This window comes from Lissotriton helveticus, chromosome 1_1 (genome assembly GCF_964261635.1).
Source record: "Lissotriton helveticus chromosome 1_1, aLisHel1.1, whole genome shotgun sequence".
NCBI lineage: Eukaryota > Metazoa > Chordata > Amphibia > Caudata > Salamandridae > Lissotriton > Lissotriton helveticus.
This window is the reverse complement of record NC_136057.1, coordinates 1,708,774,377-1,708,846,465: the sequence shown is the minus strand read 5'-3', so window position 1 is coordinate 1,708,846,465 and position 72,089 is coordinate 1,708,774,377. Positions and strand designations below refer to the sequence as shown.

The 72,089-nt window shown below is 44.3% G+C and overlaps 1 protein-coding gene across 1 annotated transcript; it reads left to right on the top strand.

Annotated features, from left to right (window-relative positions):
• Positions 1-15,564: 15,564 nt before the first annotated feature.
• Positions 15,565-45,678, top strand: MIP (major intrinsic protein of lens fiber). The gene is made up of 4 exons (XM_078689103.1): positions 15,565-16,075; positions 28,154-28,318; positions 34,555-34,635; positions 38,439-45,678. The coding sequence occupies exons 1-4, from the start codon at positions 15,716-15,718 to the stop codon at positions 38,619-38,621; spliced, it is 789 nt and encodes a 262-aa protein (XP_078545229.1). The 5' UTR covers positions 15,565-15,715; the 3' UTR covers positions 38,622-45,678.
• Positions 45,679-72,089: the final 26,411 nt, after the last annotated feature.

The window sequence follows — 72,089 nt, the reverse complement described above, 5'->3', positions numbered from 1 at the left end:
CAGATCTAAGTTTCTGCCAAATTTGGTGCAGTTCTGTTCAATGTTTTTTCTGAATCGCTTCCCAAAATTCCTATTGGAATTACCATGGGATAAAGGCGTTTTTGAACCCCTCCTTTTTCTCATCTCCAGCTTGGCGAATCACTACAAAACTTTTCATGAAAGAGCTGAGGTAGATGAAATTCTTTTCAATTGTTTCATGAATATTTTATGAACAGAGACAAACTTATTACCAAAATAAAAACGCTCTTCCTATTGAAATTGTGACTTAACGTAAAACTACACACATGAATACCTGGGACATACTCAGAGTTCCACGATTCCTTTTTTGCATAATTTCTGCAGCTCTCTAAGCTTGAAAGGGTATTGTATTGACTTATACTGGGTGCTTCCTTGGCTATGGACAAAGCTATACCTTATTCATTCCAAGTTGGCTTGGATAGTATTTTACCAATCCAAACTGAAATACCATGCCAGAAGTGGTGAAAGGCTCCTGTAACTTTTCAGCTTGGAGTTGATGGCAGTCGCTGATCCTATACTTAAAGACTTCGATCGATATATATATATATATATATATATATATATATATTTTTTTTTTTTCAAACACGTTTTATTTGATTTAGTAGATAAATCATAAAACCACAAAAAAGAAATAAATCCACATAATTATTCATAAAAACATAAATAATACTATTAAAAACAACAGTATCAACATTTATGAAATGCACATAAAATGAACAGTAACAAAATGTATTCAATATGAATTTCCCTTCTTCTTTCACCTGCTCCCAGAGAGTATAGAATATCAAAGTATTTCTGTATCTTAAAGATGTTATAGTCTGGAATCTTAAAATGCAGAAACACGCCTGCTATCCATTATCCATACCTCTTTCTTATTACAAACGCCCCTTTAATAAAATTAAAAACTGCAGAACAAATATCAATAGAATCCAAAGAAAGGAGAAGTTAAAAAAACTTCGATATAAGATCCAGGGTGATATGCCCTCAACAGTGGTAACAGAAATGCGGCTCTGTCTGTCTTATACAGGGCATAAAACAAAACAAAGTGCAGAGTACTTTGTTTTGTCGTGTTGTTACATGGACACAGAGGAAGGTTATTTGCCCAACCACATTGCTGCGGAAAGACTACCAAAAAGTGCACCAACGATAGACGGAACCTGGTCAAATAAAATCTATGTTGCGAGTTCATAAGAAAAGCAAGATAAAATTGTTGTTGAGTAATCAATGCACTTACAGTTAAATACTTCGAAGAACTCTGCTAATTCAGTGATTGCAAGTGGTGAAAACTTGCCCTTGTGCCGTACACTGTTTTAATAATACGTTTTACTTGGTGGGGCATTTTTTAAAGGATTATAAAATAAATGATTTAAACCTAGTTCTTGAAACATACATTTCAGATAACTAGAACCATGGAATAGTTTCAACATTGGGACATCGAGAAACAATCTGATATAATAGACCTTGTCAATTCTAATTCTGGTAAAAGACAAATCTTAACCCAAAACAACAAAGTGGCAAGGCTAAGTCTGTCCTCAATGTGCTCTAAACCCAGTTCATGGTGACAGAAAAGGGTCGATGAACATATATGTATATATTTGAAAGGTAGGTACAACATATAAAAATAGTTTGTATTGTAAATAAACCTCATTTGTGTATTGAAATATTGGCATCCTTGTTCCGTGTTCAAATACCAATAAAAAAGATAATCAAATAAAAAAGACACGAGTAGTAATTGAGAAAATATGAAAAAATTACACTGCGCATCACCTTATATCATGCATACAAATTATTAAATGAAGGCCGTATTGCTCACAAAACCTGTGTGTGATTGCAAAGCCAGCAACTTGCAAAATTACAGGCTTTGCAATGTTCAAAAGCCCTTTTACAAGTCAGAAAAGGTTTTCTAACATGGGAACAGGGTTTTGCTGCCCTTTCAACATCACAAAAAGGAAGGAGTGGGAAACAAGTATATGCCTCCTATTTACGAGTCGGAAACATAAGTATCAACTGCCGTCACAAACGACTGATCAGTTACCGACTCAAGAGTTGGGGTGCTAACTGATCCACACAGGAGCAGCTGTCCCCAGTAGACAGCTTCTACTTTAGGAACTGTCTTAGTGGCCCTGGGGGCAGCAGTCCCTGGACCAGTGAACCACTGCTTGCTCCTCTTGTCTTTCCCAATGGGAAAAATGCAGCACATTTCCCTTTAAAGGACACGGATGCTTTTAAAATAGAATATTTACTTTTGGCAGATGAAGGAATGGAGGTGTGCTTTATCATCAAGTCTCCCCCCAAATTTGCAATCTATTACAGGGCATCGCAAATTATAATATGTTTAAATTAATATGTATTAGACAGGTAATTTTGCGACCCCTGAGATGCAACCTCTTAGTACTTTTGTTGCACTGTAAATTGCACACCCATTTGCAAACTAGTTGGTGTGAAAATTGCACATCCTGGTTTGTGAATGGATGTTTGTACATCTTGTCCGAATGTCAGTCTTGAAAAGAAGTGTTGTTAAAACAGATTACATAAATCTAAACCCCAAACCTCCACAGAGGCTAAAACTGTTTCTTTGCCACATTTAGGGCCCTTATTCTCCAGAATCATTGATTTGATTTATGACTATCATTCCGATATCTGTAGAGTAGAGACCCCCTGCCATAAAGAGGACATTCTGTTTGTAGTTGCCACATGGATTAGCCCCCTTGTAGACTGCGGAGACCACTGTTACAAAGGGAGATAATTCGTACATGTAATGGCCCTTGGATTCCAATATCCTAAACATCAGAGACCCCCTTGCATACACACGGGACATTCTGCTGGGACCCTCCTTTCACCTGGAACAATATTAAGAGCTATTTATCTTCCTGGCACATTTTTTTTATTTTTGAATGTTAATGTGCAGTTTCTGACTGAGTAAAAAAAGTGAACAGAAAAACTGACATTAACAAATGATGAAAATACTCGTTGTTTCCAAATAAAAACTAATGACCGGGTTGATATTCATAGAGACTTACACCATGGTGCCAAATGAGAAACACTAGCCCCATCCGAGCTACTCTTTTTCTGGTCTCCAGCTTTTATCCTAGCCTTTTCAGTAATACCTGTGCTATGTATGCCATAAGACCTTTTTAGGTCAGGCCTAGCACAGCGCGCATGTGATGCTCTAGGAAAAACGACCTCTTGGAATCACTCTGGACTTTCCACATGCTTGTGCGTGTGTTTTTTTTTCTCCATTATTTCAATTGGTCTTTGCGTGTGTCTTTCTAAAAAAAGACAGCACGCAATTGGGCAATGGCGGCTGCAGTCCCACCTTTCCCAGTAAATGTCCCCGCCCACGGCCTCCGGCTTGCGGTTACGAGCAGGGGCGCCATCTGTTCGGGGTCATATCAACATCCGTTTTCAATTATCGTGTTTGCTGTGCTGCCGTGCTCACTCGCCCCCGCTTCTCTCTCGCGCCATTATTTTTAACCAACCCTCTCTTCACATGCCACATGCACACGCACAGCCCTGCCAATGCTCTGTTTGCAATGAGAAACTTGTGCATTCGCTGTCATGCTAGGCCCATTGCTGTTGACTTGTAGAAGGAGGAAGGCAATCTCAACTTTAAGGCAAGCACTCTATTAATCTTATGTTTGACCTCACAACTGCAGGTCCGAACCCTAGCGCGTCTGCTCAGCCTTTCATCCTACTAGAGGCCAACAAACGAAATAACATTCATTTGGTTGGCAATAAACATCTGTTACTCGGCACCAAGATGTAGCATACCCCAGCCCCGCCTTCAGGTGCACACTGGGATAACTCACTTTCCCCTCCTTTCAATTCGGATCCTGATTTTCTCTACTGTGCTCGCTTTCAGATTTGGTACTGGCATTATATAATGCAATCTTAACTTTAAGGCAAGCAAACTATTAATCTTATGTTTCACCTCACAACCGCAGGTTCCAACCCCAGCGCGTCTGCTCAGCCTTTCATCCAAAATTGGCCGACGAACTAATTAACATTTATTTGGTATTAAACATTTGTTACTCTGGACCAAGATGCAGCATACTTTAGCCCGCCTTCACTTGCACACTGGGATAACTCACTTTTGCCTCCTTTAAATTCGGCTCCTGATTTTCTATACTGTGCTCGCTTTCTGATTTGGTACTGATTCTGTACTGGCATTATATAATAGGAGCCAGCAGCGGCGGCGTGCAGGCTGCCATCTGTTTTGGGTCAGGTTTCATTTCCAGACTTTGCCGCTTTCATTAGAAGGCGCGGTGGCCCTTCCACCCTACCTCCACAAGAGTGCACTTTCATATTCTCTAAAACACAAAGGAACAGAAATGAAATCAATTACGGTGACATCTTACTTTTCAGCGGAATCGTCAGCACTGTCTAATGAGCGGGCCTTGGCCAACAAGCCTACCCTGGAAGGCAACAAGCAGCTGCTACAGTAGTTAAAGCTCCTTAAAGTCCATTCATGTCTTGGGGAGGAAGAGAACGTTTCAGTAAATAGCTACATTGTGATACTTAACCATTTGTTGACCGGATGGTCATGCTTCTGGTTAAACAAAACAGAAGAACGTTAGCAATCAGCATTTTACCCTAACTGTTGTGGAGAAAAAAAAAACATCTACAGCGGGTAGGCACAGCGTAACTTTACAGAGTGCATCTTTTTGCTCCCCTACCTCAGAAATCTGCAAGCACTTCTCCTGTCATTCCTTTTTATTTTTTGCATTATGTAGCGCGAATTAAGGTATCAAAGCAATTAAGTTCCCAAAGGCAAGACCTATTGGCTATGCCAATGCTTGTTTGCTCTGTTGTCAGCATTTTTATGGTTACAAATAAAGGGTAAACCCAAAATACCTGGGTGCAAGACAGTATATATTAAGGTGGTCCCAGTATTAAAACATCGAAATTGTGTCAAAAGAGGGGGAAAAATACAATAATATTCAAAACAAATAGTCAAAGCAAGGCAAAATGTATGTTTCAGTGTTATTTAATCACACTGAAAGTAGTTAGCATTTTGTCAAAAGAGTAAGGGTCGGAAGAACTTACACACGCATAGGGGTTAAAACGTCGACACTTCGCCAATGCCAGTCTCTTCAACAGTACTGACTTTACTGTGGACTTGTGTGTTACATGGCTAAATATGTACAGATGTTATGAAATGTGATAAATATCTTCTTGGGCGTTTGAACAATATATGCCTTAACGTTGGATTGTGATAGTTTATCACCACCTATATTGTACTTACCTCACTAGAATCACCCTCTTTCCCCTTCTCACGTTCCCCTCTGGCCACTGCAATGATGACGTTTTTACAAAAAATGTATGCTCTTTAATACTCTTTTGACAAAATGCTAACTAGTTTCATTGTGATTGAATAACACTGAAACATTAGTATCCGTATTTTTATAGCACAAATCTGCCCTTTGTATGATCTAATGGTACTCTGAGAGCAAAGAGCCTTTTCTCATGGTTCAAAGCTTTCACGCTGTTAGCAATACAAAGTCAGATATCTTTTTGCTGGATCTGTGTGACAATGGGTCTATTAAGTTTATTGTTCAGTGTTAGATACCTGTGGTATAAAGGAGGACCGATGTGTGGCCCTGTTCTGTCAGAGTTTACAGTGGTTTTTAGTATATGAGTGAGGCCTTACACGTGAGATTTCATCTCCACCATACAGACACTGTTCCATAGCTGACCAAGAAGTTCTCCCAATGTGGCTCCCATTACCCAGCTGCCAATAGAAAGTGTTAGATGTTGCACATCACTTCATCATCATTACCAATTTTGAGTCCTGCTGTTTGGATTAACTTCAGCATCAAGAGTTTTTACAAAGCTCTTAGATCCATTGGTAGCTATTATTGATGCTAAAGGTATCCATTTATACCCTTTGCTTGATAATTGGTTTATTAGCTTTTCTTTTTCAAAGGCGAAGAGCGATGTCACAGAAATAAGTCACGTCATGCAGAGTTATGATTCCTTGATAAATGTCGACAAATCCCATCCTTAGCAGGCGCAGTGTTTTGCATGGACATAGGGGAGGTGTTTCTTTCCCTGGACAGTATAAACAGACTAGTGTTGCATTTGTAAGACCTCCTTCGAAGAACTCAAGCATCAGCAAGGTTGTGGCTGCGGAGTCAGGGAGAGATTGCTTTGGCATTGGCTCTTGTGCCTTGGAGCCGACTTCACCTTTATCCAATTAGTTCACCAACTGTTGAACCATTGGAATACCTTCTCACAAGATTATGAGGCTTTAGTTCCAGTTGTTCCACGGATCTGGTTAAAGCTCCAGTGATGGATCACGCCAGGGCTCCTTTAGAAGTTAAATCAGCCCTTCTCCTCTGGTTATTTCACCAGCTGCCAGCCAGAATGGTTGGGGGCAGTCCTGAAAAGAATCAAAGCTCAGGGTAGATGGTCTGTTCTGGAGGTTCAGTGTTCTTCCAGCTGGAGGGAGTTAACAGTAGTGCAAGCTGCTCTCAGGTGGTTTCTTCCTCTAAACAAGAATCAAGCAGTCTGCATTCAGACAGACAATCAGATTGTAAGAGCATATGTAATCAGGCAGGGGGGAATGGTTCCTTCTCTCTTTCAGATAGCCAAGGAGATATGTGCTTGGCAGACATCAAGCTCCACTCTCTACGAACTGTGTATCGTCCGGGGAGGGAGAATGAACCTATATACTAGCTAAGCTGGAGACTTCCCTCGTTTATCTCCCTTCGTCTTTCCCATCCTAATCCTTCAGGAGATGGTTCAGAGGTTCGACTTCCATGGTTGGACCTCTTTGCCACACAGAAGAGTGCTCTACTTCCTCAGTTTTGTTCTCTGATCCCATCCAGGAGAGCATGGGCGATAGATGAATTGTAAGTGAGGATTGCCTTAGGATCTTCACTGTTATTTCCCTCCATTTCCATTGAGATCCAGAGTTGTGCAGAAGATTCAGGACGATCATGCTAGGATTCTGTTGGTAGCCTTTGTGGTGTGCATGAGGGTCGTGGAAGGCGCATCTTACATGTTCTATTGTTGAACACTGGTTTGTGTGGAGTGGTTTGTACTGTTGTTGAGCATATTATTGCCAAGAGAATAGGACACTTTACCCCACATTTTTAACTACGCATGGCTTTACCGTGCATTTTTTACTCCGCAATAACTTTTACAATGCAGGGCTTTACAACGCAATTCGTTACAACGCATTCCCCATTCCAACGTAATTACTATTCTAACTCCAGGGGAGTGTTACTTTGGGGAATGCGTTGTAACAGTTTTGCAGCCGTTACTTTGGGGAATGCGTTGTAACAGTTTTGCGGTGTAGAGCCCTGCGTTGTAAAAGTTATTGCGGAGTAAAAAATGCGGGGTAAACAATGTTTCCCTTGCCAAGACTATGGCTTTGGTGTGGTCATGTTTGTGGGGAAGGTCTGTCTGGCATGCTCTTTTGCCTCTGCGGACATTGGTCATTTGAAAAGTATGTTGTACCATTGGAGAGCATCGCATTACCAACTATCCACCTTTGGCGATGTGTTGTGAGAATAAGGGAGTGGAGAGATCAGTCCAGTTCTTTCTGTGGTCTGTGAAAATTATACTTGTGTGAGGTGAAGGTTGCACTGTTTGTTGGGTTGAACGCCTTTAGCAACTTTATGACTACTATGACAGTTTTTAATTGATTTCCTTTGTTTTTATCATTAGTATTGTATCATGTTACAAGCAAAATATTAAAAGAATATTAAATACTACAACAGACTATCATATTTAGTACGTACCCATTATAGTTTAGACAGTGATTGCCAGAAGGTAGGGTCCTTTGAATAGAAAAAACTGTGTTTATGTAACCACTTCTGTTGTTTCGTACATGGTAGACGCTATTGGAGTGTCCCCGCGCAGACATCTCTGTGCAATCTACTTGTGATTCCAGCAGGTCAAACTCACCCCTTCATCCTTCTCAGGTTGGTAAAAGAAATGCTATTGGGTTAATTGATAGCAATACCTGCTTTATAGCTCTTAGAAACAAGCAGGGTTGGAGCAGTGAATAAAAAACAATCTATGTATTCATCAGCCTAAAACTGAACAAAATATTTTCCAGTGTTGCTCCTGAGAAATACTATACAGAAAGGGTACAGAAGCATAAGCACGTGTAGTCGCAGATCCTTGCCGTGATTCACGTGGCCTCTGCTGACGTAAACCCACCTGCGCCCCGCGCACCCTCCTTTATGACTACACAAATAAAAGATTAGGAGGAACAAAAAGGATATGGCGTTCGGTGTTCTGCAGGCCCGTTTTTCGCTCGTTCTTTTCTCTGCCATTCTGCTGACAACAATGGCGGACTGCGATGGCGGATTTCAGCTCTGAATGAAAGGCCCGCCACAGCGTTCTCATTGTGTGACATGAATATCGCCAGTGTTAGCCTTTACTTCATGAAGAACGCCCTGGTGCCCCCTCCACCGCCCCGGTACATCAAACTGGCTGAGTGAGCCGAAGTGGCAAAGTGCTGCCCTGACAGAAAACACCGGCTCGGCACCCGGCACCCTTTCAGGGCCAGGCCCCAGTTTGTCGTGAAATGATAGTGCTTTCCGAACATCTGATCACAAGGCTCATGTCATTCCGGGAAATCTGATCAGAAGTTAGGCAGAATAATAAAAATAGGTAGCAGAGAGAGAGTGTGCAGCAAGGCGGTGGGAGGGGGAAAATTGACTCCCACATTGACATCTGACCTGTTGAGGTGACTTCCAAGGACCTCAACTCACCAACATGAAAGGGAAAATGAAAGTGAGATCACAGCCCCTTTGTTTTGACCTAGAAGACATCCCAGGGCCTCTTAGCTCCTTCACAACATTCTTTTGTCGCTGAGACATTAGACTCAAAGCCAAGGAATGGAAACAGCAAGTACACGTGCCCCTTAAATTCATGCTTGCTTTCTGCCCGCCTAAGACGCTGGAGACCATCGATGGCAGTGCAAGGGGTACCAGAGGGGCAGAACAGGTGTACCATCAGATGTCTGTGGTGACATCACATGAACTCCAAAGCAGGGGATTTATCTGGCACAGTGGAGGGCAGAGTCTGGTACTCTAGCACAGGACTCATAAATAAGGCCCGTCCTTGTCACTGCACGTGTACAAAGCTCACCCAATTTGGAGACACTCTTCCCGATTCACAGAATCTTGTGCACACCTAAAGGGTGGTAAGGGAGCCACGTGCATCTGGGCCGCACGTACAAGCACAGACGGAACTCACTGAACCAGTGTGTGCTTGAGATGGAAAATGACGCCAACCGTCCTCATTAGGGGAAGCGTTTCGTCAAAATGAGAAAACGTTTTCCATCTGTCAGAAAAATATGGACGGGAAACACACGTGCAAGTTTGCATTTTACCAACACCATTACACCTGAGGAATGAGCACCTGCGGACAATTTACCGGAGTGCGTTCAGGGGTGAATACTAGGAACCTCGGGAAATCGGCACATTCCCAAAGTGCAAAGTCCAACGTGCATCTCTCTGCACAAGTCATGGGCATAAATCCACAATAGAATACAAGTTACCATCTGTTATGTCGAAACATCAACATTGTCGCCAAGCTTCTTGGTTTCATTCTGAGATACCCAATCTCACATCATTTGTGACATTATAATATTCTGTGCCCAATAATATTACATTGATTGAAGGGGCCAGGTTTCATCTTGTCAGCCTATGACCACAAGCAGTAATACAAAATGGTACATAATGATTTTTTGATAAAGGGAAATTACAATTCTTTTTTGAATTTATTGAAGGTATTTTGAAGTGTAGACCTAACCGCAGAGGACAGGGGAGCTCTGTACAAAGCAAAAGGATACGTAACCAATGTGATAATTGAGAGACATTCTAGTAATAGATTTTGCTTAAGTTCAACATAAGGTCTGTGCTGTCCTACAGTATTTATGATTTCCATTATTCTTTAGAAGTTTTTGCCATCTGTGTTCCTTCTGCATAGCATTATCTGTGCACGAGGTTCTAGGAACAAACCTGATGCCGTTCGCGTCATCAAGCCCACATAATAGTGTCTCCCCCAATGCTAAGGAGACAGTGACAAGCAGGCGTGTTTTTTTTTTTTACAGATTTGATTTTAGAGTGGTTGAAAATAACGTAGTCCTGGCGATAACATGCTTCCAAAAGGGCCATTCCAGCAGTATGACTGCTTGCTTAGCAGTGTAGAAAAGCCCTATGGGGTATGCTGGACATGTGATGACGCTGACAGAAATGGTTGTCGTCGGTTAAAAAGGTGCCATTGTCAGTAACAAGCCACAAATAGGTGAATATTTTCCATCTGTTCCCTGCTCCCCAGATTTAGCAACAACACTTAGATAGAGGGCCAGTGCAAAAACAGGAGAATATTGACAGAATATTGGCTGCATCGACTTAAAGAAACTAATGACAGGAAAGTTCTGGCATATAAAGGAACATCTGCGGGTATGAGTATCTCTTCTGGGGTTCAAGTTTTACACAAGGACTCCATGTTGAAAGAATTTCCCATTGTTATCATTACTACGTTGACAAAGAGAGACATCTATTAAGCCTGTTTTAGAATATTTAGTCCCAGCATAATTTTGCCCAAGCAATTTGCTGAGCTGTGGTTACCCTGCCACATCTTCAGAAATAAATAATGTGCTAGGGCCGGTTCCATCGGTGTGAGATGCTCTCATTGGACCCCTTCTGTTCTATGTGAGTCTTTAGGAGACACAGTAAGCAAGGGATCCACATCTCGACAACACCTCTCCCCAGAAGGAGACCTAGCACAGAAGACAAAATGCAAAGGAAATACTCCAGAATATGATATCAGCCTCCTCAGTAGAGCAAATTGGACAGCCTTGTAATTAAAAAATGTAACTGGCTAAAGTTTCTGGCAGAGCAATACTGTCCAGGAGTCCTATTCAGCAATTGTAACGTCATGGAAATTCCTTCCGGACCTCTTGAAAACCCATACATGGGTATTGTTGATCTCCAGGAAAGACATTTGTCTACAGAGTCCATTACAATGGACATAAAAGAAACATGTTAACCTAACATGAAACAATAAAGGTGTTGTTGTGTTATCTACTGAAAGGTGTATAGAAATATAATTTTTTTCCAGGACCATTTTACATAAAGCCGTTAAAAGTCTGCTGATTTTCCCGAAGCAAGATAGTAGTTCCCGAGGCCAATATCACCGACAATGTGTGGATGTTTCATTGAAGATTTAGGAAAAATAATTTGACTCTTACAGGAAAAATGTTCACACAGAAAGAATGTGCAATTGTTAGTGTTGGGCGAAAAGGCATTGGACCGAAAAGTACGGAACTGTTTCCTGAGCAAATTCAGAAATAACTTTTAAATAACTTCACTCTATACCCCAATGAGACCCTAAAAGTCACGGAACACAATCTCCACAAATTCTCAAAGAATGTCTTCTAAATACCCCTCAATTATTTGGGTAATTAACAACTAAACGTTTCTAAAGGCATTGGGTTGGGTGATTCAACATACCTACTTTAAACTCACCTCTGGGGAATGATTGAGTATTTACCTTTATCGATTAAATGCTGATGACTATTGGGTCTTATAGCTGTCAGCATAGTGGGAAACGTGTCCTTTATCTATAAGAATAAATGAGTAACCAGAAGAATGAAAATAATATATTAAAAGGAATGTGAAGATACACAAAGTAATGTACAAGAGAAATATTGACCCATAACACCGCCCAGAAAGGTGAGAGAGAATAAGTCTATCAAATATACAAAAGCATTGCCTCTGGTTGAAATATGATACTCTACTCCAATGAAGAAGGTTATTGTTTTAATTGGTATTAATTCTGATGTATTTGTGTTAATTAAAATACAATACAAGTTACAAAAATGTCTTCTATTCTAAACTTTGATGAGCCTTAGGTAACAAATCGTTCTGCTCCAAGTGAACGATTGCCTTCACAATCCACAAAAAGCTCCTATAATCCTGGAGGCGCACCCATTCTCAGAGTATGATCCTGAATTCAGCTACCACTGACCATTATTTCCCTGTAATACCGAATAAAGCCCAGATTCGTGAATATCACCTTGTCCTCAGTGAACACCAACAGAACCCCATCCCTTCTAAGCTACAGTGATCTCACAAAGCCTGAATGCAGTGCATCACTCTCTGACTGGACCTTTTAGACCTGTTATCTTATATGAGCCTACACATCTCTAGAAGACATCTGGGAAATGAAGGCAAATGAGGACAACACTCTAATGTAAATTAGTCTTGACTCGAAGATTAACTTTGAGGTACAGTACGGCGTGCTGCAGGGGCTGTACATTTTACAGTCACTTGAGCTACACTAGGTAGTAGAAACCTCCATTCCCAACATAGACGCCATGCTCTGGACTCTTGTGCAGCCAGCAGTCAAGGCTGCTGTCGGTACAAGGTTTTATTCCAGACAATGTTGCTTTTACTTTTGGTCCTCAATCTGTCGTGTTCTGTTGGCACCTCAGATTCTAGAGAGGTTGACAAGGAAGAACTGAAGTGACTGCCTACCACCGACACTGGCGCCACAAACAGACAAAAGCCGGGGTCGTTGTGTCTCCAAAGACAAAGACCAGGAAGTGGTTCCCCAGATCCCTAGTAGTGTGGACCCAGTGTCAGGATCACACAGCCCTCAGGATGGCTATCTCCTAGTTGGTTCAAACAAATGGGGTAACCCTGTGTCCCTCAGAACCTGGGTAATATAAATGTTTCAAGAAAAAGTGGTTCTGTCGGGTGGAAAAAAATTGAGCAATATTTGATGGTTGTCTTTGGGGTTTTTGTTTTTGTGTGTGTTGAGAGTACAATTAGATGCATTACATATATTGTAGTTTGGAAATAATTGCAGGTCCACCCGACAGAACCACTTTATCTCCTAGTTGGGCCCATGCTTCCAGTGACTTCTACTCCTTCTCCACAGTGATCTTTGTTTTTTGTGTCATGCTGCTACATAAGGTTTTTGTTCTGGAACCTAGTTAGAATGTGTCCATTACACAACCAGGATTATCCATTGTCTTGTAGTTCTAGCCATGGGTGTCAGGTGTGTCAGCAACTGCTCAGGCAGAGGCGACCAAGCTGATAAGTCGATATCTTCTTTCTCAGCTCCTCCTTTGGAAAGCGTCACACACCGCAGAGGGGTTTCTTAGGTAACTGGAAGAGTTCCTGGCAGAATGTCCCCTATTCCCAATCAAAAGGACTGGGTTGACATGGGACTCATTCTTTCCCAACACTTTCAGCCTTTCACATCTCCGCATCAACGAGCTGCACCTCCGGCCAGATACTAACACCTACATATACAACGTGACAGCACAGAAAATCAGAAAGCAGAAACCTTTTGACCCCTGTAAACCCCCACTTAATCATTACTGAAATCCAAGGGCCCCCACTGAAACATTTTTAGAATCCGGGGACCTCTACTAAGTCATCATTATTGAAGTTTGGGGACCCAGGTTTAAGCAACTTTGATCATTGTGAACCACAAAGGAAAAGCAAAAAAATCTAAATTTGTATTTTATTAGTAGGTTGGAGCTGTTCTAAATTCAATTGAGGCCATTCATTGCCCATATTATATTCAATTGGATTCACTTGCACTGCTCCCACGACTTGCTAGGAGGATGGCAACTTAATTTTTAGCCCCCAGTTTCAAATTTCCTTCACATTGACAGAACGTTTTAAAATAATTCGTTTTAGATTGTACTTACTTATTTATATAACTCTTAATGATCTGTTCATATTAGTTAATTTTCTACGTAGCCGCGGACCCCCTTAGCGAACCTCTAGGGGTCCCTGGACCACAGGTTAAGAACCACTGGCATAGCTTTTACATTTTTTTGAACTCTGAACATTATATTCACGCCCCGTTTGCCTTGAACTTTACCTAGAGGGCATCTTAAAACTACTCTGTCAACTCCAGCAACCAAAGAAGCAGAGAATTTGCAGAACACGCGTTGCAGGTAACCTGTGTCTATCTTCATTAGTAGAAAGGGTCCGGGAAGTTCTCCCACGAAGATAATCAGAGGCACCAAAAAGTGGGTCAGTTCTTGAAAGGAAGCCAAGAGGCCAGGCTTGGAGACAGTTCTATGGCCATAAATGAACAATACAGCTTCTCGGATATTTTGAGGCTGTGAAGTTGCCATCTCGGTTACACGGTTATGAAATATCTTTGATAAATTACACATTCAGCGATTGCTATGCAGGGCAGCAGTGATCTTGAAACCCATATGCACAGAAATTGGATCACATTCATTAACGGCATTCCGTAATTCACAGGAAGGATGTAATTCCAATGAGTTTAACAATTTTAACCAATAAGAAGTCTGAATTTTTTTTTTTCAAGTGCTATTAAAAAAACATACAAAGTTGTTATGGATTCTGTTGTGGTCATCTGGGTACATTTGAAAGGCACTAGGCCTTGAAATGAAGCATTACGCCACCGGACCCGATCCCTGACGCCACCTGATGTAGTAATGGGGCCCTAACATGAAAGCAATTATTTTTCATTACATTACATGTATAGGTGCCAAACGGTACAAACTGGTATTGTACTGAGAGTTGCTTTGTTGAGAAGAGTCTGGGTGCGGGAGTCAGACCCACCTATCTTGAAAGTGGCACTTTGTGTATCCATAGCACGTCACATCAGCACTTCTCTGGAAACTGAGCGGTTTTTGGTAGCGCTTATATATGAATATGTTGGCATATATTTAAGGCAGGGAAGTGGCAATAATGCTCTACATATATTTCTAAAGTTTACTCTATAAAGTTAAATAATATTCTAAGCGTTTTTTAAAAGGTTTCGGTGCCCCTTTCATTAAAAAAAAAAACCTGTGAAACTATTCACGGAATTCAGCGCTCTTTATATCAAAATATGTGCCTTTATAAGGAAGTCTGTACTTCCTGAAACAATTCTGTGCTTCTTTCTGTACAAGTCTTTTAAATAATTCAACACTCAATTTTTTGAGAGGTCAGAGTTCTTTAACGCATACTGCGCATCTTTTCAAAGTATTCTGTGAATTATTTTTAGGGAAATAATGGTGATTCTACCAAGAATAATATGCAGCTGCACAAGAAGGATTCATCTGCAGAAAATAGAACCATATCGCACATTTTTCTACAAAAAGTAGAGTTCTGTTCTTCACATATCTTCACCAAACAGAACTTTTCTCATGGGCCCAAGTCTGCAAAAGTCCAGCGTCGACTGGCAGCCTGGAATTCGTTTGCAACTAATGTACCCCACATGCTTCAGTGGCTTGGATTGGGACTCCGCTGTCCGCTCGCGAGAACTAACAGGCTCTACCCGTGTGTCTTTAGCGAGGCGCGCGTGGTGCCTTCAAAGGCTTTACAGTTGGACGGCCCGAGGCCTGATCACAACTGACACACTGCTTTATAGTCAGAGGTGGGTAACTGAATCATGCACGCCTGCCTCCCTGGTAGTGAGTGGGTTAAACTCAAATGCTATTGTAGCCACCGTCCCACCCCCAGAGAGGCACGTGTCACATCCCCGGCCTGTTATAAATGCTCGCCGACACTCTAAATACAAGTTGGGGGGGAACACGTCGAAGAAGACTGTCGCTTTCTTTCTCCACGTCTGTTTTGCTGCAGGGTACCCCCCCTTTGTCTCTAGTTTCCTTTTTTTGCCCCCCTTTCGTTTATCCTTCTTTTTTGCAACACACATTCTACTCCCTTAGTTGTCTTAAAGGCATCCCAAAATGTGGGAGTTTCGCTCGTCCTCCTTTTGGCGGGCGGTGTTTGCGGAGTTCTTTGGAACCATGTTCTATGTCTTCTTCGGCCTGGGGGCATCACTCAAGTGGGTTGCCGGGCCAGTCAATGTGCTCAATGTGGCGTTGGCCTTTGGCCTAGCCTTAGCCACCTTGGTACAGGCCGTGGGCCACATAAGCGGAGCCCATGTCAACCCCGCTGTCACCATTGCCTTCCTCATCGGCTCCCAGATGTCACTCTTTCGGGCCTTCTTCTACATCGCTGCCCAGCTTCTCGGAGGCGTGGCAGGCGCCGCCGTGCTGTATGGTGTCACCCCTACCGCCATCCGGGGCAACTTGGCTCTCAACACGGTAAATATGAAACTACTGGCGCCTGCGCTACTGTCGTTTCAACTAGAGGAAATTTAGAGATGCAAACAGTTTTGAGAAGGCCTACTGATTAAGCAGTTGCCTACGGAAAGTGGAGACTTTGGCCCAGAAAATCTGAAGCGCTGCATTGCGCGAAGGGTAAAACAATACTTAGTGTTGTGTTTACGAAGAGAAGAATGCCAATAATGTCATTAGCACTGTTTACTAAAAAGAGTAGCTTTTGCATAATACTTAGCATTGCACCATGAGGCAAAGGTGAGTGAGTGGTGGCTTGCATGAGAGTTGTACTCAAGGGCAACCTCCAGAACACATTTCTTTGCATACATAACAGAGGCTTGGCGCTACACAACACAAAGTAGCTTTTAGATACGTCCACTGTCAACTTTTCTTTCCTTAAAAAAAGTTTGAGTGGGACAGTTAATTTACTGTGCAATTTGCGCAGCTTGGCATCTCATAGCACAGCTTTGAGTCACGCAAGCACCGGCACAAGCAAATAGTAAATCTTGATCTTCGTTTTTAGTTCCACCTGTTCCACTTGACCAGATTTTTTCCTCTTGGGAAAATCAAAGTTTTTCTCATTGCCTCACATGTCCCAAATTTGGAGCACTGGCAACCGGATGATCACAACATTTTAAGAATAATAAGGCACTCATTTAGAGTCTATCAATTTTGGCTTGCTCAAACTCTAGCGGTAAAGATCCTTGTAAAATCGACTAGACTATTGCACCTCAATATATCTTCAACTTCCTGCTTATCAGATACGAAGATTGCAACTGATCCAGAATTACTCTGTTAGAATTGTGCTGGGCCTTAAAGCTCAAAATCATATCTCTGCTGCTTTATGACAAGTTCAGTGGCTACCAGTGAAGCAACACATTTTATTCAAATCCATGTGATTGGTTCATAAAGTAGTATATATGCCTTAGGTTTCTCCTTGACGCACTGTATTCCAAAGTCGCTCACTGAGATCAGCTTACCATAAACTGTTAAAAGTTCCTCATTTTGGCCGCAAGACATTTGGTATTTTCTTTAATGGGTGCTAAATATTTGATTTCTCTGCAATTGCAGCTGTGATCTGAAACAAGTCTTTTGAATTTTTGTAAATTGCTGAAAACGTGGCTTTTCCCTAGTTACCAGTAGGGATTCTATAATCAATTATATGCCCTATTTTACTGTGGCTCCTGTGCAATAAAATGTAGGTTCTCTAGCACCAAGGACCCTTGTTTTGTGTGTACGTTGCACCTAACAAATCTCAATAATAATAAATAAAGCAATTTTAGCAATCTGAGATGCAGTAAAACCCCATTACTCGATGCAAAAAAATAAGTGAGTAAAATCCAGCTGAAAAATTCTATCAATCATCAGGTGTTACCACCCGATTTAACGGTGTGCTCCGAATTGGGACCTATCAATTTAAAACTGCATAGACCTACTGGGAGTATAATGTAAGGCACATCTGCATGATTTTGAACATTATAATGCTTTTGCGCAAACCCATCATTTTGGTATAGATTAGCAATTGATTGAATGCTTGCAAAAAAAGGGTAAAATATGTATAGTTTTCTCCAGGAAATACACAGAACTCTAGACTTAAGTCATATTTGCCATAACACCACCTTCTGTAGATGCATTGACTTGTCTGCCATAATTTTGGACAGAAAATGAGTAGAGATAGATAATTAACAAAAACAAAATGTATCTATTATTAGATCCTACAATTTGTCCAAGTAATGGCACAAATAAGCCCAGAATTTGGTACAATTGAGTGAGATTGCTAATAAAGATGTTTTTAATTATTTAGAATGTTTAGGTCTGGCATTAGCCATGATCATTTGATTTTACTAAAATTATAATTATTCATATAATGTATAGGGGCTTTCCGACAGCCCTCTTCTTGTATTTGTCTGTTGTGTCATTCACAATTTTCTTCCGCACACTACTGCATGCAACATGGGGCAATGGGTCAGCCCACAACAGCCATTGGCTCCCTTCACTATGAGTGAAGGACGGTATTCTGCTCTTTCACAAGAAGCACACCAAAACCCAAAGTAGTTCCCTTCAGTTTCAAGGATTATAGCAATGTGGTCTTGTGGAAAAAATTGTTTTGCTTTTAGACACAGTTTTTTTTTTAATAAGATGAGGGCGCAGCAGCTCTCCCAACAGCAAAGCTTAAAGAAAACGCGAAGGCAAGCATAAACAAAGCCAAAGGGCTGGCAGCCTACACCAGACCTATTAGCTTTGCCAATTATTGTTTACTGCTGTATCATCTAACATCTAAGTCTCATAATCTGCGTGCTTCAATAGTCATTGCCTAGGGACGCTGTTTATACAGCACTGTTTATGGTAGGCCAACTGATGTAGTGTTTCGGATGCAGCTGTGCACGATTCTAATGCCTCAATTACAAGTACTGAGTGAACGTCCAGTATGTGGGATGATGGGGATTATTATATGGATCAAAATTCCAAGTTCAGCAGTGAGAATCGCATTCCAGCAACTTCCTTCTGCTAGATTTTGTCAGGAAAAACCTGGCTAAATTTATCGGGGGAAATAAGTGGACAGAAAAAATGCAAAACATCTGGCAATCGGAGCAGTAAATACAATTTTTGCATGTTATGCATCATTCCAACCTGAAAAACTCAGAATAGTAGGTGTTCACCGCATGTAATATATAAATATTGCCCCTTTCCTGCACAACATGTAAATATGGTCTAATCGTGAACATATCAAATGTAGTAGTCGCTGGTCAGCCATGTGGATATCATAAGGGACTGTGGCAGGCACACTACAAGGTAAACACCGCCGGAGCTGAGTTCAACAGACATGTTTGACGCAGGTTGTTTAGAGATGATCAACTTAGGACAGGCTATGTTGTGAGTAGGTATCAAGGGCACGCCAGTCGCGCATGCAGCACTGAATAAGTAGGAACCAGGCTGCACTGCGATCTGTGCTTGAGAAGTGTAGATGTCCAAGTCTGTTGAGGTTTGGCTCCTCCATGGAATTGTAATTTTTATTTTAGATAAGCATAAGCAATGGAGGTGTTATGCAAAGCTTCAATAAGAAGCCATTATCAGTACAGGTTTTGAAATTCGGTTATCCACTATCAAGGGACAACTGGTATACCACTCTCGTCCCAGAAGGTTGTGAGTTGGTGATTGGCGGTCCACTGTCGTGCTGGCCGTACCTGGCCTCTTTCGAGACTCCACATACCCAGCTTCATTGTGGGAGTACATGTTTAAAATATTAGGTCAAGAGGAAGCAGGGGTTTCAGAGAGTGCCGAGGGAGGTGACAGAGCACCAGGTATTGCCTGTTTGTTTTCTTTTTTAATATTAGGACAGATGGTGAGGTTGTAATTTGTTATGGAGGATGTCATGGAAGGGTGGCTGGACGCCAGGTATATTTTGTGTATTTGGGGGGCAGTCGTGGTTACCAGTACAATGGGAAGGAAGTTGAAGGAGGTGTGGTCATGTTGCGCCTGGCTACCCCAGAACTCCTGTACCCCTCTATCATAGGATCAGTTGCACCAGGGAAGAGAGGTTGGGGGGCATACATAACATAAAGTTGTAGATGAGTGTTTGGCAATAGCTTGGATTTTTCCACCTCAGGATTCTAAGAAAAAGCGAGACAATACAAGCCTTCTCTAATCTTTTTGATGTTACCACGAAACAGTTGCGGAAATGGACCTAGATATTGGCAGCTGCCCATATAACTCCACATAGCTTCCACCTGGGGGTGCCTACTGGACATTTTTATCAGCATGTTTAGATAATAACATGGCTTGGATGGTATAAAAAACAACGTGTAACTGATGTAATTTTGTAATTTCTGTGGAACCTTATGTAAAGCACTCTGATACCTCCGGGTCTAGCCAGCGCTATTTAAAACTCTAAAAATAAATAAATAATGAAAATAGATAATACATAATGAAAACAAATATGCCTGATTTAGGTGATAAGAGAAATAGGTGAATCAGGCCAGAGTTGAAAAGGATCAAAATAACTAAACTAAAACTAACTAACTAAAACTCACTGTATTCTTGGCCAATTGATTTAAGGGTGGCCTCCAAGGAAAGTTTCAAGTTATATTGTTACTTCTCTCCTTTCTGCCTTCCTCTCTCATGCTCGGGGCCAAAGTGTGATATTAAAAAAGAATCCCTGGTCTACGAAAATGAGTGTTGTTGTCCAACACATGCAACCAGCGGCACAAATTAAGCATAGCAGACCCACTGCATCCCTTCTCCAGCTACTTCCCCAAGTTATCCTCCTGGACAAGTAAAGTGAGGGGTGAGAAGAGGGTAATGGGGCAGCACTAAATTCCAATGGGGAGCGGCGGACTGTCGCTGCGGGTATTCTGACGTCATCTTAGTTAAGACCAGGTGCCAGAAATATGATCCTTGAATAATGGCTTCCTATGGAAAGCAATATACTGTTTACAAAATTAGTGTTTGTTTAGTCTTCCCATAACACCTACACCTCTGATCAAACAAGGTAATAAACTACACAACTACAAAAACCCTTGTTTTGAAAGCACTCCTTTAGACACCAGCAGTGCTTAATTTGTAAAAAAAGAAGTGCAGGTGCTGAAAATTTTGCCAAGGAGGCCACCGCTCACGTCTTCCTCCGGTGAGCCCCACTTTCAACACTCTCACTGCCTCAGTCTCTATCTTCTAACCTTGATCTGATGTCTGTCCCCTAAGTCTTTGCTCTAAGAGTCTATCCTCTCACCTCTCTAATTATTTTCTACCACCTTTGTCACACCCTGTATTTCTGATTTGCCCTCTATTCATTTTAGCCCTGCCCTTTTTTCTCTTCACTTTTATCCATGCTCTTCTCTCTACCCTCGATCTTGGCTCTTTACTATCACTCTCTAGCAGTGATTAGCTGTGTCTCCATTTAATCATTTGCCTGCTTTTTTTCCTCTGTCCTGTCCTCCACATCCTTTCATTCTATCTTCTCTCTTCTTAATGCTCTCTTCTTCACATCGTAGCTGCTTTCTCTTTGTATCTGATTTGCTCTCCTCCTTTTCTTCTACTTTGCTCCATTTTATCTCTCTCCTCTCTTGTTGTTTCTTCTCCTCTTTACTCTTGCTGTCTCTCATCTCTAACACTGCTGCTGCCTGTGACCCCTGTCGTCAGCCTGTACATGTCCCTGCTATTTTGAACTCTGCGTTTTCCTGTTGTCATTCCCAAAGAAGTGGAAGATGACGTGTTTTACTTTCTTACCTACACCGAGTGCAAAAACAAAATGTACACCAAATGAAAATGCTTTTTTGCATATATTAATCAGTGTTATGACTGGGTTTATTGCGGATCAGGTGTCTGCTTGAGCACAGCAGGTCATGTCACTGCTAGTGCTGCCTGTAATTAGTAGGTCCAGGGATAACGACGGCATCGGCATCCACTGCTTAGCTTGCTGTGAACCTGCCTGCTACAGCACAGGCATTGTCCGCAGCAGTAATGCTGCCAATGCCGGTAAGTATGGCTGTGGTGCCTACTGGACTCACTCACGCTCAGCAATTACCATGCTGGGGTGCAGCGCACAGATTCTACTGGTGACGCCATGGCGCACAAAAGTTGTGTTGGGCCACAGCTGCATCGAGCACATTGAGGATAGCAGCAATGCTGGGCTGCCGGATATGCTACTCTGGCTACGCAGCAAGTGGAAAGTCCACACTTACTTTAATTTATTCTTCCTCAAGAGCCCTCACGCCCAAGTTCCAAATGCGCTCTTGCAGCTTCCTTGCCTCAACCCCGTCATGAGCCAGCTCCCAGCTACAATTATCCAATGGAAGGCATAGGCTCAGGCAGTGGCAGGCTGCAGCAAACTAGGGGAATAAAATGCAAGCCATAGTTTGTCGATGACTTCTTGGATTTGTGATCTGCGTGATGACATCATCACTAATGTGGTGATACACAATCATGCCTGCCTGGACATGCCACATTTACCAGCCAGCCACCATGCAATGTATGTTATTCTTTTTATTTTGAATTGAACAATTATTATTGAGACCACCACCTGCAGGGTCAGAAATTGTAGCCCCGGTACTGTGAAAGAAGTGCAGGTGCTGAGCACCTGAAATCACCTGCTCAAATTAAGCACTGGACACCAGGGAGATTACTAATTGTACACTGGCCAAAGCGCTAATATGTTTCCAGTAATATGTCTCTGTGCAGCTTCTTCAGATCACCTTGCAACACTATAAGCATGCAGAATTGCCAAAATATTCTTCACATGGTCACGTGAGTGGAGAAAGCATTGTGCTTCGAATGCTAAGCACTAGAAGTTTATTCTCTCTCTATAGTGGTCTAAGAAGGCCTCAAATCAAATGTACTACACGCAGGTAAATTGCACGGATGATCTCAAACGAAGCAATCCTATGGTCTGGGGCAGGTCTCTGTAACCTTTTCTATACTAAGAGGTACTTATGATCAATAAATATCACTGTGACCTACTAACCCAGATTATCAGTGTTACAAAGGTGATCACCTTAGACAAGCAGAGCTCAATTTGAGCCCGTGGTTTATGGTGCTTGGCAATAAATTGCCAACACCGGCACTTATATTGCGTACTCAACACAAAGGTATTGGAGCGCTTTTCATGTGCACCAGTTAAGGACTTATTCATTTTTGGTAGGCATTGGGAGATTAAGTGATTTGCCCAGAATAATAGGATGTTGAGTCTACGCCAAGACTCGAACCTGATTTCCCAGCTCCAAAGTCGGCAGCTCTGGCCGTTACACCACATCCTCTCCCCACTTGTAGGATTTCATGGTTAGTAGTTGGTTCTGTTATAGGCGGCGCTAATAGGAGAAATGAGCTGGTGCAAGCCGCCTCCTGACGAGAGCCCCGGCACTTATTTTTTTCATCAATTATCCACTACAGACAAGATTTCATTAGTGGACACAGCATGTACAGTTACTACCAGTGATCTCCTCAGTCCCTCAGGGAAAGTCACCAGCAACAATATCAAAAAAACATTTATCAATTTTAATGTTGAATGCTTCTGGATCATATTACAGTGAAGTCATATACACAATGCATTGCCCACGGCACCTAAGAAAGAACACCAGTAATAAAACTCCCCATTGCAGCATTAATTACCATTTCAATATCGGCCTGAAATTTTTTTTTCTGCAAACATCAGCCATCAGTTCTGAGAATACACACATTTTACTTTTATATACATCCTTTTAAATGTTGCAAACATATTCAACCAAACAAAAGCTTTTCTTTTACCTATGATAGTCTACACTAGGGGAGCTATTCAGCGTTAGCGCTAGAGCGACTCAGTAGAGAACCCCGGTTTCGTGGTTTCTTAGTGCAAATGCACTGACTTGGTGCATCGAGGATATTGAGGTGACCGATACGGGGAACAGAGCCGGAGTTTGTCTCTTTTGGTTGTGATGTAGCTGGGTCAGCTCTTTCCAGCACATATCTTGTACTACAGCTGCTGCTCCTGCTAAAGAAAGGCCCACGTCTATACTAGAAAGCACAGAAATTAGAATTTCAGTAAACTGAGTCTTCCTCTTTACGAGGATCTCTGCTTGGCTCAGAGGTCATTCTAGGATCCAGATGCCAGGCTGTGACATGTCTGCTAGTCTTGAACTGAACTGCAATTAACATTAACATCAGTCTAGGAATATAGGGAACATATCTTACATCAACCCTGGAACATGGTACTGGTCTGCTGGACTGTGACTTCACTCCAGGCGCCTCCTCTCAGACTGTAACTTCAGTCAGCGAAAATGTAACACCATGAAATGACTCTGGGAAACTGGTTTCAGACATTGACATCACTCCAGGCACCTGGTATCAGGCTGTGACATTACTCGAGGAAGCTGTTATCAGACTGAGATATAACTCCAAGAATTTGGTGTCAGACAATGAAAGCACTTCAGGAAGCTGGTATTCAACTCTGACATCACTCTAGTAACCTTGTATCAGACTGTGATATCACTGCTGGAAGCTGGCACCAGTCAATAGCATCACTCCATGAAAGTGATACCAGATCGGGATATCACTCACGGAAACTGATATTGACTATTATATCACTCCCAGACTTTACATTTAACTATGACATCACTGCAAAAACCTGTTATCATAATATGACATTACTAGGCATCACTGTGGAAAGACATCCGCAGACCTTGACGTCATTTGGTCAAAGTCAAGTAGTTAATTCCAGGAATGAGACATAAGACTGTGACACATAGCCAAGCAAACAGGCAATTGAGGTCATATAGCAAATTCATTCTAAGCCCCTAACACCTCATAACATCTGTTGTCAGACTGTAACATCACAATGGAAACCAGATGTCAGTCTCTGACAGCACTCTAGAAACCAGATATCAGACGTTGATGTCAGTCCAGGAACCGGAAGCTAGATTGTAACATCACTCCAGAAACCACATATCATAGTTTGACATCACTCAGAGAACTTCTAAGTAGGCTGTGATGTTACTTCAGAAAGCAGATATCAAACTATGACATTATCCCCAGAACCTGCAGTTAGACTGTAAAATTACTAAAGAAACCGTATATTAGACTCTGACATCACTCCAGAAAAATAGATCTCAGACTCAATCCAGATATCAGCCTCTGGAGTGGCCCCAGGAACCAGATATCAGACATTGACATCACTTCAGATATCAGACTCTGACCCAGATATCAGACTCTGACATCACTCCAGAAAAATAGAGATCAGGCTCAGTCCAGATATCAGCCTCTGGAGTCGCCCCAGGAACCAGATATCAGACTTTGACATCACCCAGATATCAGACTTTGACATCACTCCAGATACCAGATATCAGACTCTGACCCAGATATCAGACTCTGAAATCACTCAAGAAAAACAGAGATCAGATTCAAGCCAGATATCAGATTCTGGAGTCACTCCATAAAGCAGATATCCAATTCTGACATCATTTCAGAAACCAGATATCAGACTTTGACATCACTCCAGGAACCTGTGGCTAGACTGTAGAATCACTTCAGAAACCAGACATTAAACCAACCATATTCTAGGAGTCTGTAGTTGGACTCGAACATCACTCCAGAAAGCATATATCAGACTCTTGACATCACCACAGAACCTGCAGTTAGACTGCAACGTAACTAAAGAAACCAGATATCAGACTCTGACATCACTCGAGAAAAATAGATATCAGAATCAAGCCAGATATCAGCCACTGGCGTCATCCCAGGAACCAGACATCAGACTCTGACATCATTCCAGGAACCTGTAGTTAGACTGTAACATCACTCCAGATGCCAGACAGTAAACGGAAATCAGATTTCAGGATTCTGTAGTTAGACTGGAACGTCACTCCAGAAACCACATATCATACTTTGACATCACTCAGAGAACATGTAACTAGAGTGCAAAGTTACTCTAGAAACCAGATATCAAACTATGACATAACCCCCAGGACCTGCAGTTAGACAGCAAAGTAACTAAGCAAACCATATAAAAGACTCTGATATCATCCAAGAAGCCAGATATCAGACACAAGCCAGATATTAGTCTCTGGCATCACCCCAGGAACCTTCAGTTAGACTGTAACAGCACACTAAAAATCATATATCAGACTCAGAGCAGACATAGGAATTTGACATCACTCCAGGAACCTGTAGTTAGACTGTAACCACACCAAAAACCATATATCAGACTCAGGGGGAGACATAGGACTTTGATATCACTCCAGGAACCTGTAGTTAGACTGTAACCACACCAAAAACCATATATCAGACTCAGGGGGAGACATAGGAATTTGACATCACTCCAGGAACCTGTAGTTAGACTGTAACCACACCAAAAACCATATATCAGACTCAGGGGGAGACATAGGACTTTGATATCACTCCAGGAACCTGTAGTTAGACTGTAACCACACCAAAAACCATATATCAGACTCAGGGGAGACATATGACGCTGACATCACTCCAGGAACCTGTTCTCAGAAAATGCCGTCACTCCTCGACCGCCATATCAGACAGTGATAGGACACTGCATCCGGCATCGGCTTTAGCCAGCACAGCCCTCTCTATCGAAATGTCGTTAATTATTTCTATGACAAAAACAAACTGTGTTTCACAGAAAATTATAAAAGCACCGTTAAAATCCGTCAGGAACGTACTAGAGAAAGTATTACATAAGGAACCTGAAATACTCGAGCCTCGCTCACTCTTGCACAAAGGACATGCCAACGTGCAGGGGTTTCTTCAGTAACAACAGTGCAAACAAGTACGAAAACCCTAGGAGCATGAAAACGGAACACATAAAAAAATGCAATTTCCACCTTTCATGGGGCACCAGACAGACCGGGAGGGACTCTTGGCATAAAACGGGCTGCTTTGTCAGGAGACGCCTGCTTGTTTGCAGCTGAAGCAAAGTAGCGCGACGCACAATTAGCGCGAGGCACACGTGGCGCGTGGCACACTTAGCACGAGGCACAACTGTTTGGCTCGTGGTCTCGTGACGACGTGTTGGGTTCCAGTTCTAGAATCGAATCTCCAGACCAATGACGTTGTACAACGGTTGGAGATTGGTTTCCGGTGCGTGCGGGCGGATGTGCGTAGGTGGGCCAGCTCTTTGTATGTATATGAATAAAAGAAGAATTAATGAACAGCAAGCTGCTCAGACAGGCTTATTGTGAGGCGGGGCGTGCCTAATACGGGGCGAACTAGCTGACGAAGGGCCGGATTTGACTACAGAACAAATGTGACAACAACAGCTGTGACACCGGGTGTCTGGTGCCCAGGGCCTGCATTGATTAGCTCCTAATACTGGGAGTATCCTTCCTCTAGGTGCGCTTGGTTTTGACAGGAGGAGATGGGACTGAGGCACAGGGAGATAAAGTGGTGTGTGCATGGTCGAACAATAAAGTCGGTCAGAGCTAGGAGTAGAACACAGGCAGCTCCACAGTCAATAACTTCAACATTAGGGCGCATCTCTTCTCCCAAACATAACAGCTCTCCCAGAGGTATTGGCGTGCCAAGAAAAGGCCCAGTTTCAGAACAGGCCAACCTGCCTCAAGCAATGGATTTGATAGTTAAAATGAGAAACTATAATGCCCTATTAATTATTTTTTCAAAGTAAATGTTTCATAAATAAATATGTCCATGTTTTTGATAGGAATGTGACTAGTTTTTAAAGTGTTTATGATAGATTTAAGTAGAAGTGTTGGTTTGTGGGTTGGATATTACAATTTAACTGCCATATTAATGGAAACATGTCCAATCATTCAAATTAAATAAAACATTAAAACAATTACACTGCTGTAGATGTATTGTTCTACCATGTGTACGTGTGCAGCATGATGTGTGCTTGGTTGTATAACGTATGCACACTCTTTTTTATCATGCCTGTCACTTAGTCTATCCTCCCATCTCTTCCAATTCCCTGTCCTCCTCTTCCTCCTCTGCTCTCCTTCCCTTCCCACACTCCTTCCTTTGCTTTTAATCATTTCTCTATTTTCTTCTCTGCCACCTACCTTGTGGGGTCTTTCTTAGAATGGCAAATACACTGTGGCTTGGGATTGTTGATGAATGGGATCATCCTGTACCAGCAGTGTAAAAATAATTCAAAAAATGAGGGTCACAGTTGTGTTACATCTTGCTTAGAATTCTGGCCCTTGAAGTTCAAGCCTTGTTGAATTTGTTTAACATGTTCCGCTCCCTCGTGTAGCTACACCAATAGGTGTTCATACCAGGTGTTGTTCACCCTGGTTATCAGCTAGGAAAAGGAGCCCTTGGATTGAAGGACACGTAATCATGTTTCAGGTGAGCCAGGGGTGTAACACAAAATAATGGGGCTTCTTGCAGAATGTGATGAGGGGACCCTGAGTCTCCCATATCTCATGGATATACATATGTTTTGGGCTCAATGTGGACTCCCTGATGGGTTGGGTGCCCCTTGAACGTTAGGCCCCCGCCCTGTGCTATAGGGGCTATGGGCCAGTGTTACATCCCGTAGAGTGAGAGCAACGCTGCCTAACAGCCTGTAAAGTCTCATTGCCTAATTTGAATTTTGCACCTATAACCTTCTCCTCCTCCTTTTTGTAGCTACACCCCGGAGTAAGCGTGGGCCAGGCCACCACAGTGGAGATCTTCCTCACCCTGCAGTTTGTTCTGTGCATCTTCGCCACCTACGATGAGCGCCGAAATGGACGGCTCGGCTCTGTCGCCCTCGCCATCGGATTTTCGGTCACTTTGGGGCATCTCTTTGGGGTAAGTGTGGTGATGGACCAATGCGGGGAGGAGCTTAAAGTTTTGTGTAACTTGATAGATGCATTTTATGTGGTATAAACAAACTTCTCTGGTGCCCGGAGAGACCTAGAACTGCCTATGCCCATACCTGACATTCAGTTAAAAAAAGTTAGATCATTGCGGCTCTCATAAAGATGGGTCTCGGACAGCTCTATGAGGCTTACGCACAGTGTTTATATCAAATATATACCTCTATTGTGAGTCACACAAACTTGTAATGAAAATGGAGTAGCCTGGAAGCCCTGGAGGAAGCCAGAAATACAATGTGACTGTCTGCCTTTCCAGAGTAAGTGTGGATAGTGAGTTTCATTCAGGTATTTGTGGTCCTCTCCTGAAGTTCACAAGATGTGGGCTGTGCGGTGTGCATTTTCCCTCTGGTGATGCTCCATTTGGAAGGACCGTGGTGTTTTCCAGCTGTGAGTCTGAACTGTGTTGTTAGGGACTGATTGTTCATTGTGTTGTAGGTTCGGACTTTACAGTCCTCCATCTCTCACCCATGTGAACCAGAAATATGTCAGAGTCCTTGTTGTACAGTGTTTTTGACTAGCTGATTTCTTGTGTGAGAATTGTTTCGTTTCGCAGCCTATGTATGCTGGTGTATCTCTATTCCAATGTTTCCATATCCCAATTTCTTCAAGTCTACCTGTACTTGTCTCTCGTGTTCTCGTGTTCCACGGACTTCCCTAAGCCCTTTTCGCTCTGTCTCTGCTTCTTTCCTGATCTTCTGCAAGACTTTCCCTTTATCTGGGCCTTCTTGTCCTGGAGTCTCACTGCTCTTGTTCATCCTCACTCCAAATTACCACACCTATCCTGCCAGAGAAAGTTGATCTCACTCTGTATACTCACTTGGTATATTATGGGGCTGGTATGAACGCATTTTCCAGATCTGCTTTTAGCTCTCGGTCCACCACTGTAGTGGAGCACTCCACAAACTGTCCCCATAATACCCAAGTCACCGCACAACGTAGGCATACAACAAGCAGCGGGGAAGTTTGGTGAGAAGGTATTAAGCTCAATTTGAGCCACAATCCGTGTGCATCATAAACTTTTCCCTTTCTCTGATAGTCATAGGCACAATTTTCATGCCTTACCAATATTTATAAATTGCCATTTCCTTCTGCTCCTTTCTCCATGCTTTCCTTTTCTCGTGTTCCCTTGCTGCTGATGATTCTCCATGTTCCCATGTCTCTTTGATGTCTAATCTTCTTGCTCTCTAATCCCCACGTCACCCTACTAGTGTCTGTCTATGACTCCAGGACTCCCAAAACAGGATCTTCACCCTCACTGACGCTAAACCCCATGCCTTCCTGACCATGCACCTGATAGTTCTTGTACCTCCAAGTTCCTGCACTCCATTTCCTCTAAGCCCCAGCTTTTGGTTACTCTCTGTTTCAATGTCTTCAGGTTTGGTGGCCACGCATTTCCCTGGAACACTAAGTTAATGGGCTGAATGCTTACAAATGTCTCAGCCATTGGCAATTGTTTGGAGCAGTATTCCAGTCCATCGTTTTGTTGTCCACGCTTCCACTCCAGACAAGAACTGGCCATAGGGAATCAGACTTGGGCCTGCTCGAATAGGAACAGTCCAGCTGAACCACCAGGCAGCGTACTCTCTAGAGGGTAACAAAACCTACCCTAGACCGGTTTTAGCCTTGTAGGGCTTCTTGAGCAAGATGCAGCTTGAGTCATGTGGCACTGTGAGACCCAAGTAAAACAACATCTCCATAGCCGGAGTTTTCGTAGTCCAGTGACTTCCCAGTCCATTGCCTCACTGTTTATGTTCCATGCATCTCAGCCTCATATTGATGTTATTGAGTTTAGGAGGTGAACGTGTTCTTTTGGTACCTGTACGTAGCTGTGCAAGTGTGGTTAGGTGTCACTAACTATTATAGGTGTGATCACCTCATAGTGCCATTTAAAAGGTCTTTCTGGAGACTAGGGGTTCCTGCACGGAGCATAGATAGAAATGGAGTAAAAATGAGCAATGTTCTCTTCCATAATTGGGAATCGTGTTTCTCAGGTTTATTTTTTGCAGTCTTGCTACAGACAGCTACAGCTGTCCGTCAGGGAGACTGCATTGTACACCACACTCCACAGATCCAATCCTTGTTCAAGATAAGATGGCTTTGGTCCTTGCCTTGTTCCTGTTTGTTTCTTCCCTCTCTTTCTGTGCTTTACCCACCTGCAGGAGCTTTTTGTTTCCGCCTTCAATAAATTCATCACTTGTACAAACAGATCCTCATTTAAACGAGTTTGCTGCCTCTCAATGCATCATAGTGGTTGCTAGAAAAACTGCTGCAGAATTGCGGAAGATTTAACAACCTCGATCTTGACAGACATTGAAGACTACAACAACATCGATCCATGCAGACATTGATGACTACTTTAAACAAGCATTGGTAATGGCAATCGGTCTCACTTGCATGTAAAGGTAAGCGAGACTGACTGGCATTGCCTATGCGTGTTTCTTTCAGAAAGGCCTGGTGTTTCGGTAGGTATCACTTTATCGTAGTTGCTGAATGGGCTAGTATGCTGACAACTTTTCATGAAAGAGTTTTCGTCTTAGTTCTGGTGTGCTCTATGCTTGATTCTGAGGGTCTTGAAAATCACTTTGGACAACTGTCTAGTGTAAGGTTCGTCAGACAGGGGAAACACCGTCCCCAGGTCAAATGTGGAGTACATTCTGGCTGCTACATTTTTGTCTTTAAAGGTCAAAGGCCTCAGTATTCATTTGCATACTTTAGGCATGTCACAGTCTGGCTTAGTGTGGAGATGGGAGAAGCAATTTAAAATACTTTATTGATGTCTAGCTCAAGAGTGAGATCTAAATCCAATGTCATGTCAAGCTTTCTATCTGTTCAACTTGTTAGCCACAGAAAGGGGCTATAGAGTGGTCCCTGCTAGGCCATCATGTTTGACAATGAGATATATTCTAGTTTGAGGTGGTTTCTTATCATGCAGTGACAGACTCTGTGGTGACAGTGTGGGAGAGTGGGGATATTAGAATGTGGTGATTTGTTTACCCTGATAATGATCTGTTTGCCATTGGACTGAGTGATTGTGGCATTTATATGGAATTAAGTAAAGTAAATGTATACTTACCTTCTCAATATTTTGGTCCTCTATATTTTGCCCCGACAGCTCAGATGACCGTCTTGAGGTACCGACGGACAGAGCGGTGCCTCGTTTCCCCTGAGCTGTTGCCAGGTGGGGTGAGGTAGTCTCCTTATAAACTCGAGATATCTCAAGGTATCCGAGTATCTTTGAGGAAGGATTGTACACACTACAAATCAGGTGACCCGGTTGTATAGTTTCCAACCGTTTCATGGTGTACTTGTATATATAAAACATTTTTTTACACTTTTGTAACTTCCCATTATGCAGTAGCAAAATAATTTTGTTCTGTTTTTGTGGGTCCTGACGGAGGCACTGGGCGAATTGTTGTCCGTATGTGCTGAAACATGTTGACCGCTTAATTATTATAGACAGCTATTTGTTGAAACTGTCTTTTGCACTGTTTTTAGTTTGAGTTACGGTGGACAAAAATAAATATTGGGTCCACCGTGGTTCAATTTTAATCTCACACTTCACTGTTGCACTGCATTCATTTCCCACACACTCTTCTGCTCACATCTGGTACATTGGATAGATATATTCCCTTTGATATGAAAACATCCTCGGGCTCCTCCACCATTATGATGAAGTTGTAGCCCTTAGAGTCACTAGGTTGACTTTCAGAGGAGACCCAGATGATGAAGCATGTCACCAGGTTGGTGACTGATGGGAATCCGGAAAAATATTGAATATTTCTACTTTTTTCGGCAGTAAAGCTTCTCAGATGAAGGTTCAATGTTCTCTAGTATTGTTTAGACCCTGGGGTATTTTTGGTTTGTTGAGCCTCTATATTTTGCCCCACATTATTATTACAGGACGAAATTTTGGAGATGATATTGTGGTGGAATATCCTTCCATAATTCAAACCTATTCCAAATGAACTCAGACAAATTGGCTCCTGGTATGATTATTTGTCTGAGCAAAGACACTTGGATATTGATTTACCCAAATGCCAAAGGTAACGGAAGTGACACCCACCGCCTTTGACCCTTGATGATATCTCATTGTTGACCCTTTGACCCTACACTACTTGACATCCTGCTATTTACTGCTCAGGGACGCAAGTATCGATAGTGCAGCAGGTGCATTAGAACCAAGGCCCAGGAATGCAAGCGGCCCTCTGCCTCCCAGTTATAGGTGTATGGGGGCCCATGTTCCTGTGATATTTGCTTGGTCATGGCACTCTTCCTCTGCCACTGCTGATGGATTAGGAGAAGGACATGTAGGTGAAACTGTGAAAAGAACACATGTTTAAGTCCTGTTAAGTTTATTTCGCTGCTTTCATGCCTCTTTGGCAAGGGTTCAAAAGTTCAATCCATGGTAGCACCTTCTGCCTATGAATACCTCTGACTGACGTCAAAAGCATGCAGATTTAGGGCCAGATGTAGGTCGCCAATTACCGGTCGGTAACGGCCGATTTCGGCCGTTACCGACCGGTAATTGGTTTTCGAGATGTAGGGGCCAATATTTTACAGATTCGGTAAATTTACCGAAACGGTAAATTTATCGAATCTGTAAAATACCGAATCGGTAAATTTACCGATTCGGTAAAACCCAGATGTAGGTAGCACTGTTTACGGTGCTACAGGCCTTCAGAATTCGGTATTTTACCACCCAATCCAATTGGGTGGTAAAATACCGAATTCAGGTGTGCATGCACATCTGTGCATGCACACCTGTGCCATGTGTGCCACATGGCACACATGCCTGTATTTGGGGTGCTAGAGGGTGTCAAAGTGACACCCCCTACACCCTTGCTGAAATCGGTATTTACCGAATCTGTAAATACCGATTCGTTAATGCCCATTGATTCCTATGGGCTTCAATGCCCATAGGAATCAATGGGCATTACCGAATTCTCTATTTACAGAATCGGTAAATACCGAATCTTAACGATTCGGTATTTACCGATTCTGAAATACCTACATCTCCCCCCTCTATTTTACCACTTCTTAAATACCGAATCGGTATGATTCGGTATTTAAGAAGTGGTAAAATAAAATTACCTACATCTGGCCCTTAATCAGGTGTACGCAGGGCACTGGGCAAGTAGAACATTCTTTGTGCAAATCGCTTAGCTGGCACCAAAACTGAAAATACCAAGGGCCAGATGTAGGAGCCCTAATACCGATCGCAAACGGCCGATTTTGGCCGTTTCCGACCGGTATTAGGGTTTTCAGATGTAGGGCATGCATTTACAGAATCGGTATTTTACCGATTCTGTATTTACCGAATCGGTAAATACAGACTCGGTAAAATACCGATTCTGTAAATGCAGATGTAGCTGGCACATGTCAGAGTGCCACAGGGCTTTAAGAATCGGTATTTTACCACCCAATCCAATTGGGTGGTAAAATACCGAATCCAGGTGTGCATGCACATGTGTGCATGCACACCTAGCCATGTGACAGACAGACATGCCCTTAGGGCATGTCTGTGTGCCACATGGCAAACATGCCCGTCTTTGGGGTGCTAGAGGGTGTCAAAGTGACACCCCCTGCACCCTTGCTAAAATCGGTATTTACCGAATCTTTAATTACAGATTCGGTATTGCCCATTGATTCCTATGGGCTTCAGGGCCCATAGGATTCAATGGGCAATACCGATTCGGTATTTACAGAATCGGTAAATACCGAATCTTAACGATTCGGTATTTACAGAATCTGAAATACCTACATCTCCCTCCCTCTATTTTACCACTTCTTAAATACCGAATCGGTATGATTCGGTATTTAAGAAGTGGTAAAATAAAATTACCTACATCTGGCCCTAGATCTCTAGATCTGGAGATGTAACCACAGACCACTGCCTCTGGAAGGCAGTTATTGCTGACGCAAACTACCATCAACTGTACTTGCCTTTCAGTGGCACTATCAGCTATTACATTTAACAAATCAGTGTATCCCGGAAGTTGTAGCTTTGCTTCCCTTTAAGTGAACCAATGTAATTAGCACACATGACATCAGTGGTTTGTGAAAGCCAATCCCAGCACTGTAAAGGGTAGTGTCTCAGAGACATGGAACCATCAATCACTCCACCATGGATGCCTCCAAATGAGCTCACCATGTCTGTCTTCGTTTCAGATATACTACACTGGAGCTGGAATGAATCCTGCGCGGTCCTTCGCCCCCGCCGTGCTCATCAGAAACTTCCACAACCACTGGGTAAGAGGCAAAGACGAAACCCTGGGCCAGGGAGGCCTACGACATCTAAAGACAGAAAGAGTTGGAGACGGAATCTAGAGACAGAGAAAAAGAGATGAAACCTAGAGCCAGAGAAAATGGGATGGAATCTGGAGACAAAAAAGGGATGAAATCTAGAGACTGCGAGAAAGAGATGAAACCTAGAGCCAGAGAGAAAGGGATGGAATATAGAGACAGATTGAAAGGGATGGAATCTAGAAACTTAGAGAAAGGTATGGAATATAGAGACAGATAAAAAAGGGATTACATCTGTAGACAGAGAGAAAGGGATGGAATCTAGAGACAGAGAGAAATGGATGGAATCTAGAAACAGAGAGAAAGAGATGGAATCTAGAGACAGAGAGAACAGGATGGATTCTAGAGATAGTGAAAAGGGATGGAAGACAGAGAGAAAGTGATGAAACCTAGAGCCAGAGAGAAAGGTATGGAATCTAGAGACAGATAGAAAGGGATGAAATATAGAGACAGTGAGAAAGGGATGGAATATAGAGAAAGAGAGAAAGGGATGGAATATAGAGAAAGAGAAAGGGATGGAATATAGAGAAAGAGAACAAGATTAGATCTAGGGAAAGAGATGGAATCTAGAAACAAAGAGGAATAGATGGAATCTAGAGATAGAGAGAAAGAGATGGAACCTAGAGAGAATGGAAAAGAATCTACAGACAGGGACAAAGAGTTAAAATCTAGAGACAGAGAGAAAAGGATGGAATCTACAGACAGAGAGAAAGAGATGGAATCTAGGGACAGAGAGAAAGGGATGGAATATAGAGATAAAGAGAAAGGGATGGAGCCAGAGAGAAATTAATGGAATCTAGAGACAGCGGGGAAGCAATGAAATCTAGAGACAGATCACAAGATTCAATGTAGAGAAAGAGATGGAAGCTTGAAACAGAGAGGAAAAGATCGAATCTAGAGACAGAGAGAAAGGGATTGAATCTAGAGACAGAGCACAAGATTCAATTTAGAGAAAGAGATGGAATCTAGAACAGAGAGGAAAAGATGGAATCTAGAGCCAGAGAGAAAGGGATGCAATATAGAGACAGAGAAAGGGATAGAATCTAGAGACAGAGAGAAAGAGATGGATTCTAGGGACAGATAGAAAGGGATGGAATCTACAGATAAAGAGAACGGGATGGGATATATAGACAGAGAGAAAGGGATGTATTCTAGAGACAGTTAAAAAGGGATGGAAGACAGAGAGAAAGTGATGAAACCTAGAGCCAGAGAGAAAGGGATGAAATATAAACTCAGCGAGAAATGGATGGAATATAGAGGCAGAGAACAAGAATACATCTAGAGAAAGAGATGGATTCTAGAGACAAAGAGGAAAAGATGGAACCTAGAGACAGAGAAGAAGAGACGTTTCCCTTTCAGCACTACACGTGCTGCTCCGGGTTAAGTGCAGTGTATATTACTATATTTCCTGTTGCTAACTGATTCTAGCCGTTCTCATTTTAAACAAAGGCTTTGACGTATTCTAATGTAGGTGTTCTTTCTAGCCATACAGTTTGCTTTAATAGGCCTCGACATTAGTAAAAGGCTCGTAGCTCTTAGGCCTCACTTCCACTCGAGACTTCCCTACCACTCGTTTGATCGTACTTACAGCTGTGCCACAATCGACACTCATGCACCCCAGGAAGAAAGGGAAGTGTCCTCGAGCTTCTGGTGCAACGCTTTCAGTGCTGAATAGGTAAAATAATAAGTGCCAGGGCCCAAAGTTTGACTCGGAAGCCCACAGACAGCACTTTTGCAGGTTCTTTTTCATACTTTCTTTCTGACTTTGTGAATATTTTCCTTCTTCTCCTTTCATTCCTTCCTTTTGTGTTTGTCTCTCGCTCTGGATCAAAGCCTGTTGAGAAAAAATAAAGGCCGGTCCTCAAAAATGCATACCAATGGGCCCCACCAGCTCAAATTAAGCACTGATGCCTTCCTCGCACATTCTTGGTGTCATAATAGTCACTGGCCATTTAAAGGGAAGCAGCTTTACCCTCTTTGAGAATGAAATGGGACTATGTGTATTCCAAAGAGAGGGGTTATCTTGGTACCTACAGGTAATCTTCATTACATCAAGTGCCAGTCTTTCTTGTCACAGCCCTGCATTTGGCCCACCAAAGGTCCTCCGTTAACACACCAGTGGCAGCTCCTCTATGGGGGCGTTTGGGCGCCGCGGGGCCCACAAGCAAATCCATTTGACCTACTTCGCTAAGCAGGCGAATGGCCTCAAGAACTCGCACGTCTTCCATGATAACCACCTCAGCAATACTGAAACGCAGCAAAAGACCGCAAAAACTCGCAACGATGAGCATAAACACCGCAAAGCCGGATCAAAAAATCTGCCTATAGCGCTCCCAGCCACCAGGTCACCAGAACCTAAAATGGTGGCTGGGCAAGCGCAACACTACACTAAATAGCCTTGGGCTGTTTTTCGAAATTGGGCTGCCTTTGGGCTACTCCCATGGCAGCCCAAGCCACAAAATGGCTGCTCCCGACTAGCCTCCTCCCAATCTGCCCGGGGGCAGACCTCGCGATGCTCAGCTGCCCCTCAAATCCCCCTTTCGACTGTGTGCGCCATTCCCTTGCCTCCTAGCTAGTGCTGCAATGCAAACGTCTTAATATATACACATGCACATCAGGACTAGTTCTAGTGGGGGACCAGAAGAGCCACCCTCCCAACCCCAAGATATTCCTGGTCCCCCCCAAGGACATTTCACAAGAGGAAATGCTTCTGTTTGTTTGTTTGTGTTTTTAAAAAAAATGCTTCACAAGGTCCTAAGGCACTCCCGTTATAACAAAAGATTCAAATAATAGTAAGAATCGGTTCGGCCCTGAAGAAACCTGGATGACCCATAGGGCTGAGCTTAAACCGGCTGAAACATGTTGACCAGTTGATATGGGGGCTGATAATTACTCCATGTACATCCTCTGTTTTTAAACCGCCAAAGGTTCCCCAGGAGTAAAAGTTGATACCACCTGAGGGCTATTTTAACTCATTGCCAGATCCCGCGAGAACACACCGTATTTACACCGACATGCACCCTCCAAAAGTGAAGTACAACCCCCCCAGCAATCTTAGATGTACGTAGTGAGGACTCGATGATGAAGCAGGCCACACATTTGTGTAGGTGAGAGTCCCTTTAAAAAATAAGGTTTATTTTCTACTGTTGGATTGGAAATACATCCTGCGAGAGTCCATCGTGGGAGGCATCCTCTCAGTTATATGATCTGTTCTAGGGGACGTTGAGGTGGCACCCAGTAATCTTCTCCCTCCATTTGTTTAAGAAGCATGAAGACTGATATGCAACTACCTACCGAGTCCACACTTAGCTCTGCAAGTGTACCTCAATCATACCTTGCTCCACCTGTTGCTATTGGAATAAAGGAACAACACAAGCAGCTCGGTCAATGTCACTGCATCCTGACCTGCTGCAACCTCTGTTGTTGTAGGGCTGGGATGCACCACCCAGCTATGCCAGTGGCCCTCAGATCTAACCTGAGGCACCCACACTCATCAGCACACAGTCACATCTTGAGAATGTTGTTTGCGATTATAAAAGTTGATTCAAAAGACCCAAATATGATCTTGGAAACGACCAGTCTCTGTCTAGTGTTTTAATGTGGCATTTGTAGAGCACAAACGTAGCCCTAAGTTAAGGTTCACCAACTCACTGTCTGGTAAAAAGCCTTAAAAGTTCCTGGCACAAGGGTTGGGCAAAGGAGACCAGACTGTCCACTTCTAACTCTGTTTCTCACTCTATCCCTTACAGATATACTGGGTTGGCCCCATCATCGGAGGCGCTTTGGGAGGCATCATCTACGACTTTATCCTCTTCCCTAGGATGAGGGGGCTATCGGAGAGACTTTCCATTTTAAAAGGAGCCCGGCCAGCCGATCCAGACCCACAGGAAGCCACGGGCGAACCTATTGAGCTGAAAACACAGTCCCTTTAAGGACAACAAAGAAGACACTCGTCCCTTGACCTAGTCACCTACCCACTCACTCATGCGTTCATCTAACCAGGCAGCTGCTCCGCCACCCTTCTTCCTGCTTCTCTCTGGTTCCTTCCTGAACTACGAACCCAAGAGCGGAATCACTTCCTCTGGAATATGGGGAAATCCCTTGGGACTTTAATTTTGCTTACAAGATGTGGGCATTGTGTTTCTGAAGAAGTCAACCAACATTGTGTGTGCTTGAGCTGCCCAACAACTTGCGTGGACAAACAGGGGGCATGGTAAAGCAAATCAGGCCTATATCACCATAGGGTCAGGCAGCTCCTCAACAGTGGCAGAATGTAGCTCTGTGTATTACTCATCTGCCAACCTTTAGTTAGGTATTTTGAAGGCCCACCCCTATCCAACATGACCCTAAAGTAAAGGACGCACCCAACACATATGATGACATGACGAGGGCTGGAATAAAATTACGCTCCACCGGCTCCACAAAATCCACACCCAAAGTCTCCTTTCCAGTGATGCATTTTGCAAGGTTTCGTATTCGTGCCACCTCACATGCCTGAAATACATCAATAGTTAATGTTATAAGTGAAAAAGACTTTTTTGTTGCTCATCACGCTTCCACCTGCGTGAGGCTGAATGGCACTGATCCATACAGTCTGCATAATTGACACGTGAATTTAAATCTTGTTTAATTTAAATGGGAACCTAACGCTGGAGTTTTGTTTACATTTTTATCCTCTATGTTTATACCTCTCCTGCCTACTTTTTTGCAGCATAGGTTTCCCAGAGTGAAGTTTATCTTACCTCCCTGAGTTTGCATTTGTGGCTAGACATTTCAGCTAAATTCAAGTTTTGAAGGTCTCTGTTCCCAGAAGTTCCAGATCGCCGTTACCGGTTTTGTGTCTTTACGGTTATTATCTAAGCCTGTGGACTTGTTCGAACAATCGAGAGCTCCAGGGCCTCACTTTCCACCATGCTTTTCGGTGAATGAATATTAACAGACATTAGCCAACACATCCATGGAGGCATAGAAGAAGATGTTTTTCACATGACTGGCCTTACTTTGATGGCATCATGGTCTACTTTACGGCCTGAACTGGTCACACATTTCTGATGAGATCACAGTATGTCTTCAATGTTCAACAAGTCTCAGGATGATGGCATCATAATCTGTCTTCATTGCAGAACTGATCACTCAATAATATCACCCTAGTTTTGAGGTTGAACGGGTCACTCATTGACGACAGCACAGTCTATCTTCCTGGATCACATGTCCACGATAGTTATAGTTTAGTATTTGTGGTGGTTGTATACAAACCTGTAACGACCTGTCTTCGTAGTGATGACCTCATAGCCACCACTCGTGGATGACCTGGCCACAATATTTTAGTATTATATTTTGTCTGTTTTGTTGCTGTGGTGGAAGTAACCACGCACTGTGATAACATTACTGTCTGTCATTCTGGATAAGGCAGAAGTGATGAGAGGTTGATGGTATTTTGGTCTTTTTTCCTGCCTGAAATGGTCAGACAGTAATGGTTTCAAAGTCTGAGTTTGTTTCTGGTAGTCTGTCTTCCTGTATGAACTTCTCGCAATGTGTTGACACATTTGTGTCTCTTCTTGCCTAAATGAGTCATACAGTCATAACAGCCTGTCTCTATGGCAGTGCTACTGACAGTGTGAAGCTTCTATTGTTTTTCCTCCTTTCTGAACTAGTCACAAAGCAATGACATCATCATCACTTTTCCTTTCTGAATCATTCGCACAGTGATGACACCATAGTTTGTCTCCTGGCAGAACTGGTCACACATGGATGGCTTTTTAGCATGTATTTTTACTGGGCTGATAACACAATATTTACACCGTAGTCATTCATACGTGCTTGACTGGCCACACTGTAATGACACAATACATTGTTTTCCTAGCAGAGCTAGGAGAACAGCTATGGAATCATGGTCTAAAGTCTGCATGGCTCAGCTAGCCACAGAGTGATGATGACTACAGTCTGTCCTGAAATCTAAACTAGCAGCATAATGATGACGTCGCAGGTTTTCCTTGTGGAAAACCTTGCTGCATTTTAAGGACATCACAGCCTGCCTTTCTGGTCGAAATGTCAGATCATGCTGAGATATGTAATTCAGCTCATTCCTTGCGCTACCTTTATCTCCAAATGTCTCATTCAGGGACGCTGAAAAATTTTTATGACCTTAGAGAAGGGGTAATTCACCTTGGTTCTTGCCAGTACTCCTACATTTTGCCCACATGCTTGTGAATGTCAGTGTCCCTGGTTGTCGCAGGTGAGTCTTCAGGTTTGGCGTTAAATGGCGAGCCACTCGTAGGAGATGTCTTGGCTACAAAGTGAGCTGATGTGCTGATATTGAGTGGATGTCCTGTCTCATGAAAATATTTCCAACCCATGTTATTACTAGAATACTTTATTTGCTGTGTGTGGAACAAAGAGGATTTTTTTATTTTATTTAAAAACAAAACAAATGAACAAAAAAATACTCAAGAAAGAGCTGCTGAAATTCTTGGGGAAGGACCCTTTCAGCGGTCAATTTCTCATTTTCTCCAAGGCTGTAAAGAAATTATTTAGTTTGTACTATTCAATTGATTTTTTTTAAATGGCCAGTGAACGATGATGATTGACTCCAGACAGCCCGAACGCCAAGGACTGTTTGGGGCTCACTACTTCATGCTGCTTATAAGGGTCCCTTGATTTACTGGGCGGCCATTGAGTTCTCTCAACAGGAGAGAGTCCCTCGATTTAGGCTTGTGTGTGCCCTGTCATATGATGGTCAGATGAAACGCTATTTGAAAATCAGATTTGTTTACAATAGGTTTCAACGGGGTCAAAATGGCTGAAAAAGAACCAGCATACTTCTGCCGTCAGTCACCGCAAGCAGGTGACAAATCGGTTCTGATTAAGATGGATTGCTCTGTGATCAACAGTAGCTTTGTTATTTAACTTAGAGATCGAAACCACTGTACATCCCTTCCCAATGACACACATTTCGACAAAGAATTAATTCCTGCCCAAATATGACATGGGAGGTCTCACAAACCATGGGATATTGAGGAGGGGGTGGGGGTAGGAACAATTCTTGGGACAGACAGCAATGGTTAAAATGTGCAGCTTCTTACAATGTACCAGTTTTACCAGGGTACCCTTTATTTTATATTTTTTTGTAAAGTGTAGTGAATACCCCATTCTTCATTTTAAACCTTCCAGTCTCTGTAATACTTTGGCCATTTTGTGGGCCCGGTTTTACTGATGATGGCATCCCAATTGATGGCTGCCATGCTGCATCAATAATTAGCTTATAGAGGTGGGAAGTATCTTGTATATGTAAGCAAAAAGTACTATACCACGACAGATAGGACATTCATCACGTTTGTGACAGAGTACCATGTTTCCCATACTCTAAATAAGGTCCATACTTTACAAAATATCGATCTTACATAAACATCTCCCTGCAAACAAGTAATCCTACTATCAAGCACTGCCCCCAGAATGCTAGGACTGGAATTAGAGTAGTAAATTAACCCAGCGCTAAAACATGCAGGGGGGACGTTTGGTTGGATTTGGACATTAAATGCACTGAAACAATTTTTGTAGAAAGATATTTATTTAAGATTTTAGTGCTCTAGATCTTGCAGCCTATGTTTTTGCAAAATATGTCTTTGCATTCTGTCTTTTTGGATCTAGCATATAAAATCAGCTGATGACTATAACTGTGAATTCATCAGCAAAACCAGGCTCACAAAATAGTCATCACCTTACAAGCCCTGAAAGATCTAAAACCCAAGTAGAAGCATTAGAATAGATTTGAAACAAAGTCCAAAATCACGTTCAACTGTGGGAAACAGACATCAAAAGGTGCTGTGCAAAAATGTATATTTCTGTAAATTTTTTGACCCCTTTAAGGGTGGTCTTCGCTGTGGGAGTGGGTCATCTTTTAGTTCTGCAAAAGAAAGGCCAAGAAGGTCCTACCATAACATGTGGAACGAATAATGTGTTGCTTGTGTTGAGAGAACTAAGAACCTTTCAAGTGTCACAATTTCTCTGTCTGGACTATAGACCAGAGGAGACGCCATACTTTTATCCTGGCTAATCTGGTTAGCTATTGCAATGTAAGGCAAAGCAGAAAAACATGTAGGTGCCACACTAAGAAAACACAAGTATTTCAAGCGCCAAGTAGCAAGATACAATTCCTTTTATACATTTAATTTCTTTCTCAAACATAAACTCATAGATACTAACATGAGAAATACTGCCTGACAATAAGATCCAGCACAGAATTAAGTGTTTTCTCATGGCAAAGTTACACAAGCATGAAGACCCCTCAAATGTTGGGTTGACATTGACAGACAATTTTCGCCATTCTCAGCTGTACATGATATTTGAGAAAGAAAGACATGGGAAATTGGATACCCTTTTATGTGTGGCTTCTATATGTATTTTATGTTTCTGAAGACCGATAATCTCCTCCACGTGCATGTGGGACAAACCCATTCTTGCATGTTTGAATAGTGCCAATGCATTTCTATCTGAACATGTCATACATGCATAGGTAGGACACATTTATTTTACATTTACATGCAGGGCCAATGTAACTGTGCATGTAAGCCAAGAACAATGTCTTACTTGAAAATGTTAGCACACTTATTTCTTATCTAGAATTCTATGAACCAAAAAATCTGGTACATGTTGGACTAAGACATAATTGGATACTTAGGTAGTACGAACTTCATCTTACTTTTAGGGGATGGTATGAGACTTTCCTATCTGTGGGGCCAATGGAGCAAACATGTTTATTTATTAAGTTATAGTTAGGAACTTTATACCCGTTGAGACAGGCATTGGTATTCCTGAGATGTACAGATAAACCACACCCGTACATATAGACACAAGAAAACCTGAGCTGCAGAGGTAGGGCTAATAACTTCTCAGGGAGAACCAAAACAATCTTATCTGAACACAGATTCAGAAACATCTAATACACATCTTTAAGTGCACATAACACCTTGTCTGTACAGGCGGAACCAGAAATGATTTACTTTTTCAAGAAGGGCTAAGATCTTCATGTTACGAGTAGCAGCAAAAACGCCTTACTTGTACAGGTAGTACCAAGAACTTCATACCATTCTTTTTGTGACCAAGAACATTTTACCTGCTTATATGAGGTCAAAAATGTCTTACATGCACAGGCAGTGCTAATACTCTATTATCTAGAAAAGCAGGCTCAGCAACATTATATCTTTGAAGGTACAACCAAGAGGTTCTACCTTACAGGTAGAACCTCGAACGTCTTATCTGTATTGTTGTGGTCAAGAACCTTTACATATGCAAGTAAATCCAATAACTTTTTACTTGCACAATTAGGGTTAGGAGTGTCTAAACTATATACATATGGACATGGTTAGAGAATATCATTGGCTAAATGTTCACTGACAAAAATACTTTGTCTAAAAAATCGTTCACAAAAATATTGCCACATTTGATTTATATAAGAAAATCTATACCTGATAGAGCTATAATCTTGTAAATGTTATGTAGACCACGATATTTGTAGCAGATGTTATTTTTTTTTACCGGAATGTCGACATACAACCAAAAATAGTACAAATACCTTCTTACCCAGGCAGAAAGACTTGTAACTTTTCCACCATTGTGGTTTAGAAATTAACATCTGACTGGCTGTACAAGAAGAGCGAAAATCTCTCAAAAGCTGTGGAAAGCTGGGTGATTTTCACATGCACGGATAGATCCTAGAACATCCTATCTTTGCAGGTAGCACTCAAAATGCCTTCTCTCAACAGGTGAGGCAAGGGCTCTCTTTCTTGTGCAGAGAGGGTAAAATAGTCTTTCTTGTTCAAGTAGGGATACGAATAGCTTTCCCTTATAGGTAGGTCATGTGGCATTTTAATTCGGTGGTATGACCAAGAATACCAACGTCTAAGGACTTCTCTTACCTGTGCAAGTAGCCACAGAACTCCCTACCAATATAGTCAAAGACAAAGTATGTGACCTGTATATGTAGGACTAAGTACCCTTTCCCCGTACAATTACGTTCAACTATGTCTAACCTATTCCGTAAAAGATAAGCACATATTATCTATACAGGTAAAGCCATGAACCTCATATCAGTAAGTCCAACTATTTCTTAGCTGTACATATAGGTACAATAACCTCTCAAATGAATAGGTAGGTTCAAAAAGTTTTTCACGTGTATTGGAAGGGCTAATAACCTCCTCTGTTTCAGATTAGCCAAGGACTTCTCTGCTTTACAGGTAGACAGAAGAACATTTTGCCTGTACAAGTGGAGCTAAAAATGGCGTGCACTCTAAATATTGAAACCACAATATCGATGGGACACAATATCGAGGACAGAATAATAACGATAAAATATAGACAGATAACTAAGTCTAGATTTTCTATACCTAACTCCAAATATATGTGCCTACACTGTACATATATCTTCAAGGCACATAGATGTGGAGTTACAAATAGTAAATCTATACTGCCCTATATGCATTTACCTTTCGATATTTTGCCCCTCGTCATTCTCTCCTCCATATTCTTTACCATTATATTGTTGGTGTCGATATTCATTAATACACCCATCAAAAATGTCTCCTCTGTTCCCATCCCATCAGGATCTTTACACTTCTCCATGTAGGACCAGTAATAACCTACGAGTAAAGGTGGAGTCAAGAAGCCCTGACCTTCTCAACCATTTATAATTCTGCCTCATGTTTAGCTACTTGGGCCTAGCAAGGGCTATCTTCTTCGATGTGCTCAGTTTACTCAATAAAACGCTGCTGTTGGTCAAGTTGTAAGCAGCCTCCATCTCTAGGAATGCTATTCTTTCTCAGACATTTTTGCCATCACGTTGGGAAACATGAAGGGGGACCATCAGGGTCACTCGTGGATAAAGTTACTGTTATTAACAGATAAAAACATATTTAAATAAGTCGTGGATTTTTGTGATTAAACATTTTTCTGCTCGGATCTACGCTGACAAAATAAAAAGTGTAAAGATGTAAATATTGTGGATCTGAGTTGTGTCGTGTGTTCTTCTCTGCTTGAACCTTGGGCATTGGTGTAAAAACACATGGACAAAGGGTTTATTGGGTGTGTATGCACATATGTAAGCCCTTTGTTGCATTAGCTTCCAGGTGTATAATTAAGGCATGACGTGATACCTCACTTGTGTGCCTCCTAGGGTTGTGAAATAACATTCATTGCCTTGAGTTGTTTCTAGGACCATTCATTTACTGCATAACACCTACATCCCTAGTCACTAGGCCTCATGATACAGCACTGTGGTGCAACACACATCTAAATCACTTTACAGCCTTTCTACTGCTTACACAACAAATCTTTTCTTTAGGACATTCCCCCTTTCACAGGGCCACACCCCGGTCAGTAGCTCACACTTCCTGTGCTTAAGCCATGTCTTCTGTCATTCAGCCATATGACCTGTTCTCCAGTATTTGATCTTTCATAGATTCACATGCTTGAATCATTCCCTGTCAAAGTGGGAATCCCACTGTACCATAATAAAGCAGTCTGTATCACTATAGTAGGATACAATGGTAATGAACAATCACTTAGATAGGCTATCTGTCCTTTTTAAAAAAGGACTAAACTTGAAACCCTAACCAATCAGGCGATAGCACCCTCTAGAACACTTCAAAGACAGGCTGATTCCCTCAGATTTTCACCGCACGTCGTGTGTGAAGGCAGTGTCCCTGAGCTCTTCTCAGTTTTCTACTTCCAGATCTTGGAAAGCTACTTCTCCATTCCTGCAATATCTAATATAACAAAGCAAGCCCTTTTCAGACCCTGTAAGACTTTCAAAAAGAAGCGGGTACACCTAGATAACCACATAAGGACTGTTTCTACTGCCTCTAACCCCAACATAAGGTAAAGGAGTGTAACATTTGTCACACTTTTCCCTCCAAAACCTTGAAGGACAGAGAGGAGAGGCTTCTTCTCTGGCTTCAGAAGTCAAAAACTCAGAGATCATCTTCTGTGGAGGACAGTCATACCTTACCATGGTCTCACAAAAGATCCAGATCCCAGGACCAGAGGACCTCTGAAGAAAGCAGAAAGGCCCTTAAGACTTCCCACCACAGAGAATCTCTGAAAAAGGAGAAATACAAACTAGTCTTCTCAGAGGCATCATCATCTGAGCCCAGTACTCCACCTGCAAGGGCTGGGGATCACCCTCATATATACTCTTTTGAACCGTCGATGTCTTGGCGCAAAACTTACCTCAAAACCTCGTTGACGACACCGTCACCGTCGACAACAATATTGTCGACTACCATCTTGTCGGCGAGACCGTCAACGGTGAAAACAGCAACTTTATCCATCGATACCCGATCCCATTGATGAGAATTTCATCCTCGACGAAGACAACGTCGAAGACCGTGTCGACGATACTGTAGATGTCGACACAATCGTTTACGACACCATCGAGAATGGCCCGATCAATGACGGCCCCGTCGATGGGAGGTGTATCGACAACGCCAAAAGCCACAAGTCAATCGAAGGCATGGTCCATAACCACTCCCTTGATGACAACGTTGTCTATGACTATAAAAAAATACAGGGATCATGATAACTTCCTTGAGACCTGAAGTTACTTCCCCCAGCAAGGTTTCTCCTCTCCCCCAAGTCATCTGTTAGACCTGGAGGATTCGGATGATGACCGTGCTTTTTGACCAGCTCAAAGCCCACAAGAGCTCCAGGTAAAATACCAGGATGAGGACATGAATGAACAACAATATTATATTCTTCTTCTCAGCCAAAGCAAAGGTATTATGAGCAGCATTATCAGTATTATTCTGAACCACAGCCGAGACAGGGGGATGTTCAAGTGCCTATATCACTTTTTCAAGATTTACAAGCCATGTTGCAGGACTATCGCAAGAGGTTTCCAGAACCTCCACAGGAACAATCAGTGGTTTCACCTCAACCAACTTCTCCTGCAACCTCAAGGCTCCTTCTCCACCAATCACACCAAGGTTGACACCCGCTTCTAACAAAGCAGAACCACCAAGGGATAACCCATCATCAACAGATGACGATCAAGAGGAAGGCGAAATTCAAGACCCTCAGCCTCCCTGTGATGAATGATATGACTGTCCAGCCACCACTCTATCACCTACACCACCACATCCAGCAGAATCTCCTCCGGAGGACATTGGAGGTTTTCACAACTTAATGCACCGCGCTGCCTCAAGATTTCTCCTATCGTTTTCAGTCAAGCAGTCTGACTCCTTCCTATTTGATTTAAAAAAAAACAGTCAAGGGCCATCCACATCATAGAATATATGAGGGAGGAAGGTGTCAAAATAATGAAGAGTCCAGCATTGGAGGCAGCATTACTGCCTCATATTGATAAAAAAATACAGGGCTCCAGAAGATTCTCTCTCCTGCCTCACAGGACATCCCAAACCGGATTTAGTCATATCCCAGGTGGCGCAATGCAGCTCTAAGAATCCTTTAACTCCTATATCTACGCCACCAGATAAAGAGGTCAGGTGGTTTGAAAGCATAGGTAAGAGGTTCTCTGCAATGTCTGCAATCACAGTTCGTGCAGCCAATTTACTAGCAAACCTGGGAGGCTATGATAGCCAGGTGGGACACTGGGAATCTCATTGACCAGTGCCTGAAGATAAAAATTCTGAGGCAAGGAAAATACTACAAGAGGGTCAGCGCATGCCAGCCGAGATTATAGACTGCGCAATGGACATAGCATCCACTGGTTTTCACCAACTCGCCGGTGCAACAGTCGTTATTGTGACAGGGCTGGCTAAAAGTGACCACATTCAGACCAGAAGTCCGAGCAAAATTCTCGATATGGCCTATGAGGGAGAGCCACTATTGGGGAAGCACATAGATGATGCTCTATTGGATATCTAAACGAAACAGAGATGCCCAGGTCACTTGCTATGCTGCAATTCAAGATAATGCCCTTTCAAGAGGCACGTGGAAGAGGTTTTTCAACCTACAAAGGAGGATAACAATGATCCCAACAGTTTCAGTCTTTTCATTCTCAATACAGAGCTCCTTATCAACAGCAACCATACTGCCCACCACCCATGGTTGCATATACAAATCAAGGACCTCGACAGAAGAACGCCCCGAGAGTCAAGACCCAGGTCGTAAACAGTGACCTAAATCAGGGACCAGATACTTCCACTTTCTCCCATCCCGTGAGTGTGAACATTACCAATCACCTCCACCATTGGCGTCATATCACCTCAGAAAGATGGGTATTGGACCTCGTCACCTAAGGCCATACCCTGGGGATTATCCAAAGACCACCCAACAATCCATGAAGGGGACCACTACCCCCTCGTCTTCATTTACTCGAGAAAGCCAAGAGAAGAATTAAAAGTTTCTTTCACCAAGAAGGGTATGGGTTTTTACTCCTGTTTGTTCTTAGAGAGAAATCAGTGTAATGGAGACCCATTCTAGACCTCAGTACGTTGAACAAATACTTCCGGAAATAATCATTCCGTATAGTCACTCTCTCTGACTCCTGCATCTCCTAAACCAATGGGGAGTATATGACAACTCTGGACTTACAGGATGCATAGTTCCATATTCCCATACCTCCCAAACACCGCAAATATCTTCTTTGTACCGTAGCCGGTACACATTACCCGTTCAGAGTCCTCCCATTTGGCCTCAAGTAAGTTCCCCACATTTTTGCCAAATGCCTTGCTCCGATAGATGCCACACTCAGAAAGTACGGTCATTAGGTATTTCCCTATCTGGACGACGGCTGCTAAAAGCTCCAACACCATCACAAGCGTCCAAAGCCACAAAAGCTTACCTCACTCTCTTTCTCAAGCTGGGTCTCTCTGTCAACCATCAAAAGTCAACAACTACTCCAACATCGATACAATCCATAACAAAACTTATCTCTTGCATGACAAACAGCAAAGACTGGCACATCTGGCAGTCAAACTTTCCAGAAGAAAGTCCATTTCGGTAGGCTTGTGCAAGTCACTAATGGGAATGATGTCCCCTGCAATAAATCTGGTGCCTCTTGCATGCTGAAAATGAGACCGTTACAAGAGGAACTTCAAAAGCAGTGGATCCAGACAGAAGGGTCCTTCAATTACCTCATTAACATCCCCCCAATGATGGTGGAGACACTAGCATGATGATCTCATCTCCAATCTCTCCAAGGGCCTGATGTTTTTGCCGCAAATATCTGACTTTGTCATAACTACAGATGCCTCCATGGACGGCTGGGGCAGTCATCTCCAAGACCTACAAATCCAAGGAAAGTGGTCAGTGCTCCAGAAAACAATGCATATCAACCACCTAAACCTGAAAGCCACCTTTTCCACCTTGCAAGGGATCCTACCATGGAAAGCAGGGTCATCCGTGCTGGTACTTACAGACAATACAATCAGCATGTATTATGTCAACAAGCAAGGGAGCACAAGATCACTAACCCTCTCCCAGGAAGCTCAGCAGCTCTGGAGCTGGATCACAATTCCAAACATTTCTCTGAGAGCTGGGCACATATCCTGCACAAGCAACAGCTTGGCAGACACACTCAGCAGAGTCAAGGACAGATGTCACAAGTCGAAATTGAATTAGTCTGAACGGAACAAAATATTCTCATTATGAAACTGCCAGCACAGGATCTCTTCATGACCAACGAGAACACCAAATGCCAATTCTACGCCAATCGGTACCCACTTCTAGGGCCGTGGGGGAATGCCCTTTTGATCAGATAGTCCGGGATCTATGCATGCGCTTTTCCTCTTTGCTGCTAATACTAAGGGTCTCAACAAAATGAAAGTGGAATGCTGTCACTTCATCCTGATTGGTCCCAAGTGGCCCAGACAACACTGGTTCACAGAGCTTCTCCTGCTGTTGGAGTCCAATCCCATTCGCCTACAGACAATGCCAGCTCTTTTGACGATGAACCAGGGCTAAGTTCTGCATCCGGACGCAGCCTCAGCCTCTCTCCACTTATGTGCATGGCTCCTGAATTAAATAAATTCCGGCATTTGTCCCTCAGGACCTCAGGGATATTCTAGCCAAAACAAGAGTTGAAGCCACCACCAAAACCTACAAATTAAAATAGAAACGGTTCTGTCTATGGTGTCAGCAAGTCAACCTGCATCCTTTAGAAGCATCACCTGAGTAGATTCTGCCTTATCTCCTTTTGCTTACTTGATAAGGTTTGGTGCATGTCTCCATCAAGGTGCATCTGGCTGTGATATCAAAATATAGATGCTCTTCCCAATCTGTATCTCTGCTCCACAAGAATCATCAAATAATTCATGAAGGGGTTGTTCACAGCTTTCCCTCCAGTACGAGCTCCTCCCCCAGAATGGGATCTCAATGTAGTGTTCTCAGCTTGTGAAACCTCCATTTGAACCAATTCACAGAGCAGATTTCAAGTTTCTCACATGGAAGGTAGCTTTGCTGATGGCGCTCACTTCAGCTAGAAGAGTTGCAAATTGCAGGCTTTCACAACACAGGATCCCTCCTTATATTTCACTGATGAATATGTTCTCCTCAGAACAAATCCAAAATTAATTCCCAAAGTTCCATCTCTTTATTATACTGAGAACTTTTTCCCCAAATCCGACATCTCTAGCAGAAAGATCTCTACATATGCTTGCCATTAAAAGATGGCTAAAATGTTTGCTCTATCATACTAAGCACCTTCGGAAAACTGACCAACTGATCTTATGGGCAAACTCAACAGGGTACTTTGGTCACAAAGGCAACCATCGCAAGGTGGATCTCTGCCATCATCCAGTTTTGCCACTCCAAGGCTGGTACACCACTTGTGTGGGTAGGCCTAGTGCCCACGACAGGAAACGGCTCAAAACGCAAGGTTGACACACCACATTTAAAAAAAAAACATATTTTATTTGTCAAAAGCACATAGAGCGGAGCTCTGTAACCCAGAGGCTTCCGTAGGACACACCACATTTTTACAGTGAAACCTTTCCCTTTTTTTGCAAAGTGCCTAGCTGTATATTTTAAACCCTAGCTCTGCCGGCACCTAGGGAAACCTAACAACCCTATTCATTTTTTAAAACAAGACACCCAGAGAAAGCCAGGATTGAGTGACTTGTCTGACTCTCAATAGGTTCTCTTACACAGAATCCCTTGCGAACCTTAAACTTTGTCAAACAAAACACAGTTTCCTCACATTTCTGTGAGGGAAATTTCTGGAATCTGCATGATCCATAAAATTCATCCCACCCTGCATTCCCAAAAGTCTTCTGAGAAAAAGGTACCTCACTTGTGTGGGTAGGCCTAGTGCCCGCTACAACAAAATGCAGCATGGACACACCACATTTTTACAGTGAAAACTGACCCTTTTTGTGCAAAGTGCCTAGCTGTAGATTTTGAACCCTAGCTCTGCCTGCACCTAGGAAAACCTAGCAAACCTATATACATTTTTGAAAACGACACCCAGGGCAATTTGATTTTTTCAGCAATATTTGAGGTTTGCACGGGATTCTGGGTAGGGAACCTTTGGGGAGCCATGCAAGCCATACCTCATTGGACTCTCCAGGGTGTCTAGTTTTTAGAAATGTGTGGGTTTGGTAGGTTTCCCTAGATGGCCTTGAGCCGGGGGCCAAGAAAACAGGAGCCCACCCCTGCAAAACCAGGTCGTTTTGTGATAGGTAATTTGAAGTCTCCACAGTACGATTTGGGCCTTTTCCTGTTGCAGCCACTATGCCTACCCACAGAAGTGAGGTACCATTTTTATCAGGAGACCTAGGGAAATCCTAGGTGGTAGAAAATTTGTGTCAACCCGGTGATCCTACAACTTTCTCACACAGAAATTTGAGAAAAACTAGATTTTTCAGCAAAATCTGATGTTTGCAGGGGATTCTGGGTAGGGAAACGTTGGGGGATACACGCAAGCCATACCTCCCTGGACTCCCCTGGGTATCTAGATTTCAGAAATGTGTGGGTTTGGTAGGTTTCCATAGATGGCTGCTGAGCCCAGGGCCAAAAACTCAGGTGAACCTCCCCTTGCAAAACCAGGTCCTTTTAAAATAGGTATATATATATATATTTTTTAATCAGTTTTATTGTTTTTCAGCAATACACCGACAAGTATATCAGAATACATATACGCACATAATAAAAATACAATAGAAAACCATTCAATTAGGTCTACAGCAGATCTCACTCTAGCTTGGCTGATATTATTTACCCCATTGGACAACCCCCTTGGCACAACGCCCTTAGTACTCCCCAAGTTCATCATCAGTGTTATCATCATCAATTTCTGGTACTGGCTCACAAATGTCCCCTCTATAAGTGTTCCATGCCGCCCATATCTTAGTCCATTTCTGGGTGCATTTCCGGCTTATATAAACTGTTCTCTCCGTTGACATAATGAGGTCCATATCTTTACACCAGTTCGTTAGTTTTGGAAAAGCAGTTTCTCTGGATGACCTTTTCTAACACTGCTTGGCGTTAGTCACCTCTAAACCATTCGATTATTATCAAATAAAGAGGCAGGCGCTGGATTGGAAAGCAGGAAACAGGTTTTAATTCTCTCCGGAGCAGAACACGTCAGATCGGACAAACAGGGTATCGTCTCGAGGTGCTCTAACTGTATCTCTGTGGCCTGGCCTCTTATACACAGGTTTATTGCTTTATTGCATACAACACATTCTTTTTTTTTTTTTCGAAGAACCTTTATTACCGTTAGCATAGAGTTACACACATGGGCCTACAACCAGTGTGGCCGGCCGCTACGTAAGTCAAGTATGAGGCAGATAAAAAATTTTAGCACAGCAGGTCAGTGACAAAAGCAAAGCCACATCCAGGATACAGCACATAATCAAAATGACCCACGATAGCAAAGATCCAAGATGGTTCAGTTTTTAAATGACAAAAAAATAAATCAAAAAATCGACATCGCATGGTCAATCACGCTCCCAACATCGTTCGCTAAAAACAAATTATCGCTCCGACGATGAATAGAGGTCGAGTGGGAAAGGAGAATGAGTACACAAGTCAGGATAAACGCAATAATCACGCACCAAGTACGGCACATTAGCCCCACCCCTAAAGGACGTACCATGGGAGACATGAAGACGACGACATCGAAAAGGGAAAGGAACAAAGGGCCATAGAAACAAAAAGAGCAGAGAACAAACCCATTCCCCCAACCCTGCACCCCTGCAAAAGGCTACGGCCAACCCCCCCAGCAGCGTGCCTGTCGCCCTAACTGAGAGACCCGAAATATAGAAAGAAAAGAGAAAGGAAGAAGAAAAAGTTTGGGAGAAGGGCCGGCGATCCGCTCACCAATGCCCTCCCATCCCCGCACATGAAAATCGTGGAAACAGAAACAGTAGAAAAACACTAATATCAGCAAGCACAGAAAACGCAATCAATTGCAGCCCCACTAAACGTGCCCTTGGATCACCATGAACCAGCAAGAAGTCCCTTCAGGCCCCAAACAAGGTCACCCCTGGCCACTTCTGTCAATAGTGTGAACGTTGAACAGTCCTGTAAACGGGGTACAGTTCAGCATAAAGGGTCCAATCGTTCCAAGCAGATCAGGTAGCGCCGCCGCCCAATACAATCCCAGCCAACGAGAGACATCCAACGATGCATGGCGGGGGTCGAAATGCAACAGGATGTGGGAAGCACCGCAGCGCAGCCCGGGCCACACGTACCATGGACCGGTGCAGCACCCCCACTCGCCGGTCAGAAAAAGGTCCCGATGAGACAATCAATTGCGGAACAGGTGGAGCGACAAGACGCTCAGGAACCAAATCGATTCGCGACTCCAAAATTGTAGACTCATACGGGGAAGACGACACCGTGGCAGAGGGAGATGCGGCGACACCGCCTTGAGAGCATCTCTCACCGTTACAAGATGGCGGACCAGCGATGGCGGCGATCCGTCCTCCCAGGTCGCGGGCCCTCCAGAGCAGGGCAGTCCGCAAGGTTGTCAGTGCAGCCAAAACCTGCCCGCGCGTGGGTGGTTCCCCACACAGCCCAACTCCGGGAACCTCGAGGCCAGCGGTATCTACGTCCTTAGGAGGAGCATATATTGAGGCCCCATCCGCCATGTTAGCCATTTCGTTCTCCTTCTCTTCCCCTTCGCCTCAGAGTCCCATCCGACCAGTGGAGTCAGCGGCCCCACGGTCGAATCTCGATGGTCGGCGTCTGGCGCAGAAAGGAGAGTCACCAAAAGGCCGAGCAAGCTCCCCGCATCTCGCAGGGGGCCGCTCGCTGGTTCCCGGATGGGACTAACAACATGGCCGAGCGTCACACCCAAGGGGAACTGGGCAGCATGGGCTCTCTCCGGCCCAGCAATATCTCAGGTTTCACGGGGCAGCCCACTATTGGGAGTGGGCTGACACCAACCTTCCCGGCTCGCGGCTCTCAGGGTCTCACTGGCTGGCTTCTCACCCCGACCAGGGCCGCCAACGCTACGATCACGGCCGGGCAACCTCCGCACTCGAGGCCCCGGCTTCAGCGCCACGAAGGCCGCCAAGCAGACGGGGACGGTTCTTCGGATCCACAGCACTGCGGAGCCCCAGAAACAGACGGTAAGTGATTGCGTCCGCACAGCAACCGAAATCAGCAAACCTCGTATAGGATTATCTCCAGGATATACGTGCGGGGAGGTAGGGCATACGGAGCAAAGCATTTACACAACCGTCTCGATCGCCATCTTGGCTCCTTCCCTAACACATTCTTGACAATACTTTGATGTTCGGAAAGACATCCTCGGAATCCCCGCTTCAGGCCCGTTCCCACACGTATCTACAGTGGCAGTCCCCACCCCAATCTCAGCAGGTGATGGCTATCGCGCAGCTGGACATTCCGCTGGGAACAGAAATATGTGCGATTGGTTGGATCTTGTGGTGTGAAGACATTGATTAATCTCAGCCCCTTTGAAGAGAGGCGAGTTTCTACTGTAGGGGGCAATAAACTGCATCCGCAGGGCTAGGTGATGGCCTGGGATCAGCTCGGACAATCGGGCATGGAGGAAGGGGTTATCAAAAGGGCCCGTTTGCATGAAAGGGTATGTGGGTTCGGCATGGGATGTGGCTCCGGGGCAGGGTCGCGCTGAGGATGCTTTATGACTCTAGCATGTGCTTGGGGGTTGCCAGCGCGCGGGGGATGATCGCAAGGTCAGGGAGACGAGCAGGCGATCGGCAATGTTACGAGAGTGGCCACAGTCTTAAAATGGCTGCCGTTTACGTGCTCGCAAAAAGGGCCTAAGTGGGACAAGATGGCGCCGGTAATGTTCACTTCGCAATCTAATATTCAACAGTGTGCCCTTTGAACATACCCCGACATCTTGCTAATTTATGTCAATGTTCATTATATGGTGGATCTCTGTCTCGTACAATGCTTTCATGTTTTCAAACTTATTGTCCAAAGTCTTAGGGCATATCGAATTCGCAAAAAGAGAGCACAAGGCAACACCCACACAATACAAAAACTGGCACCAATATTATTATCAACAATTTCCAGCCCCAGTCTTTCAAAGTGGTCCAAAACCAGCCTCCGAGTGTCCAGCCGTCTTGTTCCTGGTGGATTTCCGAAGATAGTCTGTGGAGGTGTTCTATTGCTTTGTAGACAGAAGGTGAGTAGTCTGGGACAAAGGTGCAACAGCTGGCACCGATGATGCGGCATGCTCCTCCGCGATCCGCTAGTACCACGTCGAGCACAAGGCGGTTCTGCAAAGCCACGAGGCGGACCGCCTGCAGCTCAGCTGTATTGTTAGCAAGGATGCCGGCCGTGATGTTCAATGCTGTTTCGACTGCTTGGGTTAGACGACGGATGGCCCGACTGTTTGACATCGGGCCCCAGAAATTAATGAGTCCCTTCGCAGCATCGAGGAACTGCGAAGATGTGGAATCCGCTTGTTCTGTGTCCATTGAGCGCTTCTGCCTGTGGTATGCTGCTGGTGCCACGTAGGTTGGGGGAAGGACAAAGGAGATGTAGCAAGTGCCTCCCCAGCCTTTAGGGAGCCAGGTGTAGGCTTTAGTGCCGCAGACTAAATACATGTTGAGAGATGCTACAAATGAAGGGGGGTCAGCTGTATTCAAGGTCCTTTTTATGGAGCAGGAGCTGTGGCCCACGATTTGTGTCCCATGGCCCTCGATGCAAACAAGGCCTGAGACATTTACCACAGACAGGGCCACAGTCAGAGTTGCAGCAGTCCGTTTGCGTAGGTATGAAAAAGTGGGTCTGGCTGGATTGTTGAATACCTGCATCTCGAGCCGTTCCTTCTCCGGAATGTCCATTTGAAGTGTTGTGTTTGAGGTCTGAGGGCAAAAAGGAACTGATGTTTTTCTAGCTCTGTCTAACCACACCTCATCGTAGAACTGTGAGATTGTTTCACCAGATGTAGTATTGTCCTTATAGCTCTCCTGCAGGAGCATCAGCCAGGCAAGGCAGGATCCATGGACAGAGAAAGGTGAAGGGATGAAGGGAATAGAATGTTCGGTTGCGTGTGGTAGCAGCCCACAGATCCAACAGTTGGTGGCATTGGCAGCGAGGTTGTGCTGGTGTAGCAATTGTAGAAATTAATTGTCCAAAATTCTTTACGTCACTCTCGGAGATGAGGGGAGAGTGAGACCAGATGATGCTCTTTCTTGGTGGTGGGCTGCATAGTCGGTGTCATTGCCTGATGAGCAGGAGCATTTTCCTCTATGGCCCAAACTGTGGCCATGAGCAGGAGGCAGAGGAGGGATGAGATGAAAAGTACGATTGTCTTTGTGCTATGCAGCCTGGCAGTTTCGGGGTCTTTGCGGTGGGTCTTCGGTTGTCCGGGATCTTCCATCACCTTCAAGAGGGCCCGGTAGCGGGCAGAACCACACACTTTGTCTGGCGTCTCTCCTGGTAGCCTTTGCAGTGTTAACTACCGCTCTGAGACTATTGACTCAGTTAGTGGCCTGCTTTGCCGGAGCCCTCTCCTTTCGTCGTAAGTTGTACCCTTCCCTGGATGGCACAGTGGGATCGGGAAACTTTGCCAATTCGAGTGTCTCTGTGTCAGGGTAGCAACTCAGGGCTGGTCTGTCTTTGTTCAGGAGCTCTTCTTGGGTGTCCACGTCTTCATTCGTCGTCAAAGTCGGTGATATTTTCTTGCAATGATGTGCATGCAGCCAATTTCGTTTTCCTTCCACTCGGAGTGCAGTTTGGGTGGTGATCAAGACTTGCCAGGGGCCCGTCCACCTGGGTTCCAGACTCTTCGCCCTTTGAAAATTTTGAATCAGGACGAACTCTCCGGGTTGGATGTTGTGTCCGGGGCCCCTGGAGGCTCCTGGTATGGCTTGCTGCACCTGTTGGTGGATAACAGTTAGTGTTTTTGTTAAGTTATGCAAGTAATCAGACATTAGGATGTCCGTGACATCATGATTGGATGCTGGCTTCGGCGCGGCCCAGATATTCATGGGTCGGCCAAAAACGACTTTATAAGGGGTTAGGTGGTGCTTGGTAGGAGTGGAGCGCATCGATAGTAATGCCAGTGGGAGGGCGTCTTGCCATTTCAGTCCTGTGTTGGCAACTATCTTTGCTAGTTTGAGTTTCAGTGTGGCGTTATGTCGTTCTACTAGGCCTGCAGATTGGGGGTGGAAGACTGTGTGAAATTTCTGTTTTACACCCAACCCTTTCAATATGAGTTGGATAACTTCGGCTACGAAGTGGGGGCCGTTGTCGCTCCAAAAAATCCGACAAAGCCCGTAGCGCAGGAAGAATTCCTTCAACAACACCTTAGCAGTAGTGATGGCGGTGTTGTCTTGAGTGGGGTAGGCTTCCACCCATTTGCTGAACGCACACACAATGACAAGCACGTATTTCAGACCATGGCCCCTTTCTAGCTGAATGTAGTCCATTTGAAGGACTTCGAAGGGAAGGTCAGGGACCCCAAACCCTCCCCGGGGTACTATAGTCCCTTTCCCTGGGTTGTGTTGTAGGCATATCAGGCATTGTTGGACCAGGCGTTTCGCTGCGTTGGCTATTTTGTCATTGTGCCAAACTTTAGAAACGAGCTCAGTCATGGGGAAAGATCCTATGTGTGCAGGGGAGTGTGCCATGGTCAGTATAGGGATCAGATAGGAATTGGGTAACAGCCATTTGTTTGCGTCTTTCGTCCGCCAGCAGCGTTCATCGTCTTTTAGTCCCACCCGTGCCCATTCACTCAGTTCCTGTGGTGTGCTAGTCATTTGAATGTCCTTTATAGTCTCTCTAGCGTCTTTCCATTTTTCTGATTGAGACCTGGTCACGTATATGCGGGTTGTCGTCCTATTTTCAGCTGTGGCTCGGGCAGTGATGTCAGCTAGTGCATTTCCTTGTCCTACAAAGTCTGTGACTTTCTTGTGTGCCTGGCACTTGATTACAGCTAGTTATTTGGGGAAGAGAACTGCTTCGGTCAGGGCAGAGACTAGGTCTCCATGTAGGATCGGTGTGCCATGTGAGGTCAGGAATCCCCTCTCCTTCCAAAGGAGCCCAAAGTGATGAACCACCCCAAAGGCATACTGGCTGTCCGTGTATATGTTAGCGGTCATCCCTGCTGCTAGGATGCATGCTCGTGTGAGGGCAATTAGTTCTGCTGCTTGTGCGGATCGCTGGGTGATACGAGCTGTCTCAACAACAGTTTGTGCCGTAGTAACGGCATATGCAGCGGAGGTAGTGCCGTCGGGGAGTTTAATGCACAAACCATCTACCCAAAGTTCACCATCAGGTTCTGGGAAGGCAGTATCTCGGAGGTCTACTCTGCTCCTAGTCTGTCCATCAGTGAGGGTCACACTGTCATGGAGGGGAGCGACATTGGGGTCATTCTCGGGTAAGGGTAGCAAGGTTGCTGGATTCAGAGTGGTACATCTTTTCAAAGTTATGTGGGGTGCCAGTAAACTCAGTTCGTACCCAGTCAGTCGTGCGCTAGTCAGATGTTGAGTTCTGGTTTGGTTCAGAAGGGTATCAACGGAATGGGGTACTAGCACGGTGAGGGAATTAGAAAGTACAATTCCTTCACTGTGGCAGAGAAGTAGGCACAAGGGCGTTGTTTGAAGCCAATGGATTGTGTTAGGACAGATAAAGCGCATCCCTCCCTTTCGTGAGTATAAAGGGAAAAAGGCTTGGAATAGTCTGGGGTTCCTAGGACGGGAGCTGAACAAAGAGCATCTCATAATTCTTTGAAGGAAGATTGGCATTCGGGGGTCCAAGGGTGTGGGAAGGGGACATCTTTGGCCAGAAGGGAAAGTAATGGTTTAACAATGAGGCTGAAGTTTGGCAACCACTGTCGACAGAATGAGGTGAGACCTACCAGAGAACGGACTTGCTTCTGGGTTTTAGGGACGGGAGTTTCCAAAATGGTCTGAATTCTATCGGGCGTAGGTTTCCTCCCTTCTTTGGATCAGAGGTGGCCTAGGTATGTTACCTGGGGTTGGCAGAACTGTAATTTCTTCTTGGAGACCTTGTGACCATTCTCTGCAAGGAAATGTAGGAGCTGGATGGTGACTGTGACTGCAAGTGGAGTGGTGTCGGCTGCTAGGAGGATGTCATCTACATATTGTATCAACACCACTCCATCCGGCAACTGGACTGCGTTTAGCTGTCTCTTGAGGGCCTGGCTATAGATGCTGGGACTTTCAGTGTAGCCTTGGGGTGCTCGACAAAATCTGTACGAGCGGGATTTTAGGGTAAATCCGAAAAGGTAGCGGCTGTCTGGGTGGATAGGGATAGAGAAGAAGACGTTTTTGAGATCAATGACAGTGAAAGTGGTGGCAGTGGACGGGATCAGGGTCAGAATGGTGGTGATGTCGGAGACCACGGGGCATGTGGCACAACTACTTTATTAACCTCCCGCAGGTCGAGGATGAAGTGGAACGCTTTCTCATCTCCCTCTCCTTGCTTCTTGATAATTGGTAAGATAGGGCTGTTACAAATGTTGCTGACCACCTCCTCTACCACTCCTGCATCCACTAAGGACTGAATAATCTCCACCAATGCCTTCTCGCCTTCGGGTGATATCCTATATTGTGGGAGTTTTGGGAGTGTTGCGTCCTGTCGTACAGTTATATGCACAGGATCGATCATCATCCGCCCTACTTCTGAGTCAGTCTTTGCCCATAAGTACGGAGGTAAGGTGTCAAGCAGTGATATGTCGGCGTCAGTCACAGAGAACATGTGTCGTGTGGGACAAGGTCTGAGCAGACTGGGGTTGTCATATAAAATGACTCGGACTCCGTCCGGTGAGCATCTAATTGTGGCTCGGAAATGTTTCAACAGGTCAAGACCCATAATGGCATCAGGGGTGTTGGAGGAGAGTAGAAATGTTGTATCAGTGGTGTTGTTTTCCAAGGCGAAAGGGATTGGTGTGGACAAGGGATTAGTGGAGGGCGTTCCATCAAAACCTATTGATGTTACATGTGAGCCAGACAAGGGTGCCCTTGGAATCAGTCGTTTAGATAAAGCACTACGTGTTGCTCCTGTGTCTACCAAAAATGGAGACTTTGTGCCTAGGACCTTAGCGGTGACATAAGGGCCTTGCTGGTCAACATAGAGCTCGACTGGATCCCTCCCTTGCCGTTGTCAGTCCTATGCAAAGTCGTACGCGTTGTCGTAATCAGACTGTTGGCACTGGTTCTGTCGGGGACGGTCAAATGTGTTCGTTTTACCGGGCCTTTCATCGCTAGTGTCGTTTGTGTACCCTCGTCCACGTCCTCTATTTCTTGGGCCGTTCGCTGAGTCCCTTGCCTCCTTATTCTTGATTATTTCTAGCAGAACCGGGCACTGGAATTTCCAATGTCCGAGTCCTTTACAGAACGCACACTGGTTTTCACTCAAATCTCTAGGTCCAGCGTAGGATGTGGGTGCATTATCTCTAGTAGGCGGGTTTCTAGGAGCATTTGGTTGGTAATTTCCTTTGTAGGGTTCCTGTCCTATAGTCACTCCCTGCAACTGTGCAATCATAACCCTTTCTTTGAGGTCTTTCTTCTTTTTCTCCGATGCCCTATCATTTTCGTTCTTTTGATGCTCATAGTATTGGGCCATCTGAAGGATAGCTGCGGGTTTGGAGGCCGCCCAACTACTCTCGCTGGTCTGCAGTTTCTGTGAGACCTCCTGCAACAGACCCTTAACATAATTTTGGACAAACAGGTGATGTCCGGTTGCAGTGGTCATGTCCTGACCACTATAGTCAGAAAACACCGTCTCGAATCGAGAAAAGTATTCGGAGACATCTTCTTGGGGTTTCTGACGGCAAGCCGTTACAATCGACCAGTCTACCTTTTTCTCAGGGATTAGTGTCTTCAATTTCTGAACAATTTTGTCTGGAAGTTCTAAAATAGCTTTTAAGGGTTTCTGTCCGGGATCTCGTTGTTTATCTATGCCATCGAGTTGTACCCAGGTATGTCCGAACAGCTCAAGGTGGTCGACTTTCCGGATTTGCTTCCACACATCAGCTGGTAGACATAACACGAAAAACAAGTCATTGTCTGCTAAGGTCATGATTGTTGATCCTAGGGCCGTACCTAGTTCTGTATAAAAGGCTGTGGGGTTCTTCCGCAAGTCCGGTAAGGATTTTCGGAATGTCAGGATGTCTTGTCGATCCCAGGGTTGGTATACCCAGTTATAAACCTCCCTTCCCTTTGCGTCCTGATGGTTAATGTCATCATTAGTTCCCTGACCTCGTGGGGGGACCCAGTAGGGAGCGGCTTCCTTTATTGGCATCATGGTATCAACTTTCTCCATTGGGGGTTCGGTCGTTACAGGAATTGTGTTTCTAGTTACCGGTTCTTGTTCAGTGAGGTGGCGGAAGACTTCCAGCATATGCGAGAAGAGTTCCGTCACATCACACTCGCTCTCATCTCCTATGTCTACCTTCCTGTAAAGGTTTGCAAGGCGTTCAGGTCTTTTTTCTTGGTATCTCTCCTCATAGGCTGTGAGGGTGAGGTAGCAAAAACGTACAACAAAGTGTCGTCTATGGCTGCTGGTATATGAGTTGCACATGTCCGAAATGTATTCCTCTGTTTCTTTTCGTTCTATTAACGTTTTTACGATTTTGTCAATACCCGCTCGTTCATGGCTGCTCAAGCGGTTCGCTCTCGTAATTTCTTTTTCTATGGTTTCAGGCTTGTTTGAAGCTTCCGTTGATGCGGTATTTAGTATGAGATGCTCGGTCGGCGCGGGGGCCGTGGGTACCGAGGCCCTGGCACTACCTTCAATTTGGATCGGGGGTTGTTGGTGCTGTGCTATAGGATGGGAGGGGGCATATGGAGGGGGCATATAGATGATTGGGGGGGCCTAAGAGTAAATCATCGTTTGCCTTTTGCTTTGAGGGTAGCTCGGGGTAGAGCACAGGGGGTGTTCTAACAGGGCATTGGCCCGATGTTTCGGACTCTCGTTCTTTCTTTATTCTCTCTCTTTCCTTGATCTCCTCTTCTAGCTTTTTACCAGCCAGGTAGGCTGCTTTTCGTAGTTCTTTTTCTGTCTTTGCTTCGTCTCTCTTTTTACGTTGCATTGCTTCTTTTCGCCACATGCCAAGGCTATCAAGCATGGTTGGCGTGGTTTTATGTTTACGAAGGGCTGTTTCTAGTGCTTCTATTTTATTTATATCAAAAGATCCTATCAGTGGCCACTGACTTTCTCGATCTTTCTTGGTATTTTTATGCCATAGCTTACTATAGGCTACGGCGACTAATCCATATTTCGTGAACATGTCCTTATTAGGGGTGCCTTCCAGTGGAGCTGGATGATCTACCTCTAATAAACGGTCCGGGCTAAACCAACTACCAATCAGTGGGGAGAAGATAGGCATGACGTATAGCTGTCAAAAGAAGATTTCAAACAATGGTGGACAAAGGTCCGCACTACCTATCCTTCGCTACTTGCAAAGACTAGACAGAATATTTCTATTCTAAGTTATTTGCAAATAGGGAATATCTCAAGAGAACCAATAGAACCAAACAATCAGTGGGGAGAAGATAGGCGCGGCGTATTATCAGCCCTTACTGATATGGACAAAAAGTCTGCGCTACCTATCCTTCACCATCTGCAAAGGGAGAGAGAATATTCCTATTCTTCACCGTTTGTAGGCAGAGAATGTCTCAAAAAGAACCAATCTCATTTAACAACCGAGGTTAAGCGATTCAAAACAATTTAACTAGTATTTTCAAACAATCAAACAAAAAGAGTCGTGATGCACGACCTTACCCGGACCGTATGGACAGTTTCTCGTCTTCCACTTCCAGCGCACGATCGTCCTCTATTCTCCATTATCGCCGCGGCACTCCTGAGGATTCCCAGTCAGGACCGTAGATCACTCGAGAGAGGTCTGTTCGGAACCAGTGAAGTTCGGATGATCGGCCGCCAGACGAGGGTCTATCGGGCGTGAGCTCTTCCCGATCGTTGCAGTTTTTCACTCTGTCGTCAGGACCTCTCCCGCTGGATCCACGTGTCGCTGATGGGCCCCACTTTTGGGACGCCAATTGTGGAAAAGCAGTTTCTCTGGATGACCTTTTCTAACACTGCTTGGCGTTAGTCGCCTCTAAACCATCCGATTATTATCAAATAAAGAGGCAGGCGCTGGAAATTGGAAAGTAGGAAACAGGTTTTAATTTTCTCCGGATCAGAACACGTCAGATCGGACAAACAGGGTATCGTCTCGAGGTGCTCTAACCGTATCTCTGTGGCCTGGCCTCTTATACACAGGTTTATTGCTTTATTGCATACAACACATTCTTGACAATACTTTGATGTTCGGAAAGACATCCTCGGAATCCCCGCTTCAGGCCCGTTCCCACACGTATCTACAGTAGAAGTCCCCACCCCAATCTCAGCAGGTGATGGCTATCGCGCAGCTGGACATTCCGCTGGGAACAGAAATATGTGCGATCGGTCGGATTTTGTGGTGTGAAGACATTGATTAATCTCAGCCCCTTTGAAGAGACGCGAGTTTCTACTGTAGGGGGCAATAAACTGCATCCGCAGGGCTAGGTGATGGCCTGGGATCAGCTCGGACAATCGGGCATGGAGGAAGGGGTATCAAAAGGGCCCGTTCGCATGAAAGGGATGAAAGGGTATGTGGGTTCGACACGGGATGTGGCTCTGGGGCAGGGTCGCGCTGAGGATGCTTTATGACTCTAGCATGTGCTTGGGGGTTGCCAGCGCGCGGGGGATGATCGCAAGGTCGGGGAGACGGGCAGGCGATCGGCAATGTTACGAGAGTGGCCACAGTCTTAAAATGGCTGCCGTTTACGTGCTCGCAAAAAGGGCCTAAGTGGGACAAGATGGCGCCGGTAATGTTCACTTCGCAATCTAATATTCAACATAGTGACGACACATCCATTGCCCCCCAAATTTGCGCGATGTTGCGTTTCGCTACTATGAGTTCCTATGTAACCCAAGTCTGTTCGAATCTCGTGAGGTCATTGGGCTCCCACACATTCAGGAGGCACCTGCTTGGTTCTGGTGTAAGCGATACATTCAGTGCCTGTGATATTGTACGCAGTACCTTACGCCAATAGGCAGCTATCCTGTTAGAGTCCCATAGTGTATGAAAGAATGTCCCTTCCTCCCCGCACCCTCTAAGCATTATGGATGTTGGGCTCTGCCCATTTTAAATAACGCGTTTCTAGTGTAATATGTGCGGTGGAGGATTTTAAGTTGCACAAGCCTGAACCGCGAGGGTATACCTATTTCTTTAGGCGAGGCCAGGGCTTCTTGCTACTCAGTGTCGTCCATGTCTCCCACCTCGGCCGTCCATTTTTCTCTCAATGTGCCCATGAGGTCTGGTAGGTTGTTGATAAGTTTGCGGTAAGTGAGGGACGTATCGCGTTTCGGCATGTGGTCTGTAAGTAGGCGATCTTCCAGCGGGGAAGCCTCAGGCATGTCCGAGTCTGGTAGTAGGATCGTCAATAGTGCGTGACGTATTTGAGAGCGTACCGAAAGGTCTCCGTGGGGGCCAGGTCATACTGCTGCTGCATTTGAGAAAACGATATTACAGCCCCTTTGTCCCACATGACCCCCACTGTTGAAATACCTATATCATCCCACTGAGCAAAGCTCTTGCTGTTCCTCAACTGCCCTAACCGCTTTGTGTCCCAGAGTGGAGTCAGTCTAGTGATCACTCCCCTCCATCCCCATCGCGTCTACGCCGCGTGTCAGAGCAGGACTGTATGCTCTGTTGGACCCACTAATCTCGTGATCTGCCCCCTGTTATACAGGACTGCCAGTATGTTACCTGCACTCAACTGCACTCTGTCCGCCCCGTACACTGGATCCGCCTGAGAGGCGTGTATCCATTTGTTTATAACCTTGAGATGTGCCTCCCAATAGAACATGTGAACGTTAGGGAGTGCAATGCCTCCGTCGTACCATCCACGGTGCAAGTTTCGCCTGTGCTATGCGGGCCGTCTTTCCGCCCCAGAGCAGTGTGGATACTTGAGCAGCTATCTGTTTGAAATACTTAGGCGGTACAGGGAATGGGGTATTTTCCAGGGCGTATAAGAACCGTGGTAAAGCCATAATTTTGAACCAGGCGGCTTTCCCCAGCAGCGTGAGGGGTAGTGATTCCCAATGCGTCACGTTCCTTTTCAATCGCTCTAAGGGGGGCACCAGATTCTTAGAGAAGAACGCCGCTGGATCCGCTGTGATATGGTTACCTAGCTATTTAAAGGAATCCTGCGCAATCACCAGTGGGCAAGTCTCGGGGAGTTGCGGCGGAGGGCCCTTTAATACCGACTTAGTCCAGTTGAATGTGTACCCTGACAATTTACCAAAGTGGTCGCATATCTGGGATTGAGCTTTCCGGTTCCGTCAGGTATACCAAAATGTCATCAGCGTATAGGGAAACGCGGTCCTCCCACCCCTCCGTCCATTGAATGCCTCTGAGTAATGAATGTCCTCTAATGCGCGTCACGAGGGGTTCTAATACTAACGCAAAAAGGAGTGGCGACAGGGGGCATCCCTGTCGCGTCCCTCTCGCCAGTGGGATAGGATCTGAAATATGGCCATTTGCAGTTACACACGCCATCGGTTTGGTGTACAGGAGACGTATCCATGAACAAAACTTCGGGCCAAAACCCAAGTGAGATAGAACTGCAAAGAGATAATTCCATTCCACCATATCAAAGGCCATCCGTGGGTGTCATTCTGCGTACAGAAGAAGAGAAGAGCTACGGAAACATCCCATTGCGCAGGAATGGGAGCGGATGCTGCTGGAGATAGAGGAAGTGGATCTGGTGCCCTCACAGGCGAATACCCCATAGCCGGACCTACAGCGTAGGGAACAAAGGAATACAGAGCAGGAATAGGTCTGCCAAGTGCACAGGTTAGCCAGCACCGTGCGAACACAGTTTTCTGGATAGAATGGGGTCTATATGCCGACAAACACAGTGCCTAACCGCTGGAGGAGCCAGGAGACGTAAGGGGAGGGGTGGGAGTTGGGTGGGAAGGGGTCAAGTTAGGAGGCGACAATGTACTGTTAATGCACCGTGACCACTGAAATAATGAAGACAGTCAATTATTGGGTTTACTGTAAAACTGAGAAGAATTACTTGTCAAATAGCCGAAAGTTATGAGAGAAAAACGAGAAAAGACTGTTCGATGCTAACGGATCACTGAAATAATATCGAGTGACAAAATATCGACCCTCAAAAATATCGTTGACAAAATATAGACTGTCAAAATATCGACTTTCTATGTACAAACAGGTAAGTACAAAAATATCGAGTTTTAAATATCGTTTACAAAAATATAGTTGTAAAAAATATCGACTTTAATAAAAACAATGTTTAATTACATTAATATAAAAAATTAATTACTAAAATATACTTAACAATACTTAAAATAACTTTTAATAATTAAATAAATAATGAAAGTAAAAAAATAATATTTTTTTATTCATATTTCTTAAAACATATATATATAGTAACAAAATTTAATTAAATAATAGCCAATATTATTAACGTACAATTACAAAAGAGTAAAAATTACTATTCCCACTCCAGTGGGTGCAACAGTAGGGAAAGCGTTGGTTAGCGTAGGGGTTAAAATTACTATTCCCACTCCAGTGGGTGCAACAGTAGGGAAAGCGTTGGATAGCGTAGGGGTTAAAATTACTATTCCCACTCCAGTGGGTGCAACAGTAGGGAAAGCGTTGGATAGCGTAGGGGTTAGAATTACTATTCCCTCATTACTATTACTTCACTTACCTTAAAAACGATATTTTGGCTGTCTATATTCTGTCCTGTCGATATTTTGTCCAAACGATATTTAATACTCGATATTCTGTCCAAACGATATTTTGGAGTCGATATTATGTCTGTGCACCGATGCTAACATATTGTCACCGGGTCACGAAAACAACAGGATCGTTCCCCGTGACTTATTGTCCGTCTTCCCTGCAGGATTGGTCCAGGCCCTTTAAGGGAAGCCTGGATTCCCTTGATCGAGACTCCGCCCCTCTGACATCAGCAGAGATCAACCTATCACCAGGAGGAGACGTCAAAGAAAAGGAGGACCCGGAAGACGCGGTGTTGCTGCTGTGCCGAGGAGACATCGAGCCCGTGAGGAGAAGCAGACGTGGAGAAGGAGCAACGGAGGACGCCGAGCCGGACGGAAGAAGCACAGAACCCGGGACGAAGCAAGCCGACAACGGAACGTTGGAGTCAGAGAGAGAGAGACTACGACCCCGCCGAGGGAGAAGCCAGGAGGCCAACGGACCCACGCACTGCCCAGCCACGCGCAGGAAGACGCGTGGCTCAGTCAGGTACGGGGTCGTTTCCGTAACCTTCTGCACCTTAAGAAAGGGGGAACCGGGTAACGGAGGGAGCAGGAGGGATCAGGGCACACCAAATACTTTGTGCACTGCACAGCACTTCGGGTTCCGAACCGTGAGGTCGTTTTTGGTGATGGTGGTTCAATCTCCTTCTCACATTAGTTATCCTCACTCCCTTCCCCTTCTACGTTCGTAAAGCCAGGCAGTGAAGTAATTGCCACTTTTCTTTGTTTTCCTGTGGGTACCGGGCAAGCCTCAAAGACCAAGCTGCGGAGACTACACCCGAAGATAAAGCAGGAAGTCACACCAAGTCCCCAGGAACTGTATAGTGAATGTACTGTCTTGTATAACAACCCCAATAAACCCGCCTACAAAAGACCTTAACAGTGGCTCCGTCCCTCCTTGTATACCCTCAAGGTTACAAGTGGCGAGCCTGCCAGGAGCCTTCCGTCTGACAAGATGGAGACCATACTTACACAGTTGAGGGATGGACAAGCCAAATTGGAATGGGCCGTGGGGCAATCTACCGAACAAGCTGACAACGATAGAACTGCATTCGCAACCGCTATACAACAGCAGGCTGATAATTTGACTAAATTAGCTGAGGGGCAAAACCAACTCTTAGTAGCCCTTACGCAGTCCCGCGCCGCTGCCCCTCCAGGAGCCGTGGTGCCTCTGCAGAAATATGTATCAGGTGATGACCCCCTGTCATTCTTTCTAAACTTTGAAAGGGCTGCTAGGGCCAGTGCTTGGCCAGGTGAAAGATGGCCCTTCTATCTTGCCCCTCTTCTATCAGGAGAAGCCCAGGCAGCATACCAGCTGGCCAATAAAGACGGTACCGCGGCCTATGGACATGTAAAACAGATCATATTAGACAGACTTGGGGTTGACGATGAGAGCCATAGGTTACGTTTTCGCCAAGAAAAAGGTGCATCAAACGACACACCCAAAACATTGTTCTATAAATTAAAAGAGGCGGCCGACAGGTGGCTGAAGCCGCAAGATTCAACCATGGACGACGTGATGAGTAAAATATACCTAGAGCAGTTCTTTGAAGCTTTGCCACATGGGACTCAAAGGTGGCTCAGACAGCATGCAGGACTAACTTTGGAGCATGCCATAGAAATGGCCACCTCATACGCCAGAGCCCAAATCCGCCCTACCCAGGGCCGTTTCTAGGTGTTTTGCCGCCCTAGGCGAGAATTGAAAAATGCCGCCCCCTCGCTTTTACTACGATCTCTATCGCCCCCGTCATCCAGGCTTGAGGAATTATTCCATGTACCTGGAGAACACTGTATAGGCAACAGACGCTACTACATACATTTCCTCTCTCAGCTTCATTGTAGACGAACCAGCCAGAGCGAACTCTTCCTAGCTCTGGTAGAAGGTCGAATCATGTGAGATCTCCAGGGACACAGTTCTGCCCACCCTTTGCACCAATCACTACTCTCTAAGCCCTATTGGTTCAATGTCTCCATGTCTACCTTATTTTATTTATTAGGCCTGGCTAAACGCAGCAGCTTCGGAAAGACCTATTGTAGCCAAGTCTACAAAATATCTACAGAGTAGCACGGAGGAGAATTTCCCTCTCCCACCTCTTGCTACTGGATGTTTAATGTACCACTCCTGCTTCCATTGCAATGCAGGACGGATTATTGTACATCTCAAAAGCACAGGGAATTCTTGCACATTATGGCCCAGATGTAGGTAATAGCAAATTACCGAATGGTAAATACCGAGTTTTACCGATTCGGTATTCACTATTCGGTAATTGCTATGTAGGTAAAAAATTCTGTACAAATACCGAATCTGTAAGATTCGGAAATTACCGATTCTGTAATTATAGAATCGGTATATGCCATTGATTCCTATGGGCCTTGAAGCCCATAGGATTCAATAGCAAATACCGATTCGGTAATTACCAAATCGGTAAAATTACCGAATTTACAAGGGGGACAGGGTGTCACTTTGACACCCTGTTGCACCCCTGTTTCAGGCTTGTGTGCCATGTGACATGGCACAGGTGTACATGCACAGATGTGAATAGAATTCGTTATTTACCATCGAATAGTATTCCATGGTAAATAACGATTCGGTAAGGGCCTGTGGCACTGATTACAGTGCCACCTACATCTTGATATACAGAATCGGTAAATTTACAGATTCGGTATTTTACCGAATCTGTAAATTTACCGAATCGGTAAATATACCGATTCTGTAAATAAAATGCCCCCTAAATGCCAAATCCCAAATACCGGTCAGTAACGGCCGAAATCGGCCATTACCGACTGGTAATTGGCGACCTACATCTGGCCCTATGTTCTTCATTTTATGTGTGCATTGCATACAGAAAGAAAATCTTTTTTTTTCTGTGCATCAGGCTTCTTTGCTCTTTTTGTCAGGAAATGTGCGTGAGTCATACACACACATATTTTCAAAAACTTCTATCCAAACAGTCTAGGAATCTAAAATATAATAGCATTGGCTAAACGAATAGGTCTGGCATTGCATGAAGCACAGGCACTCACACATACAGTTTAAATATTTTGCACACATACAGTTTAAATAATTTGCACATTAACATCAGTTCTATTGGCTTTGCCAGAGCTTGTGGCTCAGAGGCTCGCTATCTTCTTGTTATTTTTTTCGGATGCCTCCACGCACGTCTTTAGTGCTAGCTAGGAGCAGCTTTGCCTTATTGCCTCCATGTTTCCATTCCTGGCTTTTGTTTTAAAAAGTATAATCAGGGTTTGGGCCTGCTGCTGCAACAAACAAATGAAACCCATGCCAACATCCATATCCCTCACAGTTGTGCGCCCGTCTCTGGGGCCGTGAGGACCGAGATGAGTTCATAGACTGACTCACAGGCCTCTTTTAAAATTACAAGTAAGGACTCATTACAAATGTTCGCAGTCACACGCAGCAGGCCTGAATGATGATGTTCTAACTTCTTACTCACCTGTGGTCACATCCACACGCAAGTCCGCTCTAGCAGAACAGACCCTGGAATCGGATGTACAGTTTGCAGGTTCCGAGGCTCGTGGTGCACTGTCTGCTGCCTGCATGTTTTTTGCGCCCCCCACCATTTGCCGCCCTAGGCGGCTGACTAGTCCTGCCTAATGGCAGAAACGGCCCTGGCCCTACCATAAGAAAAGTAGAAAAGTAGAAAAGTATACCAGCAATAAGGTCCCGGTAAAATTTGAGAAGAAAGTAACCAAGACCCCTACAGAACCTCCCTTCAAGCCCCGTCCCCCGAAGTTAGAACCTCCCCTCATGACTAATCCACAATGCTATGAGTGTGGGGAATGGGGGCATATCGCGAGGTTTTGTCGAAAAAAGAAAGAGAAAGACGAGGAGCCAATGGAAGTAGGATACGTTCCAAGAGCTATCATGTACGCTCAGGAGACCGGTCCCACTTTTTACGTAAGTGTCTTTATTAACAATCAAAGGACTAACGCTTTATTGGACTCAGGCTGTCGCCATTCTGTTGTTAGGAATCAAATGTGTACATAGGGACACCCGTACCTATCCTTTAGCTAGAGTAACCATCACTACCGAATACGGCGCTCGAGTACAATGTGATTTAGGAGTCCTCCCTGAACTACCTGAACCCCTTATCATAGGTACCGATAATGAATGTTTTTCCACTCTTTTAACAGAAGCGTTACAAAAGACTAGGTAC

Bases quoted from the DNA above. Each gene is read 5' to 3' on its own strand.
- MIP (XM_078689103.1), top strand. From the start codon at position 15,716: ATGTGGGAGTTTCGCTCGTCCTCCTTTTGGCGGGCGGTGTTTGCGGAG. The intron at 28,319-34,554 runs GTAAGTGTGGTG...TCTTCGTTTCAG, and splicing joins CTTTGGGGCATCTCTTTGGG to ATATACTACACTGGAGCTGG. The intron at 34,636-38,438 runs GTAAGAGGCAAA...TATCCCTTACAG, and splicing joins GAAACTTCCACAACCACTGG to ATATACTGGGTTGGCCCCAT.